At 39.7% G+C, this 72,089-nt stretch overlaps 1 protein-coding gene across 1 annotated transcript; it reads left to right on the top strand.

The window, feature by feature from the left end:
* The first annotated feature begins 30,504 nt into the window (after positions 1 to 30,504).
* LOC147606014 (homeobox protein knotted-1-like 4) lies at positions 30,505 to 54,935 on the top strand. The gene is made up of 4 exons (XM_086792885.1): positions 30,505 to 31,149; positions 54,178 to 54,298; positions 54,539 to 54,717; positions 54,807 to 54,935. Exons 1-4 carry the CDS (start codon positions 30,706 to 30,708, stop codon positions 54,933 to 54,935), a joined length of 873 nt encoding a protein of 290 aa, XP_086649011.1. The 5' UTR covers positions 30,505 to 30,705.
* Positions 54,936 to 72,089: the final 17,154 nt, after the last annotated feature.

The following is a 72,089-nucleotide window of genomic DNA, read 5'->3' as shown; positions in this document are numbered from 1 at the left end:
GGATATCTAGAAAACCTGACAACGGGCAATGTAGTCCCCCACACCTACCTACATGCAAATAGTTCCCTTTGAGAGGCAAGACAAAACTTTGGAGGGAGGATCCAAAAATCTGGACCCAAGAAAAATGATAGGAGCTATCCCTACAAGATCCTTGGAGACTGCTACCCACAACCAAGGATACAAGGGGATAGGATCCAGTAAAGCAGACACCAGCAAGGAAGAGGGGTTGCAAGCTCAAAATGAGTATCTTAGACTGGAAGTAGAGACGTGGAAGAAAAGATTCACACTCCTGAAAGGCGATGTGAAGAGGACGCAGGAGAAGCTTGAGGGGAAGGGAAAGGAGATAGCACTATACAAATAATCGTCAATGGATATAATCCCCCGATGATGAGCTATGAGAGTATGCCAAGGAAGCCCAAAAAAAAATCTTAAAGAAAGAGATGGAGATGAGGCCATTCTCAGAGCACAGATTGAAGAGCTGGATGGTTTGGTGGTAGAGTACAAGGAGCAACAAAGGCAGGACATGGTGACAAAAAATCCCTCAAAGAAGGAGATTGAGTCCAGAACCCTTGCCAAGGATACAAGAGGAAAATGAGGAAAAATGATGGTCAATGAGATGAATGTACAAGGAGCAACAAAGGTGAGACGGGTTGACAATAAAAGCCCTCAAGAAGAAGATTGAGTCCACAACTCGTGCCAAGAACATAAGAGGAAAAGGAGAAAAAATGGCAGTCAATGAGTTGAACGACGTCACCCTAACGACAGCCCATGCCGATCTAAAGAAAAGAGAGGATCACCTGGCTACCATAAGGAGAACACATGGAAAAGAGCTGAAGGCATCCAGATCTAAACTCAGAGAGCTCAGGTAGAGACCATAAGGAAGACCCACGCTGCCAAAATGCAAAACAAAGATAAAATGATTGAAGATTTCCAAGGGTGGGCAAAAAGGGAGAAGAAGGAAAAAGAAGTCATGCAACAAAGGCTCCAAGGAAAAGAAGAGAACACAAAAGATCATATCTATATCTAAGGAAACGACCCTTTCACACATGAAAAGTATTCTTCAAGTTGCCAAGCAGGGACGAGGAGTACAACCGTCTAACTGGGATGAGATTGCCAAATTTGTGACCCAGTTAGATGTGTCACACACATAAAAACAAGAGAAGAGTAGCTCCCAGGCGGCAAAATCAACACTAGGAAACATCCCCTCATCTAGATCCCGAGCAATGCGAGGAAGTGGAGAACTCTTATGATGCAAAGATCTAGGTGAGGAGGCAACAACCCATGCAGAGGTCAGTACTGCCAGTGCCCCTCGCCACAATAGAGTCACCTATAGTAGAAGAAGAAAGGGAACATGCCAGATCATAACCAATAGGAAAACCACCATATGGTTGGAAGTAGAGTCAAGTGGGAAAAATAAGACCAAGAGAGCCCAAGCACACTATGTTTAAAAATGCAGCCATCATCTTAGAGCAGATAGAGCCACATGACTTTGTGGTGGGGATGGCCATTGATGCGATGGAAAGGGCCAGGGAAAAGTACCCCTATGCCAAGCCCATTGACGTGCAGTTTTGATGGGAAGATGAAAGAACAAGAGTCAGACATGCAGGGGTGAGCAGCAAGAAGAGGCCTTACAAGCCCAGGTACGCCAATAAACTTTGTCTGTGGAGGCCAAGTAGGAAGCACCGGATGAAGGGGGTTGGAATAGGCCTTAAGGTTTAGACCTAGATTCCGTAGATGAAATTTTTGTTTTGATTTTCAAAGAACTATAGTGTTCTAGAGGGAAACAACAAGGACTCAACTAGGATTCATTACTGTTGCTGTGTCCATGTTGCTGTGTCCACCGCGATCTCCAGGTGCTGGGGGTCATCCAGTCGTCGTTTGGCGCCCAGCCTTACTGCTAGCTTTGTCGTCTAGTATATCCGTTTATTTCTTGTAACTGAATCTTTCCAATGGGTAGTACCTGGGAATATGTTAAAGAGAAAATGGGAGCTATCGAGAGGAGACAGATACAAGATAGAGAAGAGAGTGTAGAGAAAATAATTGAGAGTGATACCTCATTGTACTTTGGGCTAAGTCTCTCATCTAGTGATACAAGTGATACAAGTGATTTGTCTATGCAATTCTCTTTTTTCTATGTTGTGTAAGTGTATTTGATACCTTATCTGTGTTGAGCACTTTCTTGTTATAATATGTCTTCCCATCGAGATTTGGACTCAGAGTCATTCCTATCTGGATGTGACTCCTATATGGGAACAAAATCAGGAGTCACATAAGGGATCCTAACAGATGTAGGAACTGACCTCTATGTTGGCGTGATGAACTCTCTTAGCCTAGGTAGATTGGTGGTGCAACGCATTAGTGTTAGATTATCTCATTGGGTGCAGCTGCATTAGTCGTGTCTCCTTCAGAGATGACTAGGTGGTCCAGAACAACCAAGCAAGTGCCAAGTACTGACCGGACATCGACATCCATTATCATAGGGAAGACTGGTAGGGTTTTCTTCTCCCATCTTTAACTTAGTCTTGAGAGAGATTGTCATTCCCCACTTTCTCCCACTAGAATGGAAGGATCTAGGATCCTCTATCATTGTGAAGAATGAAAGTTGTGCTATTTTCCAATCGTCTTGGAAATTTTGATTTTAGGATTCAATGATGGATTTGGTACCATTCTCATCTCATTTAGGGAGATGGTAGCCCCATTAATTAGGGAAAAATGTAATTGTGTCATTCTCTCCTTGAACATTTTGATTTGAGATGAGAATTAAATGAAGAGTGGCATTGCTGCCATTCTTCCCTCCCCCCTTCTCTAATCAAAATTTTATGGGAGAAATGCATCATTGCTATTCGCCCACTTGTATAAAATGGAGGAAGAATGGCAATGGTGCCATCTTCAAATTTAATCATTGTTTGGTTGAGTGAATTATCAATTTGGGGAGAATAGTAGTGGTGCAATCCTACCACCAATCATAATGTCATCTTAGCTAGACTTTTCCGAAATCACTCCTCATTAAGGGATCCATTCCCCATTGAATATTGCAATGGGAAGGAATGATGCATTATCACATTCATATAAATTTTCTTGTCCATTGGCAAAATAATCATCTCCATTGGTAAACTAATCATGTCTTTTGCAACACACAAATAAAAAGAACATAAAGTATAAACATACTAGATATTTCTTGCAATATTACTTACATATCTCAATTTAAAAAAGACATTTATGAATGGAGTCTTGTTATTACTTCATTATCTCAAAGTAAGCATAAGAAAGATTCACATGTCTTCAATTGTAACATTAAAAGACATGAAAGTATTTATACAAAGATACGAGTGTGAAAAAGTGAAAGTTGTATTAACAAAAAAAAATCCATAACTTGTGAATAACAACTTGAAGGATAAAAAATGAACTATTTGAGAGCACCTTCAATGTCTAAAATGCTTGTGAATTGTGAAACTTTAGCAATCTTCTCTTTGGTTAAAGGCTCCAATGGGGATCATGGTGGAGATTCTTGGTCAATATCTTCATTTGCCTCTTCTTCCACAACGTGAGGTGAATCAACCTTCTTGATGTCAATCTCAAGATCTGGATCTTCTAATATAAAATTCACACAATATTTTTGCATCTCCTTTGCTTTACGATTATTGGTCTCTAAAGAAACCACTTTTATGTGGTTTGCCAATTACCTCAATGAAACCCACCCACCACTAAAGATATCAACAATTACATGCTGATCTTCTCTACATAAGTCATTGATGCAATCACCTATTGCATTATCTTTTAGATAATCTTATGCATCCTCCATATCTTTAGTATCATACTCGCTAATTCCTATTAAATTGTATGGTTGGGTGGCTTCTAGCACGTGCGCGTATCCAGCAAAATTTTCATCTTGGCTACATAAGGTAAGAATAATGAATGTCTGTCTTTCCCATGAAAGAGGCCTTGTATGGATTGATTATTCCCACAAATCTTCTAGACCATCTTGCATGTTTACTAACATCATATTCCAAACTTATCAACTGCCTTAAATTGATAAAAGACCATAGAACGATCTGTTTCAGGGATAATGTAGCCTTCGTCAAGATCTTAATCAACATTCCAAACGTATCCTGATTCCGTTTGACATCATGGTTGGACTCATGGAGGTGTCAAGCACACAAAACCCAATTGGAGAAATCTCTCCATGGAAGTGACATGCAAGAAACACTTGACCCTCTAGATCCATATCTACCATACAAACCTTCTATGGAAACTAGGATTTGAAGGTAGAGATATCTTCTCTTGCATTAATGATCCATTCCACATACTTCACAGATGCATGAGGGAACTCGGGGGTTGTGTTTCCAACTTATAGTTTGGCCTTCAACTATGGTTCACAACATGCATGCAAGCACTCATATTATTCCTTGTTGCCAATTTGATAATATTCTGCAAGCTCGTGCCATTTATTGAACACCTTCAATGAGCATTTTGTGTTGAATATCTTTAGCAATTATTATTGTAATACCTTATCTTACTTCATCGACATTTCCCTCTTTGTAATGTTAACAGCATTTCTATCTTGTTTGTACTTGAATAATACAATGGTTCCATTGTTGATTTCATCCTGGATGCACTTGACATTCTCTTTACTCAAGCCTAATGGACACCTCATATTGGTTATGGTTAGCAACCGCCCACCAAGTTTCCTCTCCTTTATTTTCTTTAAAATGTTGATCCATCTCTCATATATGGGGACAGGATACATGACCATGTGTGTATCGTTGGTACCAAAGTTATTACTCATGGATACAATAGCCACATTGATATAAAATTCTACAAAAAACAAAAGATGTATAAGCTACATGCAATCTTAATACCTAAAAAAATTAGAAGGAGAATTCCACCATTCCCATTCTTCCTTAGTAAGAATCCCAATGGCACAAGAAGAGAATGCCACCACTATCATTCTCCCTTAGCAATAGTTTAGGGGAAGAATGGTAGAGGTGCCACTCTTCCATAATACATTGCTTGAAAGGTATAATGGTAGTAGTTTCATTCTCTCCTCAAACCACTCTTACAAAGGGAGAATGAAACCACTACCATTCTCCCCTGATACCATTCTTACCAAGGAAGAATGGCATTCTTAGTTAGAGATAATGGCAGTGGTTTCATTCTCCCATCCAAACAATGTAGGCAAGGGGAATGGTAGTGATAGCATTCTCCCCTCAAACTATTCTTACTAAGGGAGAATGATAGTGGTGTCGTTATCCCCTCATACCATTTGGAGGATAGGGGCTCAAATTCCAGCATGATGTTTCCTATTTTAGGTGTGCAGGGGTTGAGCGTGAGAAAACTAGGCAAGGAGAAGAGTTTAGAGAATCTAGAGCACGTAGAGAATTTTTGAAATGCGATATGGAAACTAAGGCAAGCTCGATGGAGAAGAATTTGGCCGTTGTGTTCATTTTTCCCAAGGGCAGTCATTTTCCATGATTTCCCCTAATCCTCCTTGTTATCCGACCATCAATGCCATGCACACTATTTACAAGGTTATTAATGGTGGACGGGCCATGTTCAAGTTCCTCTTCATGTCCATGCACCCCTTTTTGTGGGAGAAATATCAACTTTCTCGCATGTGCCATGTTGTTGTGCTGCCACCTGGCTCCTCGGTATTTGTACATATCATTATCATATTTACACATGGGGAGTCTAACTTTGGGCTATTTTCATTACCATTTTTAATTTCTTCGGAATCCTGTCCTGCTTCCTCCTGCTCCTAGCTGGACGCGAATTTTGGTAAGGATTTAATAAGTTGTTAAATTTATGCTTGAATTGCAACATCCATAAAATAAAAAACATGTTTTCAATTACATTCAACAAAAAACACACACTACTTACTAAACGTTTGCATTTGTCTACCAATTCCACATGTCCCCCGCCGAGGGTGGAATTATCAAGGGGAGTCTTTGGATCTTCCCAAGAAGACCATCTTGGTGTCTTACGGACCTGATGGTTTTTCGATCCTCTGCAACAAAATAGTACAAGATAGCATTATGTACAATTTCGAATAATGCTCTCCAAAGTGCTTCTTGGTGCTCAAGGAAGCTTTTGTGCAAGATAAAATAAAGAAAATAGGTCTATGGAGCATGGAATATATTTTGGGAACAAACTTTCCATGATGATCTCATTGTATAATTTCTTCATCAATGTGTCTTAGGCCATTGGGGTCTCTATGATTCAATGGTGGGATCAAACTTACCACATCCACCACACCAAAACATTAATCTCCTACACATTTCAATTCCAATTCCAAGTGGTAGATCCCCTACCCAATACTCATGCGTATGAATTCGACATCTTGCTTTCAATTGAAATTGGGAGCCTTAAGGGTTTTTAAGTGAAAAAAATTGCATTTTTTTGGGACCAATATATATATATATATATATATTATTACAAAAAAAGAAACTTTACATCCTTTCAACTCAACACCCATCTATCATCCTCAAATATAAAAGATGGATCCTCCACAAGAAATCTGGTATAACGAAGAAGAATGCAAGCTTCCACTAGAGCTTCAGTGGAGCAACCCCTAGGAGCATGTTTCTCTAGCACATCACCCTTCACATCCCCTTTCTTGAACCAGATTTTGATTGTTGGTCTGATACTTGCTGGGTTCTCAATAAAGGCAACAAAGATGTAGCTTTCTTGCTTTAGCTTCTTATACCATCTCTTAGTTTTAGGTCCAAATCTGACTAGTTTGGCATCTAACTTCAGCTTTAAAAGACCCTAAAAACCAAAACACCACACCATTAGGCACATCCCAATATGTCTGGAGGGAACACCCAAAGGAAAGGGGGTCAAGTGATAGCTGACTGTAGAGCCTGAATCAATTGAACCATCTCTACCCCAATCAACTTGTTAACGAAGCATATAGACCAGCACATACATATACACTTATGCATCAACCCACTCACATCAGTTCCTGAGTTACAAGCTTTCTAGAAAATAATGCAGTTTTTGGAATTCCAAATCTCCCACAAGCAACAGAAATTGATAATATTAAAAAACAAATCAACATTTCCACCATTTGTTTCCCGTCTCCCAATCAACCAATCCCCCCATTAACCTTGTACCTCTAAGTTATTATGGACCCATTTCTGAATGTTGGACCAAGCTCCCCTAATGGTAGGGTAGTCCCAAAATGCATGCTTCCCATCTTCCAAGGCATTCTTACAACTAGGGCAACAACTACTGGTGAAATTCCCCTGAACTAGTTTACAGCCAATAGGTAGATCTCCCATGCATACTCTCCATAGAAAAACCTGAGATTTAATAGGTATTTCGATCTCCCATATTGCCTTCCATTTCCTTCTCCAACTCACTTTCCAGATACTATTACAATAGATGACATTATCCTTACTCATTCTCAATGCCTTGTATAGGACTTTGGTCGTACCTCGGTGCAGCTTCTAGATCCATTAAGCCAAGATCAATCCCTAACCTTGCAAAATTCAGACACTTATGTGGATGTCCAGCCTTTTTGCACCTCCTCCAACACATGTCTAACAAGTTGTGCTTCCCTATGAGACAAGGCAAGATTTATCTCCAATTTCTCAAGCTCCTTCCACCGAATTGATGCCTCATCCCAACAGTTAGCAAATATCCTCATACCTTTGTTGTTCAATGTTTTGGCTATTGTAGGGTCTTCTAGAGCTAAAGGGGGATTAAACTTGTGAGTCCATTTAATCCCTAGAATCTATGTCACGATCAGCAGGCCATATTTGAGATACATTGTTGGCTTAAAGAGCCAGTTTATACAGGTTCCGCACAAACCACATCTTGTATTGTCACTATTGATTATGCATTGTTTTATGCTGCAGGTGTACCATTGGAGCGATATGGGTACACAGATGCAGATTGTGCAGGTGACATCTCACACATGAGATATAGGAGTGGATTTTTGTTTTCATTTGGAAGTACTACTATGACATGGAACGACGAGAAGCAGCCCACAGTTGCCTTGTCGAGTACAGAGGAGCTGGTGGTTGAGATAAAATCGCATTTTTTAAAATCAAAGCTAAGGTTTGCAAGCCTTATGGTGGAAAATGTATATATATATATATATTCTTCTAGAGTTTGTTCCTATGAAAGAAATCAAAAGCTTGTGGGTGTTGCTAAATTACGAACCTTGCACACTAATATCTTGTACAACATGTGCTTCAATGATTTTTTTATGGTGGCTATCATCATTTGCAACTACACTCCAAGACAAGGTTGCCAGGAAAAGAAGAAGGAAGAGAACGGCGCTCTTAATTTGTAATCACACATTTTTTTCATTAAAAATAAGTGTGATCCGCATCCATATTGCACATCCTAGTGACACGTATTTTATTTCCATGTTTTTCATTGGGATTAGACACTGGCCATACATGCTAATACCTTCCCGTAAAAATATTGCATTTGTGGTCACATTTTATGGGTCTTAGACACTGCGGAGAGACTCAAGAAGCTCATGGTAAGACCACCCACTACATGACATAGTGTCACATCATCAGTGTGTAAGAAAAAGAACCAAAGGCACAACAAAGAGGGCAATCTCAAAATGAAAAAGAACAAAATAAATCAAGGAGAAAAGCCAAAGAGATGTAGAAAACCATGAAGTTAGCAAAGAGAAAAACTCCAACAACTCACTACTCAAGCCAACATCCTAAGGGCCACCAACTCAGTAGGCCAAAAATCATTTATTATGTGTATCTACCCGACCACATGAGAGTAGCCAGTTGAGCACCCAGAGGGGGTAATGATTGTTGTAACCCTACTCTTAGAAGAGACCTCTAGACCTCAAAGATAGGTCAAGTATTTTTCAAGGGGGGGACCTCACTCTTAGAGATGACCTCTAGGCCTTAAAGATAGGTCAACCAAGGGGGTGAAAATATGTTATAAAACCTTGCATCCGACCACCTTGAGTAGCCCAAAGATTTGGCACCAAGGGGGGGTGTTGAGAAATGTGGTGCCAAAGTTCACAAAAGGAAGAGGTTGGGAGTGAGTAAGGTACAAGGTCATCTAGCAAGTTGCCACATCGTCAAAGCTAATTTATCCCACATGAGCTCTCAAGAAACTTAGTAGCCACGTCATATAAAAGGGGCACCTCAAAGCAATGTAATACATATCAACTCATCTCTCAAGCATTATCAAGTAAGTGCATTTGGTTGCATATCTTGTTCATCTCTTTTTACTTATTCTTAAAACTCGTGCTCATGTTATCTTCATCATGTTTAGCATTTTATTTAATCTACCTTGGCTTAAGCCTAGCCTTGATCTATGTTTCTCAACAAAATGGTTGGTGTATAGTGTGAGCCCCCGACTATATGAGCTGGTGCTATAACTATGCCATAACTCTAGTACTCCAAAGTGGCTGTCACACAGCCTATCGTCCACTTATAGCCTATAAACCATAATCGCACCAACCGTGAGAGTGACATAAGTGCGGAAGCTATCACCCAGGCAGGTCATCAATGTCCATTCTCGCACTAGTTGATCTCGATATCTCAACACACATAGGAGTAGCCCAATGAGTTTTATGTAAAAAAGGCACTCAAAAAGTTGTACATATTAGGAGAGAAACTGATAAATGACCAAAACTTTTATAGTTAGGGCTAAGTTTGGATGCCCAAGTGTGAATAAAAGACAATTGTATATAAGTAAATTTCTCATAATGAAAAGACACAATTCTTCTTTGTGTCAATTGAGTTTGTGATGTCTGCTTTGTCTTTCTTATTGAGGGAGAGAGAGACAAAGTTGAGAGTAGAGTACGTGATTCTTGGTGCATGTGTCTCATGCTCATTGTTCGAGATTACGTGAGAGTGTGAGAGGTGAGTCCTTGCAACAAGGAAGTAAAGTCTCTTTAACAAGGAGGAAGGTAAGGCATTTGATCTTGGAGCTCACAAAACCATTGGTGGATCTTGGAGGCTATGAATCTCGAGCCAAAAGCAAGGTAAGTCCCCTAGAATAATTGTTGTTTGTTCCACTCTTGTAGAGTTTTGGAGAGGTTGTGAATGAGCTATAATATTTTTACATTGCACTTACATGTGATGTACAAGAATGGAAATGACTTTGATCAAATCAAGGCTTTATAATACTTAGGCTTAACTTTCATAGAAACATGCCCTTGTAGAAAACATTTCACACCAAACACTAAATCTAAGAAACTTTAAACCCTTATCTTCAAGCTTGATAATGTTGAGAAATATGGTGCCAAAGTGCACAAGGAAGAGGTAGAGAGTGAGTTGAGTACCCAAGGAAGTGCAAAGCATAGCATGAAGCCACATGAGCAAAGGGATATATCCCACATTGATGTACAAGCCCAAGGGTGTACCTCCTCATATAAAAGGGGGCCATTTGAAGCAATGAAGTCCTTTAACTTCCACAACATCTCAAGTCTTTTTATGAGTACAAGATTCCATTATGCAACCTAACTAAACTTGACTTTAATCTTAATTAGCACACACTCACAATGAGTCTCCTTCATTTCTATCCACCTTAGGTTAGCAATGTTATTAGACTACATTAGTGTGTGATTAAGATGTGTAGTCAGGAGAGCAAAGCAAATCAGTAAGAAAAAAAAGGTGGTTGTGGGTATCAAATTTATAGCGCCAAGGCTGTGTGGAGGTTAGCTAGAGTGCAAGTAAAAAGGATAGAAGCTATCGGTTGTTCAGCAGCACACCAAGTGCAATGGAACAAGCTATAGTAGATCAAACACTCATTCAAGCTTGTAAAGGATGTGAAAGCCTACAAAGGCTACATCAGTGATGTCACCAAAACCTAAAGCAACTACAAAAGCAAAGACAATAGTGAAGCCAAAGCTACAAAGAAAGTGAGTGCTAGCTATGTGCAACACAAAATAGTCGAGAGCAGTAGGACCCTACACGGTGATGATAGCAAATGATCACGGAAGAGAGAGAGAGAGAGAGAGAGCAGGCCACTAAGCATGTAGGAGTTTTGAAGAGGGAACAAGCGGACAACTACAATACACCACAAGAGAAGAAATCTTTAGATAGTTCGTTCGGCTGGACTTCCGACAACCTCCGCAATGGATTGGCTCCACAAAAATCAAGCTGACATTCACTGTCAATGGAACCAATTCCTTCTGTGACGTTCACGAAATAGTTGGCCCCAATGTCAAAGAAGAAGGTTGGTGCAGAACGAGAGGAATAGCAACTGCTCCTTGGTTTTTTTTCTTGCACACTGTCTCAGCGCATAGGCAGAGAGATATCACAGTCGGGCCACCACCATGAACCACACAAAAACCTTATCCCCTATTATCCTCCTAAAAGGTTGTTCACATGGGCTTATACAAAGTCCTGTTCACATGCAAAGAGGCATTCATGTCATTTCATAGCCTATTCTTGGTGCTGTTCAAAACACTTGTCATATGCACATTATATGCATCATCGTCTATTTCATGGCATGTTGTTTACGTGTTGCATCATGTGGGAGACATGTCAGGACGAGATTGACAGTAAATGCATCCAAAACAGTGGATGAGATGCCAACATGAAAAAGAGTTCAAAGAAAGAACTTAAAAGAAATCATCCTACAATGACCCTAAGCAAAAATGAAGCTACAAAAATGGATCCATCAATTAAAGAAAGAGAAGTGACAAAAATCCTCGCATCAAAAATTCACCTCACAACCCATCTCTTAAACAACAACAAAAAGTCATAAAAAATTCCTACTTTCTACAAAAAGTGCTTGTAACTACCCTCTGGCACCGATGATGTAGCCAAGGTAGAATAAATAGCCAAAAATTTGTTACGTCACTCTTAGAAGAGACCTCTAGACCTCAAAGATAGGTCAAGTCTTTATCAAAGGGGGGACCTCACTCTTAGAGATGACCTCTAGGCCCAAAGTTAGGTCAAGTCACCAAATCGGGGGGAAAGTGCAAAAGTAGCACATGAGCCAAAGCTGCTCACAACACATAGGGGAATGTAGAAAGTAAAAAGTCTAACACCATTTTGTAATTGGTATCCAACCACCTTGAGTAGCCCAAATATTTGGCACCAAGGAGGGGGGTTTGAGAAATATGGTGCCAAAGAGCACAAGGAAGAGGTAGGGAGTGACTTGAGTAGCTAAGGAAGGGATAGCATGAAGCCACATGAGAAAAGGGATATATCCCTCATTAATGTACAAGCCCAAGGGTGTACCTCCTCATATAAAACGGGGCCATTTCAAGCAATGAGATCATATCACTTGCACAACATCTCAAGTCTTTTTATGAGTACAAGTTTCCATCTTGTAAACTAACTAGACATGAGTCTAATCGTAATTAGAACACACTCACAATGAGTCTCCTTCATTTCTATCCATCTCACATTAAGATGTCATTAGAGTAGGTTAGTGTCTGATTAGGATGTGTAGTTAGGAGAGCTTGATCCATGATTGTTAACAGATAAACCATCTTTGCCACATGGAGAAAGATGAAAATCCACTGGCACATCATTAAATGTGTCCCCCTTTTCCCCCAACGCTTCACCTAAAAAGTAGGAAAAAGGATCAATACTATAGTCCTTTGTTTCCTTGTGACTAGCTATCTCCAACAATATTATAGTCCTTTGTTTCCTTGTGATTAGCAACTCCAACAATGGCCTATGCATAGGCTTTTTTTAGGTCTTTTCTCCTACATGCGTTTTATTGACATAAAGCTTAAACGTAGGCCACCAACATACTGGTTCTATGAGATATTTATAGTGGTAAGATATTTATAGCATAAAGCTTCTTTGAATATTACTCAAGTTCTTCTTTAAGTGATATAAAGTGATGATGCATGAGGGCATGGGTCTCTTTACTAAGCATAGATTTGAGGTCACTTCTATTTATAGTGGTAAGATATTTATAGCATAAAGCTTCTTTGAATATTACTCGAGTTCTTCTTTAAGTGATATAAACTGATGATGCATGAGGGCATGGGTCTCTTTACTAAGCATAGATTTGAGGTCACTTCAAAGAGATACAATTATGAGACATAGTGAAGGACCTATTAAACAGCCTTTAAAGAAGTGTCCAAATTCCTCTCATTATCTTTCACTTGGATTATCACAAGTTATATGTTGCCCTACCTTTCGTAAGAGTATAAAAATATCACTGAGAAGGATTCATGTCATCTTGTCATCTTTCAATGTAAGAAGTGTAAGACTAAAATACAACTCTACTTCAAAGAAAGTCAATATAAACTAGAGTATCAATAGGAGCTAGATCATATTTTCTAAAATGAGAGACAAGACATATACTAAGGCTTTGGATTGAAATTGGGAGCCTTAAGGGTTTTTAAGTGAAAAAAATTATCTTTTTTTTGGGGGGACCAATATATATATATATATATATATTATTACAAAAAAAAAACTCTACATCCTTTCAACCCAACCACAGTCAACCAAAAACATCTAATTTATCATCCTCTATTAAGCAAGTTACAAACCAACTCCCATCTATCATCCTCAAATACAAAAGATGGCTCCTCCCCAAGAAATCTGGTATAACCAAGAAGAATGCAAGCTTCCAGTAGTGGAGCAACCCCTAGGAGCGTGTTTCTCCACAACATCACCCTTCACATCACCTTTCTTGAACCAGATTTTGATTGTTGGTCTGATACTTGCTAGGTTCTCAATAAAGGCAACAAAGATGTATCTTTCTTGCTTTAGCTTCTTATACAATCTCTTAGTTTTAGGTCCATATCTGACTAGTTTGGCATCTAACTTTAGCTTTAAAAGACCCTAAAAACCAGAACACCCCACCATTAGGCAGATCCTAGTATGTCTGCAGGTAGCAGCCAAAGGAAAGGGGGTCAAGTGATAGCTAACTTTAGAGCCTATATCAGCTGAACCATCACTACCCCAATCAATTTGTTAATCAAGCATATAGACCAGCACATACATACACATCCTGAGTCATAAGCTTTCTGGAAAATAATGCAGTTTGTGGAATTCCAAATCTCCCACAAGCAACAGAGTCTGATAATATTAAAAATCAAAGATCAACATGTCCACCATTTGTTTCTCGTCTCCCAATCAACCAATCCCCCCATTGATCTTGTACCTCTAAGTTATTATGGACCCATTTCCTAATGTTGGACCAGGCTCCCCTAATGGTAGGGCAATCCCAAAATGCATGCTCCCCATCTTCTAAGGAATTCTTACAACTAGGGCAACAGCTACTGGTGAACTTCCTTTGAACTGGTTTACAGCCAATAGGTAGATCTCCCATGCATACTCTCCACAGCAAAACCTGAGATTTAGTAGGTATTTCAATCTCCCATATTGCCTTCCATTTCCTTCTCCAACTCACTTTCCAGATACTATTACAATAGATGACATTATCCTTACTCATTCTTAATGCATTCTATAGGACTTTGGTTATACCGAGCTTAGATCCATTAAGCCAAGATCAATCCCTAATCTTGAAAAATTCATACACTTCTGTGGATGTCCAGCCTTTTTGCACCTCCTCCAACACATGTCTAACAAGTTGTGCTTCCCCTACGAGACAAGGCAAGATCCATCTCCAATTTCTCAAGCTCCTTCCACCCAATTGATGCCTCATCCCAGCAGTTAGCAAATATCCTCATACCTTTTTTGTTCAATGTTTTGGCTATTGTAGGGCCTTGTAGAGCTAAAGGGGGATTAAACTTGTGAGTCCATCAAATCCCTAAAATCTATGTCACGATTAGTGGGCCAGATTTAAGATACATTGTTGGCTCAGAGAGCCACTTTATGTAGGTGACGTGCAAACCACATCTTGTATTTGAGGGCCACTATTTATTATGCTTTGTTTTATTGGGCAGGTATACCATTGGAGCTATATGGGTACACAAATGATGCAGATTGGGGGTAGGTAACATCTCACACATGAGATCTAGGAGTAAATTTCTGTTTTCATTGGGGAGTACTACTATGACATGGAGTGATGAGAAGCAGCCCACAGTTGCCTTGTCGAGTACAGAGGCAGAGTACATAGGAGCGGCAGCGTGCGAGGTATCTTGGTTACACAAGATCCCACCTAATTTGGGGTTGCATGTGGAGGGAAAGGTTGTCATATATTGTGACAATCTTAACAGTATACAGTTTGCCAAGAACCGAGTTTTCCATGCGCGGATGAAACACATTGAGGTACATTACCACTTTATCAGGGAGAGAGTCTTGGCAAAGCAACATCCTCTTGGCCTACATCAGCACACAGGATCACGTCTCGCTGACATCTTCATGAAGGCCTTGGGACTTGAGAAGCTTCCCAGATTTCAAGATATGTTTGGAGTTCATGAGCTTGAGGGGGAGTGTTGAGATGTCAAGCTCAACATGAGCTGACACTCACAAGGCGCTTGCATGACCGTTCGACATTTACATCACTCTCGAGTTTGGTAGTTGGCACCGACATATCTTCACCAGGGATTCTACAGCTAGACTACATCGACTAGTCCACATGTACCCACTCCACTTAGCGTGTTCACATTATGGACCACTTGTATATACTCTATTATGTGTATTAGTCACTTCATCTTCTTTGTAGACCTCTTTTGTTGTGTGAAGAAGAAGAAAAATTTTGAGCCTCTCACCTTGTGACATGTTCTCTTCTAGGGTTTGTGTGAATGTGTGTGTGCTTGTTGCAAGGGCTCAATATCTCTTCTCCCCTGCATATTTTTAACCCTATCATGGAAGGGGATTCTGATGCCTTCCCATTTCTTGAGTTTCACAAAGAATCTATCCAGTGCCCAATCTATCAGTTGTTTGTTAGTCACCTCAACCCCTAAAGGAACCCCCAAGTATCTAACAATTTGATCTCTCTTCACCACCTCACACCCCCATCTCTCTAAGTCAAATTCATTTTCCTCAGAAAGACTAATTAGTTTAGACTTGTAAATATTGAATTTTCAACCAAAAGCATCAGTAAACTCTTATATAATGCTTAAAGCCAATATGACATTAGCATTATCAGCTTCTAAAAAAAGTAAAGAATCATTTGCAAATCATTGAATGACCAATTACTCCCCATTGCTTAACTTTAGCCAAGTTACCCTCCCCTCAGTAGAGACATGTGCTAAGGCCATAATTAGGGGGTAAGCAATAGAAAACAATAAAGGAGCAAGGGGAGAGCCCTATCTAACTAATGTATTTACCTGAACCCTCCCATTCAAGAGTAGTTTGGAGTTTCCTCCCAAGGTAAGGGTGTATATGCAAGAGGACAACCCCATTTTTTCCATTACTCTAGCCACAAATGACCAATAAACCCTATCATAGGCCTTTTCCAAGTATAGCAGCAAGAGAATACATTTTTGCTTAGTCCTCAGGGCCACTTCCCTCCCTAGCATAGCTGCATAAACATTGTCAGATATAGACCTTCCCTTTATAAAACCATGATGTTTCTTAGATATGATCTCTTGGAGGGTAGGGGTAATTGTAATGATAATAATTTTGGCCAAGAGTCTGTATATAACAATTAGCAATGTAATAGGCCTCAAATGATTAAACCTGTCATAGGCATCGTGCTTAGGAATAAGCTTCACCAACCCTTCCTTTAAATCCTTATCTAGATTACCTGATTTAAAGGTATTTTTGCACATTCTCCAAACAAATTCCATTATAGAGGGCCAAAAAGGAATGAAAAACTCCTTAGACAGTCTCTACCAACAACCAAGAGATTTCTCTCTCCCTAGCTTTAGAACGGCCTCCTAGCATTCCTCAAGTTCTATATCCCTTTCTAGCCATTTAGCCCTATTAATCTCATGTTAACTTGCCCTAGCAATTTGGTCTCAGTTTGGAACCTTCTGTAGATGAATAGTCCTCCTTAAGATTGAGAGTCACTCCCAGATATTCAACCCATTTCTTGGAAATTAACCTCAACCCTTTTATCTCCTAACCATTTTCATCCAGAACCCTACCTACCACCTCCTTGTCTTTCAAATTTTGATTCAGTTAATGAAATAAATATCCATCTAGTTTCTTTTTTTGAAAGTTTCCCATTTATACCTAACTTCCTCCCTCTTGGAGCATTTCTCATCTTCACCCTTTAGCCCATCTTGACACTTGAAATACCAAGTTGTGTCTTCAGCTGTTAGTTTCCCAACCTGCCTCTTTTTTTATAAATATTCTAAAAGATCTCCCCATCTCTTTCTCTCATGTCTACTTTCCTCAGCTCTCAATTTCCCAACTCCCCTATTTATACCTTGCATTTCATTGGCAAAATTCCTCCAAGAGCCTTGCGAGTAACCTCCCCTTTTAAGTCTCTATATTGCATCTTCAGTCTTCCTGACAAATAGATCGTCCTTTAGAAGTAGATTATTGACCCTTACTTTCCTAGTAGGAAACTTATTTAATTCAGCTTCCTCCCACCCCAAGACATGCCATCCCCATTTTTGAGAGGCATGTGGTCAGACAATGCAGTACTAGAGTCCACTAACATTTTGAAGGTATGGGGTACCCACATAGCCAGTTGGCGTAAGGAAAACGCTACCTATTATTGTCAGCTAAAATAAGTGTGCCCAAGATTTAATCCCCAATCACCCATCTCCCATCCGTCCCTTAGGCCTAATCTCCCTCTCATCCCTTCCCACTTCATCTTTCCTTGTCCCATCAAAACAATGCTCCCCCCACATCTATCCCTCCCCTCCATTTCTCAACCATATTGAAGTCCCCCATAAGAATGTAGTGCCCTTGAAAATTTAAATTAGCTATCCATTCCCACATCCCAATCCTCACCTTATGGTTATGAGCCCTATAATTAATATTTATCCAAATCCTCTCCCCTCTAAGAAAATTTCCACTACCAAAATTCTCCCATTGGGATGATTAGCTATGATATTGAGACTTAGGCAAATTTTGACAATGGTCATAACATCACTAAACCCTCCATTCACACCCCCATACATTACAACCCAATCTTAAAACTTATCTTTTCTCAAAATTTTAGACCCGCATAAATTATGTTTTCTAAATGACTAATATAGACAAATCCCAAGACTTGACCAAACTGCAAAAAGGAGCACTCTTCTTTTTATCCTTAATCCCATTAACATTCCACGTACAACCATTAACTCTGATAGTAGAGCTCATGAAAATGCAGTCTCTTGGGCACCATCTCTATCTCCTCTCCACAACCCTTTGATCCCCTTCTTTTTGAATTTCTTTCAAGGCTTCATCCACTTGCCAATTGAATTTATGAACCGATGAGGTCCCACTATCCTCCTCCCCTAGAGGATTAAAAGGGTTTGAATACACCCACTTAGACTACCAGAATGCTTGTTACCATGTTTAGCCCGAGCTCCACGTCCATTCAATTTCCTTCCGACCTCCTCCTCAGCTTGCCTTACACTCATTTTCCCTTTCACTATCCTCCAACCGCCCTCTCCTATAGAGTCTCCATCATTCTCCACAATCCCCTTTCCTTTATACTCTTGCCCTTTATCTCTATAGACCTCCTTTTCCAGAGTGTTATTCTTTCCCCCTCCTCATGCTTGTTCTTATTTTCACCCTCAGATCTAGCCTGACCCCCTTTTACACAGTTTCTAGCAATGTGTCCAAGCCCACCACATTTAAACCATGCACCAGGAAAGGGCCTGAACTTCAACATCAATTCCATTTTGCCTACATCACCTAAATTCACTTCTACAGACTTAGGCGTCTCTATGGCTATATTCCATGCAATGCATACACTATTAGCCTGGCGATTACTCACATCATCTTTTGGTAAATATAGAACCGAGCCGATCGCCTAGCTAACTCCCTCAAGTCTGGATGAAGCCAAGGAGGTAACCCAACCACCTCAACCCAAACATGATAGGCTTCAGAAAGGCTTTTATTAACATCAAAAAAGGGATCAAATGGGATAGCATGCATTAGCCTATGATCTATAAAGAGGGGAGCTCTAGCAAACAACTCTGACACACTGCTTGAGCTTTGGTAAACAGAATATTAAAGAAACCTTTTCCAAGATAGAAAACCTGAGAACAACCCTACCACATGAAAGACATCATCTTGCAGCCATCTAGCAAACAACTCTGACACACTGCTTGAGCTTTGGTAAACAGAATATTAAAGAAACCTTTTCCAAGATAGAAAACCTGAGAAACAACCCTACCACATGAAAGACATGATCTTGCAGCCATCTAGCAACATCAACTTTGGACGGAGGTTTACCTGAACAAAACATAATAACACTACACAGAGAAAACAACCCAACTTGACTCCTGACTCACTAGCTCAGGTGTGAAACCTATAAACATACCTTCATGCCTCTGGTTTGAGGCTTATACCTCTTGAGCAATAATCCTATCTTCTACCCTTTCTCGCGAAGATTTCTTATGATCCCTTCCCTCGTCCTCTATCTCCCGCGTCCTCTTCATCTCCTCAGAACCTGAACTCCCCTAGTCCCCCTAACTGCAAACATGCTCATCGTCGGGACATTGCATCCAGTCACACACCATGCATGCAGTCTGTCACCCCTCACAAGGTACAAGGTCATGTGTCCACACGTGTGAGGTAGAGCCGCATGTCACCCTCTTAAATGCCCACTTAACTACTCAATCTCTCGATGTACGCCTCTCTCTGAGTGGATAGGATTCTATCGTATTTATTTTCCCTCAAACTATTTGTTGGGAGGGGTGGTGGTGGGGACAAGAATGATTTAGACGTGCCTCCGGGTGATGGTACGATCTACTATGACATCACTCAGACAAGAGGCATCTTGATGGATGCACGGGGGAAGGACATCATGGCCTTCATGCGCTCTGTAATTGCTAACAATTACAGAGATTGCTTTATTCACTACAAAGATCAACCAAAGAGGTTGGCTGATGAGACCCTCGCTGCTGTTCGCTCTAGGTATCCTAACCCCCCCAATGTTCAGTTCACAGATAAATGGGCCAAGTCAAAGATTTTTTCGATACTTAGCAATAAAAGATCTTCGCTTAAGAGGCATGCACTAGCGGAGCTTGCTAGGCTCCAGGGAGGTCAACCACCAAAGGGCCCGCCCCACACCGCTCACAAGCGTGAGTGGAAGAAAGCAATGAAGTCAGCGAAGGAGGAACCCAGTCTAAAGCACGTGGAGGCACGAAGGATCCAAATGGAGCAATATGGAAGCGTGCATTTTGGAGCAGGGGGTGTTGAATCATGGGAGGCCGAGTTTGTAAGTATCGATCTCAAATTATATTGTTTATGTAGTTTATTAGGAGGTTATTTCTTTGTACTAACCCCTCCGCAAATTGTGTCATCTTGCAGCTTGATATCGTGGGCAGGTACCCTACTCCTGTCGAGAGAGCCTACCACCGCCACCATCGCAGAGGAGATACATGGAGACACTTCTATTATGACGGGTTGATTACTGAGGAGTAGTATATCCGGGCTACTGGAGAGTCCCCCAAGGTATTTGAAAGTAATTAAATAATGTCAATATTATAAATAAAGATTTGATTTTTCATACATTGATATATGTTGTCCCTTGTTTACAGAACCCTGCACAAGAAGATGAGGAAGAAGACGAGGAAGAAGGAGGGCGATGGAGAAGGGAACGCAGAAGGGAGCGAGGAGTAGTGCTAGCTACTCTTTTTTGTACTTAGCCACTAGCTTGGCTTCGTGCCTCTTGTATATACACTCCTCTTATTTTTGGTACTTGAAGCCACCGGACGTGGCTTAGCTTCGTGCTATATGTACATACAAGCACTTTTTGAGCTATCAATTAATGCCTTGTAACGAAACGTTTTGGAGTTGTAATGTTTTATTTGAAATTGTAATTAATGTCGGCTATAGACGTGCTTGCAAGAGTGCTAATTAAAATGCGGTTGGCTATAAGAATTGAATTACACAATGTGGAAATGGGATTCCTGTAACTACATAGCATACACAACATACACAGCATTTTGTTCAAGCACACAAAATTTAAAAAATATTCTGTAGCGCATCTATAAATGCGTCTATATACGCATCTGTCTGTTCAAGAAGCGTATATTTGCGTGTCTACAAATGCCTCTATAATTGTGTCTATAAACGCATCTATACATGCGTCTGTATGTTTTTTAAAATTTCTCCCCGAGCGTCTATTTGCGCGTCTATATGCGCGTCTATAGGCACGTCTGTTTGCTATCTTTTAAATGCGCCTTTAGACGCGGGTCTGTAGTAGACGCGCTAATAGATGTGCAAATAGACGCGTCCGTAAGTTTTTTTTAGTTGAATAAACGCGTCTGTGTGCACTTTGTCTTGTTGTGCTATCAAAAACAAACCAACAATCAAATACCATTTTTTCAATCTACTCGATATTTTTTCATCTTTAATACAATTCACAAGGATCAAAACTATAGAATAACAAATGAAATTTTAAAAAATACAAAAAATATCGTTAAAAATAGCTTTTCTTGTAACGATAGAATCAATTTATCTTTCAAGTAGGGGACAATGATTAGATGTGTAGTATGACCTTTACACTTTTTTGCCATGCATTAAGTAAGATGTTTGGTGCTGTTAAATTGACACGAAGTCTCAAAAAGCAAATTTGAACAAAGAGTTGAGAGATGCTCTATCATTGAAAGTGTTAGTTTCGTCCTGGTACATACCTATTATTAAATTCAAGGCTATGGCTTCTTTTTGTAGTGGTGTATTTTGTGGCTTCTTTTTGTAGTGGTGTATTTTGTGGTCTCCAGTAATTTGATAGTGATTTTCATTCCACATGATACAATCTTAAATTATATTTTATCTCAAACGAATAAACCAAGCATTAGAACTCCTTCCGTCTATGATACTTCTTATGCTTAACATTGGCCAACATCATACTAGGTGTTCCTCAATATTATTATTCAACCCTCTTTTGTAACTTGAAGATCTATCCACTTAAACCTATATTGACTGAAGCAACCTGTTATTGACCTTGCTGCAAAGTGTCAAAGTAGAACATGCATTATAAATTACAAGTTGAGGGATTATTAACCTTACTTCCTCATTGCAAAAGCAGTCCAATATATAAACAGTTTAGACCTAATGGAAATGGTTCTTCAATATATACATAAAACGACATTCATCATTTTACTAATGAAGTATTGAGAGATTATTACTAATATTTTGGTGGCCAATTTTACTTAGGATATTGTGCACTTTTTGATGGGTTGCTTTTTGTAATTGGTTACTGACTTTCTATCCAAACATTAGTAAGGTTAATAACTGATTACAAAAATAAACCTACCGAAAAGAAAAAGATATCACTACCTTGTACCATATGCTTTTTGATAGGTTTCTTTAATAGCAAGGTCAATAACCAACTAGAAAAAGAAAGCTACCAAAAGAGTAACGATATTGATCACTCGCTTGTACCCTTAGTAACATTTTTAGCCATACTTCATTAATAAAATGGAGTATGGCTACCAAAAGCATATGATATCACTACCATGTACCCTAAGTAACTTTTTTAGCCATACTTCATTAATAAAATGATGGACATTTTGTGTATACCTTGAAGAACCATATCATTGGTTCCATGCTATGTATGTGGTGGGATTTTTCCTTTTCTGTGTAGTATCCACAACTAAAAAATAACAAATTTTGGAGCCTACGATGAAGATTGTGACTTGAAGTCTCTCTTGCATGCTAAAGCTACTACAGAGAGAGAGAGAGAGAGAGAGCTTTAGGGTATGGGTGACATGGGAGAAGTTGAAGGAAGAGGAGAGGTAGATGGCAAGGGGAGAAGGCTCATGAAGAGAGCAAGGTAAAATTGCACATTTAGTTTTTAAATTACTAAGTATCTTACAATACTAAATGTAAAAAATTAAATCATTTAAAATTTTATTGTATTGTAATTTTACTAATATGTATAATTTATCTTAGATTATTATTATAGATTTACTAATATGTATAATTTACTAATTTATTGTATTGTAAATTTACTAATATGTATAATTTATCATACATGATTTTTTAATTATTAATAATTGATTGAGTTTATTGAAATTGATCAAATTGACAAAATTTTATATAGTTGGTATGACTAGATTACATGTACATCACTTTTCTTATCTATGAAGAACATGCATATGAAGCTCAAAACCAAATTGCACTAGCTCAATCAAATGCCTTTAAAAAATCAAGAGTAGGGGTCAATCTCATTAAGTCTAGAACTGATTCATAAAAAATTAAAATGCCTTCTTCCAAAAATTTTAAAGACCTTTTTCCAAAATGTTTTCTATAATAACCTTAATTAAAAGCTACTTCTTGTTCTTTGTAATAGCACAGAATAACACTAAGCTACCGTCAATGTCACAACCAAGGACCCTCCTAGACCTACATTTGGATACCTGAGCATCTACCTCAATACTGCAAGGAGTGCTGGCAAGGGGCCAGGGCTTGCAGCAGCAGCAGCTGGGGCAGGTATCAAGGAATTTAGTGTGCCTCCAAAGGGAAGAGTTGCACATGGCAGGAAGGGGAAGCCAATGAGCCTGCTCCAGCAAAAGGCCAAGAGATTGAAACATGGTGCAGGTGTGCTAAAGGAGATCAGGAAGCAATAGAAAGCTATAGGCTTTGCAATCCCCAAGGTACCTTTTTAGAGACTAGTGAAAGACATATGTGATAGTTGGCACCTTGGTTTCAGGTGGAACAGGACTGCCATTCTTTCCTTACAGGAAATGGTAGAGGATTACTTGGAGAAATATTTTGAAGATGCAATGTATGGCACGACATCAAGATGAGAGACATATTATTAATTCCACCTACAAGAAAGTTGAAGGTAGATGAGGTTAAGGTTGTTGAAGTAACCCACTCAAAGAACACCAGAGGGAAAGCTACTTATGAGGAGTCACTGAAGCAGCAAATAAAAGAGTCCAAATCTGTTATAGATGTGGAGACTGTACAGATAGAGCTGCAGATACAGAGAAGGTTGCAGGAGCTGGGGCCCTAACATAGTTGTCCATATTGAGGATGAAACTTAAGTGAATAATTTTGACTTGACAAAACCATGCTTGGCAGCATTGGCTCATAAGAATGAGTATTTCTCAGATACTATCATTCTTGCAATGCTCTAGTAAGTGTCTTTTATTTTACATTTATTTACAAAACAATCCTTCTTGTACCTCCTTTACACCCTACCCTAATTATTGTTTGGTCCAATGCAGCATGATGAGAAGCTGGCTTAACCACGCTGTACAACATACAGTTCATATTATTAATCCTGCCATTTCCTCCAGGTTAAGAGATGCAAAGGAAACTCCCATGGATATTTTCAATTGGTTCAGACACTGCAATTTTGATGTTATCGATGTTTTGCTACTTCCATACCATAAGAGGTATGTGGGTGACTGCTTCTTTTGGGATTCTTCTTTAAAATTGAGAACTCTTGTAGCCTTTGATTTCTTAATGCTTTTTTCCTTACACAGTGACCATTGGAGCTTTGCTTCTATTGATATCCAGCAGAAGCAATGCTTTATATTCAACTCTCTTAAAAACACACACATAGAGCTGAAATTGTAAGTGGTGTGTGTGCTATTTTTAACTTTAAACTTTATTATTTTGTTTTAATGCACACTAACTAAATTATATGTATTGCAGTTGTATTAGAAGATTTCTAGATGCATTGGATCACTGTCCTCCTAATGTCAATCTTTTGGATTCAATAGAGTCAATAAATTTAGAGGTAGAAAGTCGTTTCCCCTAACTGATGTCTATTTCATGCTATGCCTTTGAACCTATTGAATAATTTTGTTTTGTTCAGATGTTAACAGTTTCTAACATATCTTTCCAACTTTACAGACACCACAACAAGATGATTCAAGTAGCTGCGGGGCTGCTGGAGAGTGCTGATTAGTGCCAAATATATACTTTCAAGCTATTTTGAGATAGGACAGCCACACCTTGTAAGAAAAAATAATTTTCATTTAGCTTCAAAATAATTGATATTGGTACAAAGTGTTCTAAATCATCATATGCCATTGCAGATGAGAGAAGATAGCTTCAGCTCGAACTATATATATAGTTTCAGAGCTGATACAATTTGGAAGTTTTTGAAGTATGCCTCTCCCGAACCTATTGTACCAGCTCTACTGTCGAGTTGGGTGAGAGCTCTAAAGTCCGAGAAGGTGTCATACACCTTGATGACATAGATGATGCTGATGTGGTGCCACAGAAACAAGGACCTAGTGATGATGAGGAGAAGCCACAGGAACAAGGACCTGCTGTTGATGTTATTGAGGAGAAGATGGAGCAGCACAGCAAATAGATTCTCTAGGGGTAGTAGAGAAGACAATGGAGCGGCACCAAGAGATTGTACAGAACAGGATGGAGTAGCAGAAAACAGATTCTCCAAAAAAAGATGATACAGAGAGCTTGGACCATGTAGAGCAACCTCTGGATCAGGCTGTAGATAAATAGAAAATGGTTGTCAAGAATATGTTCTACATATACAATTAAACACTTCTGTACAAAATTTTACTTTATTGAATATAATACCTTTGTTTATGGAGTCTGTGTTATTTCAATTTTCAAATTTTCAATGTCTTTGCATTTTATTGAACTCTCTCTTCTTTTGAGCACCTGCAAAAAAGCAATATGAATCAATAGGGTAAAGTAAACTAATAGCAGTGCTTAATGAGACTAGGATAAGTCAGATGATCTTGTTTTCTTAACACACCATGTGTGTTAGCATTGTCCAGCCAACTGATAAAAATGATCAGTAAAAAATATACCCGATTGAGCTAGCTCTGTTGCACATCGACCTTAGTATTGTTGTTCTCCTATCAATCCATGCAAAACATCTATAAATCCCAGAATACAATCGATGTTTTGCCATGTCTCATACGATGAAGGGTATAAATCTGAAATAAAATAACACAAGAATGTCAATAAGCAAAGAAAGAAAGCTTCATCTTAAAAATCCATACACCTCATAAAGAACAAAACCACAATAGAAAAATATACAATTAGGCCTGTGTTGCAGAAGATCATTTGGATAGTCTCGCAAGACAAGTTCTTTATGCATGTACACATGCTTAATCAAAACTTCTTTCACCGATATCTTCCCTCTGGTGATTTTAAAATCTTGTACTCTTCCCTTCCATGCCAAGAAAATGTTTTTTGTCTGGGGTCTCTTTCTTTTGCTAGGTTTCATGAGCACCCATGCTCCTTTGGAAACACTAAACCTTTCCCAAGTTCCTTCCATTTTGACTGTACTTGAATTCTCTACCGAAGAAATAGAAGAAGCAGGTCCACGGGGTAATGATGTGTGGTATAATTCTGCCTTCATAGCATTATCATCCACAGAGCGTCTTCCACAAGAACAGCCATAGTTTTTATTCACCATGGAGACCTTGTGAATCTGTAACAACAGCAAAGTAATGTAAACAAGATAACAAAGTGAAGTTTCAAGAAAGAGAAAGTGGGCAGACAGATAGTTGACAACAAACATCTTACTCTAAGCCAAACAGGATCAAGGGAGCAGTTTTGAAAAAGAAGAGGCTGCTGCACAATGAGGCAGTGGTGTAGAATGGTAGACCTTTCGAAGAAAAGGCAACACAACATTTCAAAGTTCAAAGGAAGGTGGAAGCGGGAAGGCCCTTGTCAGAGAAAATGTCAGACTAGATTCTATCTTCGTGTCCAAAGATCTTGTGAGAATAAAAAACCAATCTCCACATTAATGTAGCACGCTTGTACCTACATAAAGTATTGTTTCTTTTATCTATTTTCTCTTATTTTTATGAATTTCCAACGTTACGTTGGCCCTCTGTTGATTGGTTGAGAGCTTATTTTTCCAAACCGTAAAAGGCCCCAAAATGAGCTCCCTTTTTTCCTAATGCATGGTCGAGGGTTGGTTGGTACAAGAGTCACTTGTATATATTTCTGAGTTTCTTGTTGATGTGGATAGCTCTTTTCCACGACTATGGAGAGATGATGAAGACCTAAGGATGACCTCTATTGTGCCTCAAGGAAAAGGACGCAACAAAGTAATAGACACGGAGTTGCTTAATAATATCAATCCCTATTGCGTGCTTAATAGTGATGTGATGAAAAGATAGGTGACAAGATACGAGGATGCAAAGGCAAGAAGACAAGAAGAAAGGGCCCTCTTTCGTACACACCACGGATCTCGTGTGCCATACTCTCAGTATCTAAGAGCACTTCCAAAGGATATTCATGTGGATTGGCTACTTGACGAAATGGAGAAAGCAGAGAAAGACGAGGGGATGTATATCACAATGGAAGAATGGGAGTATGCTAGGGGATGTATGAGCAAGGTCGGTATATAGAATGTTATGCATAAGTTAGGATCTTTCAATAATTTAGATTGCTTATTTAATTGATTTTGTCTTGGTGTAGTGCACTATGTTCAATGCTATATGGTGTCAGGGCAAGCATTTTCGAACACAACGGATTGATGATAAGAGAAACACACAAGATTGCGGCATCATTGCTAGCTTTGAGGGAGCCAATGGAGCCATGGATGATTATTGTGGCATAATCCAAGATATTATTAAGCTTGACTTTCGACACTTCTTTGTGTATGTTTTGGATGTAAAGTGGTTTAAGGACGTGGTGGTGGAAAGAGGCTCTAATGCAACAATCAAACGCCATGCAAGTGGCTTTGTAACTATTGACTCCACAAAGTTTTGGCAAAGTAAGAAGGACACACTAGTACTACTGCAACAATGTGAACAGGTACTGTACACACATATAAAAATACTCACTTTTAAATATTTGATACCTTCGATGCAAGGAAAATAACATGATTGTATTTGTGTTTGAATTAGGTTGTCTATCAACCAATGGTGGATAATAACAGATGGTGGCATGTCATACCTATTATGCCACGTTCCAAAGTGATATATAGTACATTTACAAATATGGAGCGTATGGAGGATGATCATGGCCATGGAGGTGATGAGATGACCGTGATACGAGAGAGGAGGATGATCATGAGATAGGAGATATAGATGTTGAGGCCATTACCCGTGAGGACGAGCCTACCATTGGTGATGCTGATTTCGATGAGCACATGAGTAGCACAAGTAGTAGTGGGTTGAATGTAGTTGTAGATCTAAACACTTGTTTGGAATTTGAAGTAGATAGTTTGGCAAGGGTTAATCTCATTGAGGATGAGATTGAACCGTAGCCCATCATTGATATTGGCTAAACTATTTTACATATTGTCTCATTCTCCTCACCTCACTTAATTTTTGTATATGTGGGTTTGCAAAAAAGCATTGATGTTTTTGTTAAAATTATGTGCTTTGGTAATCATGGATAATTTTTGGAAAGCAGTGATGTACATTTACTAGCCTACACCAAAATCTCACTTTGTGTATTCTCTGTTTTGCGTCTAAATACGTGTCTAATTATCAGTATAGACGCACTAATACACGCGTAAATATACGCGCTTTTAGACGCAGTGTTAGATTCTCAGTGTAGACGCACGAATAGACGCGTCAATACACGCGCAAATATACGCGCTGTTAGATGCGCCCGTAATTTCTCTATTCAAGCAACGCCTATAGACGCGCCTGTTATTTTGCACGTCTATCAAGCGCGTCTATAGTTGCTTTTTTTTTTACCAACAAGCGCAAGAATTAATTTTGAAATCCACTTGGTACAGATGTATAACACTCAAGATGCAGTACTTAGAGAACCTCCAACTCAACTAAGCATTCCGGTACAAGTTCGACAGCTTGCGCTCCAAATGAAGACGGAGGAGGCCTTTTGTGTCTCTTCTGCAATCCAGAATTGAAGCTATGTGATAGAGAATTTTGAGCTTTGTAATTGTTATGTGTGTGGTGCTGTTTCCCAGCCAGTCTATAGTTGCTTTGTGTTGTTGTGTAGGTTCAAAAACCTTAATTGTTATATATTTTTATGTATAACAATAACTTTACTTATCATTATATATATGATATTTGATTGTTGGTATATACTTACTTTAATACATGCATCATGTTGCCTATGTGATTTCGAAATTGTCTATGTTTGTCCCAAAAAGTATGAACTATATGAAATATTTTTTCAAAAGAAATTGTCTGCTTTGAAGATAAACTTAGTGCATTTACTGTTTTTAATATGCTCAAAACAGTGTTTTTCGCGAGGGGACCTGCGTACGGGGAGCGATACGCAGTACACAGCATCGATATGTATTACTACGGGGGGGAAGGCTGCTGCAGACGGCATCGCAGTGCTGGCCGCTGTCTGACAATGCGCATTACCGCTGAACGGCGAACAGCCCGCTCACAAAACCCTCATTTCGAAAAGACCATTAACGTACAAGAAAAGAGCAGTTAAAATTATATATTTCAAAATTCAAAATGAAATAAACTCTAGGACTAACACGTCAAATTCGAGGCGTGCGGGCTCCTGTAGACAGGCCGTAGCAAGTAACGCTGGCTGCAAGACAGCGCGGCGCCATTGCGCCAACCGCGGCTTTCACATCACGGTGTCCTTAATTGTACGGTATCCCCTGCTAATAGGCACCGCCCTCTCTCCGAGGCTGGCTCTCGCTTTCTCTGCCTCTCTCTCTCTCTACAAACACACATGAAGCCCACCTACTATCCATTCATATCCGTGGCCTGTACCGGAGAAAACCAGTGGAGAGCCGTGGCCAATGGCAAATACGGCGTAGCCGTCCCACCATCCCTGTCTTCTGGGCATTACTCTTATTTTATAAGAAAGACATTATCCACAGGCCCCCCCCTAGGCTGCTTCTCTCTCTCTCTCTCTCTCTCTCAACGCTCTTTTACCATTTGTTCTGATCCGTTTACCTAGTAGTCAGTAAGCTATGGAGGCTTACATGTGTCATGAGTATCCCCAGCCCCTTCCACTACAACATTTCACCATAAGCCTATTTGGTACTACGCTCTTTTTAGAGTCTTGTATTCGCCCTTGTCTACCACCACTCCTACTGTCATACACTACAAGATCCGAACCAAATCGCACAAGGTGTTTTTTTTCAGATCACTGCCCTGCACCCCCACTTAGCTAGTCCCCGTTCTTTTTCATCAGCCTTATGAGTGAGTGTGAGTGTGTGTGTACGTTTGTAATCCTCACATGTTCTCCTCTGGGGAGGCCTGGAGTCCATGTTCTTTGGGGCACGGTCCTCGAATCCGTTACTGCAAAGTGCCGAAGTAAAATATGGATTATTTATATGTAGAATGTGGAGGCTGGGGGATTATTTATATGTAGGATGTGGAGGCTAGAGCATTGCAGTAAAGTATAGGCCTATTTTTCTCATAGTGGGTAAAGGCAGCACACGTGGTTATGGACCGATAGTGACCTTCTAAATTCTTCTCAACAAGGTGAGTTCTGTCATATATTCTAGAATAAACTGTCTAGCATGTAGGTTCCTCCTAGGGTTTAATTATTTTGTCATCTTCTAGAATAAACTGCATAGCAGATAGGGCCTACTAGGTTCCTCATAGGGGTACTTGTGTCACTTGAAAGTTTGAAACCGCTACCCCAAAAGTTGGCGTGTATTAAAACCTCTCTACCCGAAAGAGTCTGTACGTTGGAATTTGAAAATGCGCTAGCGTGCTCACCGGTATACAATACAAAGAAGAAAGCAGAAAAATGAAGCAGTCAGTATCGCATATAGGGAGAAAGGAGCACTAGTGTGTACCTTGATCTATCTTTAATATATACTAGTGTTGGCAAAAGTAAGAAAAGAAGAGTAGCAATACGCTTTTTTTTTTCGCTGTTGTGAGTGGTGAATGCAGCAACTTATTCTCCCACTTACAATCATGCCATGCTACCATATAGACACACAAACAATCTCATTAATATTGTGAAGAAGCAGCAGCAGCACAATCATCACACCACCAGTCCTCAGAGCGAGCAAACCACCATGTATCAGAGCAAGCAGGTCAGTGTAGGGGTTGAAGGAGAGCAGACGGTCACGGGCTCCTCTTCTGCTGCTAGTAGGCCAGCTCCGGCTTACATGAATACGTACGAGGAGCTGTTTTGTCCGTCCGCCAGTCTCAAAACCAGCGTCGCCGCTCACCCTCTCTACGAGCAGCTTCTGACCGCCCACGTTGCATGTCTGCGGGTTGCCACTCCGGTCGATCAACAGCACCTCATCGACTCTAGCTTAGCCAATTGGCATCACGTTTCAGCGAACTATCTTCCCTCAACTGGCCACCAAAGCCACGTCGCCGCTTCCCCTCACGACAAAGAGCTGGATCAGTTCATGGTAAGCCTTTTCTTCACATAATTCGGTGCTTAACCTACTTCTATTTCCAGAAAAAATCTTATCGAACTTGATTACAGTAAAGCAAAGCAGCGTATTGTCCAGTAATCGTAATCAATAAGCCCTAGGCCTTCACTAAGTAAGCAAAGATCACTCACAAGTGTTGAATGCAGTAAAAGTTTCTTGTACCCTGTATCTGCTAGCCTTCCACGTTGTCAACAAAAGGACACATGGTAGGGTATGGTCCGACATGAACACATGGTGTGGAGGGCCCAAGCGTATATGTCATATGAACAAAAATGGTTGCCATTCCTTTATGTATCACGACCATAGAGGAGACAGCTCCTTTGGGGTGGTTAAAGAAGAGGGAGTGTGAAGGCCTAGGTGTGGCTATGCATGCTAGGGTAAAGAAGCTTCTTGCGATGTCAAGAAAAAGACACATGGTAGGGAATGTAAACGTGGTGTATATTAGGAAAAATGGTTTCCCTTCAATATGCATCACGAGAGAGCTCTTTTGGAGTGGCTAGGAGAACTTGTTGTGATGGAGTGAACACAACCCTGCATGTGTGTATTTGTAAACGTGGTGTACATTGGCAAAAATGGATTCCATTCTATAAGTACGACGAGAGAACTCTTTTGGGGTGGCTAGGCACTTCTCGTGATGCGTAAACACAGGCTTGCATGTCGGTGATTAATTACAAAAAGCAACCAATTGCATGATTTAATTATTTACAATTAGTATTGTAACATACTTAGTAATTGAAATAGTCATTAGAAAACATATCCCTATAGTCATACTCTAGATCGTATGTTCATAATCTATGTGGATAAGGCGAATAAGAAGTAATTGTGGGTAATCTAGGTTTACATGACTTGAAAGTATGGAGGACCTTCACGAAACGTGTGCCAATGTCAATACAAGAAATATTCTTTGGGGAAGAATTGATGAATGGAGAAATTAATGATATAAGCCAATATTTGGATTGGGTCCATGAGGTTTTTGCTATGTATGGTTATAATACCCTTTAAAGAAAGGATGCATGTGCTACAAATTTGTGAAGAGCTAGAGCTCTTCCAAATTAAGGACCACAAGTCTTATTGACAAAACAAGGTTTGTGGAAATAGCAAGTAGTCGATCATGGGTGTGAAAAATCCCACCAATGGGGATAGAAAATGCACATAGCAAATACACACATGCAAGCCTGTGTTCACCCATCATAACAAGTTGGAAACCATTTTTTCTAATGTACACCACGTTTACAAATACACACATGCAAGTCTATGTTCACCCCATTACAACAAGTTCCCTAGCCACCCAAAAGAGATCTCTCGTGATACTTATGGAATGGAAACCTTTTTTGCTATTGTACACCACATTTACATTCCCTACCATATGTCTTTTTCTTAATATTGCAAGAAACTTCTTTACCCTAGCATCCATAGCCACACCTAGGCCTTCACACTCACTCTTCTTTAGAAGGGCTGTCTGGAGTGAAGGGTCACTTGGCTCTCATACCATGGGGAAAATCCAAATGAAGAGAGCAAGGTAAATAACTTCAATCTCTTTTGGTAGATGTGAGGGCACTTCAACACTGGATTCTTTCTCCTCGTTTTTAGATGAGCAATTTTTCATTTGATGAGGTTAGTTTTTAGTGCAAAATAAAATTGTGTAGGGAGTATTTTCTAACAACTTTCAAATAAAACACAAACACACAAAGGGGTCTTTGCGTAATGTAAGATGCTTATGCATTGAGCATCCTATATAATTATTATGATCTCATTAATAAGTCATTGTGCACTATGGATGATGCATATTACTTGTAAGAGCAAGGAGTAGTCCCCTAAGCTTTAGCCTCGGGCGGTTCACCCAAAATATGTAATTGTGGTGCGTGAGTTCATCAGGAGAGGAATATTAATTCAAACAAGTTACAGAATTACATTTAGAGGAGAGGTTTTTTAAACGTTTTGTTTTAAATGTGAGTTTATGAAGAAAAAGGGGTCATTTTATTCATAAAAGTATGTAAGTGTAAGAGGTTTTTTTAAGTATCCTCCTTGAACGCATGTGATACATAAAATTTCTTAGAGGTGACCCCGCCCCAGGCTTTAGCTAAGTGGTTTGAGCTTGGGAGGCCTTGGGTTCAAAGCTTGTGGACCTTGTATCTTCCCCTCCTCAAAGGAGGCTCAAGTGCTCATTGTGTACTTTAGGCATGAAGATTACAAGCCCACACATCAAGAATTTTTGACAACTTGTCTTTCATTGATCCACCTTATCTATGATAAATGATTAACAATAAAATACATAATTTGGCTCCTCAAAGCTATGTTGCTATAGATCCAAGGAACAAGACGGATGTGTCTTTAAAGCCAAGTATCCATTGCATGCTTATCTAATAAATTGTGTAGGTTATATATTTATAATTGAGTGAGTTATGCATTCATATGGAGTGTGTCTTGAGAGCTTGCCTAGTATCTAAAAGTGGAAAACATTTAGGAGGTATTTCTTATGGTACTCGATTGTGTACATAAGGTGCATGTCGAAGTCTCCACTTAACATAAAAATAGATTTGAGTTGTTTTTTAAAAAGAATGAAGAAGATAAAAAATTTAAATTGTGTTGGTTATCTATTTCTAATTGAATGAGTTGTGCATGCATATAGATCATGTCTTGACAGCTTGCCCAGTATCTAAAGGTGGAAAATATTTAGGAGGTATTCCCTGTGGTACTCATTTGAGTGTGTAAGGTGCATGCCGAAGTCTCCACTTTACATAAACAGAGACGTGAGGTGTTTTTTTCAATGAAAAAGATAAAAAATGTTAAAACCCCCTTACACTTTAGAACCTAAGCCCTAATGTGAATAAGAGATTTATCCATAAGATCTTATGCATGAAGGCTTATGCTAAGCATAGGAGCTTATGAAAAACATTATATGTGGAAGCTTTAATGGGTAGACCTACTGCATAACCTCTCATGGATAAAAAAATATACATAAACTCTTGTGTATAGGATTTATGCATGAGCTCTCATCGAATAGAAGTTTATGCATAACATGAGCACTTATGTAAACAATTTCATGCATAAAGACCTACCACATAACAATTTTTGGCAAGAGCCCTTGTGCATAAGCCTCATCAATAAAGAGTTCATGCATAAGAGCTTTACACATAACATATTATTATGTGTAGGTGTTGTGCATAAGGATGACACATAAGGATTATGCATAAGCTCTTATGTAAAATGGCCTGTAGATCAACCTTTACACACATGAAGATCATTAATGCATAAGGATATCTCACATAAAATCACTAGAATGATTATTCATAATCAACTTTTTTCAACTTGTGTATTTTCATTTACCATAACACATTGGTGATGTCTTGTCTCGATAAAGAACTGGCATTAAGATCTCCTCATTTACTCACTGTGTCTAGAAATTACAGCAAGTGTCTTATCAACTTCAACACCCACAATGTGTGCATAAAGACCTGCATTGTCATACTCTATGTAATGGCCAAATGTGATAGTGAATGGAAGTCCTCATTTTTCCGTATTAAAGATAACGTCTTTTAAAATAGAGTGTATAGTAGCTCTTTCTTCCCTGCTCAAAGTAAGAGGTAAGATAGTACCAAGAATTCACATACATTGATCGACCTTTTCTTGCCTTCACTAGTAGTGGCTCTACCATAGAACTTAACTCATTGCTTTCCTCCATCCATGTCTTGTGAAGAAGAATGCATTTGAACATTTTTATTCTCAAACTCATCACATCAAAATTTTTCTCAACATGAGGTCTTGAAGCATCGCCTCGATGAGTATTCCCGTTGAATGGAATATGAACAACACTCCTTGGGAATCTTGAGCCTTCATTCCTTGAGATTGGAAATCCATGACCCTTGCCTTTGGCTTCATTAGGTGTGTATGGAAACATTGGGTTGCGCATAACAGCATAGGTAGATTGAAAGCTTGAGTGATTATTCTCTTTGTCTTCAACATGAGCTTGTCGAACATTGTGAGATGATCCACCCTTGTCTTCATCCTTGCTCTTTATCTCATCACGCAAGACCCTAAGATCTTGCACAATGGCTTCCACAAATGTTTGAATCATGGTGTCCATCATGCATCTCATGATCATCATCATTTGTGACACATCATTTGTTAAATTGGGCATCACTTGTGCATTTGCTCCTTCCAATTGATTTGATGTGTTGGCCACATTTGCAAAACTTGGCCCAATTTGCACATGATTCGTCCTATGTGCCATATTTGCATTGTTGTTTTCGCCTTGTAAATTCATATCCTCTTCACCAACTTCCTCTACATGATACTCATTCACCATTTCCCTATCTTCCCTTATCTCTTGAAGTTCCATTTCTTGCTTAGATGGATGCCCCCTTCGCATAATGGTTGAAAATGGAAAATGGCTAGCAGAGCCTATGGATAGATCTTGTGGCGTAGTATCCAAATTTGCAAGAACATAAGATTTTTGGATAGCCCTAATATTCTCTGTTTTAGGGTTTGTGCGACACTGTTGAAAATAAAATTTAGGCTATAGAGTACTCAAAAGTCATCAATTTAGATGAAAATTGGTGTGTGAGCTTGTGATGACAAGTACTAACTATGCCTAAGAGGGTTTGACTTTTTTATCAAAGTCAACCATGTAGGTTTGACCCTCCAAACGACCTCGGATTTGGGTGTACTATGGATTGTTGGAAAGCCCTAATGATGTGCATCCATCTTATGATCTCATTTGTCCGAAATAGCTTGCTCTTTCTGATTGGGCCCAAGTTTGTTGACCTCCAATGAAAAATGGCATGTTAGGGATCCAAATGATGTTGGAACGGAGAGGTTGAAGGCTTGTTGGGAAGGTGTAAGGGATTAATAAGAACCTATATAAGCACAAAAACTACAACCCTAATGTGATTTTACTGATTTAGGGTTTTGTGAATCTGCAGATTTTGCTCAAGAGCTCTTTTGGTACCCATTTTCCTTCCGCATGTTCCACCTTAAGGACCTTATATGTGTCCTCAATCCAATCCATGCATGTAATTTTTGAAAAAATTTGGCATGTTCCATTCCATAAGTATCACAAGAGATCTCTTTTGGGTGGCTAGGGAACTTGTTGTAATGGGGTGAACATAGACTTGCATGTGTGTATTTATAAACGTGGTGTATATTAGAAAAAATGGTTTCCAACTTGTTGTGATTGGGTGAACACAACCGCAACATGTGTGTATTTGTTATGCGCATTTTCTATCGCCTTGGTGGAATTTTTCACACCCATGATTGGCTACTTGCTATTTCCACAAACCTTGTTTTGTCAATAAGACTTGTGGTCCTTAATCTGGAAGAGCTCTAGCTATTCACAAATTTGTAGCGCATGCATCCTTTCTTTAAAGGGTATAACCATACATAGCAAAAACTTCATGGACCCAATCCAAATGTTGGATTATATCATTAATTTCTCCATTAATCAATTCTTCCCCAAAGAATATTTCTTGTATTGACATTTGCACACGTTTCATGAAGGTCCTCCATACTTTCAAGTCATGTAAACCTAGATTACCCACACTTACTTCTTATTCGCCTTATCCACATAGATTATGAACATACCATCTAGAGTATAACTATAGGGATATGTTTTCTCATGACTATTTCAATTACTAAGTATGTTACAATACTAAATGTAAATAATTAAATCATGCAATTGGTTGCTTTTTGTAATTAATCACCGACATGCAAGCTTGTGTTTACGCATCATCACGAGAAGTGCCTAGTCACCCCAAAAGATTTCTCTCGTCGTACTTATGAAATGGAATCCATTTTTGCTAATGTACACCACGTTTACAAATACACACATGCAGGGTTGTGTTCACTCCATCACAACAAGTTCCCCTAGCCACTCCAAAAGATCTCTCTCGTGATGCTTATGGAAGGGAAACCATTTTTCCTAATATACACCACGTTTACATTCCCTACCATGTGTCTTTTTCTTGACATCGCAAGAAGCTTCTTTACCCTAGCATGCATAGCCACACCTAGGCCTTCACACTTTCTCTTCTTTAGAATGTTTGTCCCGAGTGAAGGTCCATCTGGAGTTGTTAGAGTTTACCATGCAAAGGAGACAAAGCTTCCAGGATGAACGGTCCACGTTGTGGATCTAGAACGATGAAGCTTCTTTGATGCACTAAGAGGTTTTTTGCCCCAGTGAATAAGAACATACCCTTAGCTGCTTAGTATGCATTAATTTATCATATTATTGTACTTTCTTTTTGGTATTACCAACATTATTGAGTTACATTATTTTTCCTCTCTGAAGCTAACACGACTATGTACTTGCTTCTTTGTGTGTGTGAGAGTGTTATTGTTGATCCCCTATCTACCAAACATCATGAGCACTTTGTCTATCTTAGACTCTAAACTCTTTCAGAAATACATAAGAGAGCAATTTTGTTGGATCTTTCTCATGTTACTAACACATAAGAAAAATTTAAAAGCTTGCACACAAGCAATATCAACAACCCTTTTTTTGATATTAAGGGAACATTTCCTCTGTAATCATTCATGCATACATTTATATGGAAAGATGCAAACATTGGATTTAAAAGGTTCATTGTTTTTCTAAGATGTGTAGCTGAAGTGGTTTGATCTTACGAGTCTCATTCCTAAGGTCCTTGATTCAAATCCCCTTAAGTACACTTGAAGGCACCTAAAGCTGGGAGTGTTTCATGTGCAAGTGGGTATGTTAGTCTCTCTGTCTACACACCCCAATGTCTATGCTCAAGCATTCTTGCAATTTCCCACTAGTTCTTCCTGGCATTCCTATGGTGTGATAATGGTGTGCAATGTCATCCCGTCAGTCGATCAGGGATGGTGGGGCTACTAGAGCATCTTAACCCATAATGCATGGCACTTAATTTCAACTTTGTATGGTGTTCCCTCCTTTCAGATGAGCTACTAACTTGTTGATTTCATCCGAAGGCTTTGTCTCCACTTCCTTAAATGTGAATAATATTTGGAAGGGTGGTAGCCCCTAATGGTACTTGTGTGTGTGTGGTTAGTATTAGTGTAAGGGTACCAAATGAGGTGTCGCACACCAGGGGTGTTTGTGTAGCTAGATGAAATCCCTATGTGTGACTAGGTAAGGGAGTGGGGGAAGGACCCACTCATCTAAAATGAAAAAAAAAGGTTTATTCAACTTTCTATCTTGTAGAAAGATCTAGGTTTATTTCTTCAAGGAAAAATCATAGCCTTTGGAAAGTTAAAAGAATAACTTACAATGGTTAAAGTAGAAAAAAAGAATGAAGGTGAAGAGTCTTAGGACACATTAAGGAGGTGAATTCACATCAAAACATGTGGAGGTCTCTATATAGAAACCTCATATTGCATGTGCATTCAAGGGGTAATTTGAAACATACATATCTACATATTTTAACAAGTAAGATACATGTCTTTTGTAACTTTGAGATAATAACATTACCCTTTTTTATGAATTTTTTCCCATTTTTGAATTTTAAGAGCCCATTAAGTATGTAATTTGTTTGTAACTCAACACAATAATGCAATTTAATGATAGCTTACCATAACTCATACTCTATAGAAAAATGTAGTTGTGGAGAGTAATTTAAAAATGTGACAATTATGGACAAGGGTTCAAGTCTTCAAGTATTATCAAAGGAGGTAAGGAGGGCATTTTATGTTCTTTTTGGGTTGAAGCAATGAATACATTAGTTTACATCCTCAATAGAAGTGTAACAAAGGCACAAGTGGATGATAAGATGCCATAGAAACCTGGACATGTAAAAAACCATTTGTACCCATTTTTGAGTCTTTGGATGTGAAAGCCACATGTATGTACCACATGTTGAAGAGAGGAAAAAATTAGATCTAAAGAGTGAAATTTTTTCTTTCTTTATGATCTTGAGGATAAGAAGGTGCAAGTGAGAAAAGATGTCTAATTTTAGGAATTCTTGATAGGTGAAGAAATAAATTTCCCTATTTTCACCTAGTAGCACAAAAGTAAATCCAAGAACTACACCACCACTAGCAAGAGGTATAACTCCCTTTGAGCACGTCACATGTGGGTAGCTTGACATGGAACCAGAAATGAAAAGGAACAGCAGACAAAAGGACAAGTCATTTCATAAGTGGTACTTACAACTTTTAGATAGAGAAGCACCTTTGAGCCATTGACAAGGTTATGCCTAATGTTTTAAGGTCTCAAAGGATAGACAAGAAGATAAGGACATAAGAAAATTCAGTGAAATTGTGCGCTTATGGCATAAATGCTTGCAGTGCAAAAGCACTTCTTTTCATGAGACACAAGAGGATAATCCAAAGTCATTATTAGAAACAATGATAAGAATATAATATTCCTGGTATTTGAACCCAATTCCTCCCTTTTGGGAGTCTCAAGAATTCGAAACAATAGGTTGAAGAATAGTGGATAGTCTAAGACTCTTTTTGCTCCTTCTTATTCTCACTTTTCTTGCTTTTAGGGTGACTAAATTGGGAGATTTTTTAATAGGTTTTAATAAGACATTTTTAATGGGAACATTTTAATATTTCCCTTTATTTTTGTTGGGTTAAATACATTTAATGCTCTTGTTCTTGTTTTAACCTTTTTAATCTCTTCTTGTTTTACCGATTTTTACATGCATTTCAAGCAAGTCCCCAATTCATATAAAGTCAACACTCACCTATGCACTACAATTTTTCATGCTTATGCATTATATCCTTTAAGCATAAGCCTTGTGTGTAGGAGACTATGCATAACCCTATGCATAAGATAGTAAGGAAAATCTCTAATTCATAAATCTGTTGTGAAGGAGATCTTTATGCATAACCCTATGCATAGTAATTATGTATAAAAGATTGTGTATAGGTTGGATTACCTTCATAAGTGCTTTTTTTGATACATTTTCATCTTATGATCAGATGCCACGAGATCATGAAGATGTAATCATTGAGAATGTTTTAGATGTGCATGCAAATTTTTCTGACACAAGGGATGATGACTCATGTGATGATGTACATGCCTTTGCGGATGCATTTGACATAGGCCTTACACATGAGGATGAGGATTACACACTTGGTGGAGACACATGCATTGTTGGTCATGAGTGGTGACATTAGGCATCTTGATAATGATACTCATGTAGGTGTTGATGACTCATCTACGATCATTACTATTGATTAGGAGAGAATATATGCTGAAGTGGATGATGGTAGTGTGCATACACATGCTATGTATGGTGAGGGGATGAGTTCTATGATGTTAGTGAGGGGATGAGTTCTATGATGCTAGTGAGCATGTGGATAACATTGATGATATGGATGACATTGATGATGAGGCTACTCATGCATTTAGAGTAGCTATTGGGTACCTCATGGAGGATCTATGGAAACCTAGTCTATGACCTTTTCTTGAGAGATTAATGTAGAGTCTATGATTGTGACCTCTACTACGAGGGTTATGCGGAAAGTGATGAGGATTATGCCTTGGTACATATGGATCGTGCTACTCAGGTAGTCACTTGTGATGTGGATCATGCCTATGGATCTATACATGTTGATGGATGGAGTGAGGACATGGATTCACATTTGATGGAGCATGCTATGGAGTATGAGGCATTGTCTTTTGATGCTTATGGATGCCTATGCATTGACACAGACTGTATAGTCTATCAGGCACTCACTTTTGGACATGATGTATTCACGTATGATCCGAGTGGGTGGTTCTATATGGATTATCATATACCCATAGGGGTCCTATGCATGGGTGCATTATCCTTTTAACCCAGGGAGACATTGGATGCATCTCGTCGATGGATGTGGTGCAATACATCGTCCATTTGATCCAAGAGGAGGAAGGATAGATACGGTCATGGGTCATGCATGGTTTGGATTTCCATTTGATCCAAGCATCATTATCATTAGCCTCACCGTCGATGACACCCTCATATCCTTTCCATTCAATTTGGGCGGGCATCATGGACATGTTTTGATCGCGGCTACACCTAGGCCATGAGCACATTTTTGGGTTTTGTATATAGTCTCTTGTATATGTTTTCTGCACGACCACCCTTTGATTTCAAGGAAGAAATCATTGTAGCAGGGGATGGTTTGCACAATGAAGTAGATTTGGTTGCACATGCACATGGGAGATGGGGCCTAGGCACTTGGGCTTAAGGTCATTTACATGTGTACTTTTGGGGGCCTTGGGCTATATTACACATAGGGCTCATGGGCATTGAACCTTTTGATCATTTGACTTTACCTTTCTGGGTGCTCCTATGCCCAAGCTTTTATGGTGTTCTTCTACCTTAGAGATGAAGTTGGTGACAACACCCATGTTATCTATCCATGTCATGAGTGGGTCTTTTGCTTTCTTGTAGGATACTTAAAAAATAAGGAGAAATACACCGATGTAAAAATAGTTAAAAAAATTTGACTTATAAAGAATGGACTCTACAATAGTGGCAGTCGGCAAGCAAGCAAAACTGGTAATTCAGTCAGCTAATCTCAACGCTGCTACAATGGAGGAGAGAGCAGTGCTCCTGATGGGCAATAGATTCGTCCTAGTTTTAGGGCAAGCTCCAAGATAGATCTTATGCTTCCTTAGTGGGGGCCTAGCAAGGCCTTGTAGAGCCTTTTGGTGGGGTGTCCCAAGAAGAAAGAAAATCCCTTAGTGAAGTGACCTCCTCGACCTTTTTTTCCCATGAAATGGTGAAGAGAACTTTAAATTCCAATGGTTGTAGCCTCAAGTCTGACGCCAAATGTTGGGTAGAGAGTGGAGCAACAAAAGGAACACTCACACACACACAAAAGCAAGTACACAATCATGTTAGCTTGAGAGAGGAAAAGGCACGTAACTCAATAATGTTGGTTGTACCAAAATGAAAGTACAATAACATGATAAGGTAACACACACTAAGTGGCTAAAGGTGTGCTCTTATGCATAGGGAAATTAACCCCTCCTAAGGAGAGTAAAAAGTACCCTGGCTATCCTATAGTGTTTACACACCACTACCTATGACACATGTGGCCACATTATGGTAGGTCCCACACTACCATAGGATACAAGCATTGACAGATAATATAAGTTGTTTCTTCTAGTACTATGTCCCACAATCTTTTCTTCATGATCCATGATGAGTACCTCTGAATAGTGATTGAAAAATAGAACAAGAGGATTTCGCTCAGATCTAGGATGGAGTAAAGAGCTCTTGACAGTTGCTTTTAAGTGTCTTAGATAATAGTTTATCTTTAATTATCTTTATGTTTATCTTAATTATCCAATCAATCTTAGATAGGAAATCCAATGAGATTTGAAGTGGATAACCTAATTTTTCTATATAATCACACATCTCTAGTACTATCCCACACTTATCTCTAGTACTATCCCATCATTGAGCCTTTATAATTTTTTCTCTCGTAGCTTCCTTTAGAATGGGTTCTCAAAGTTGTAGGAGTCGGAAACGTGATAGGACTAGACTTCCCCCCATCCACCAAGTTCAAGAGGAGGAGAGGAAAAGGGTAGCTCGTGATGAGAGAAAGAGAGAGTGGAGAGCACGTCAACGAGCAACACCTTCCGTTGGCGATGATCCAAGCCTTGCTCCTCCTCTTCCACTTCCTCTCCCTCTGCCCTCTTCCCCCCCACTACCCCTTAGTTTAGATAATCCACATGAACCGGCCCTTCCCGAGTCCCCTTCTCTTCTACAAGAACCCACCCCTCCTCCTTTGGGCGCCCATCGTGTGGATAGCAAAGAACTATCAAAGTCAGGGGCACATCGTCGTGCCCATGCAATCTTCCATTCCTATTTCAAAGACCTCACGCCTTCATCACAGGCATGTGTGCTTGATGCTTTGATCTATCTGCCCAACATGGCCAACTGCAGGGCGCTTTCTGACATTGGAGGTCGAAGAGAGAGGAGAGCTGGCATGGGGGTGCTACAAAGTGTTCGTCATTCCTATATAGTTAACAAGAAGAGGAACTCTGCGGACGCTTTGGCGGCTCGACGGGCTATTGTGGTAGCCATAAGTAGCTCCCAAATGAAGGGTAAGGTTAGTGCCACATCTCGCATCCTTTCCATAGCACCACACGCACTTCGAGTTGGGTCTATTAGATGACAAAGTTTAGATGCCAATGAGATTGGTGCTTTGTGGGCAAGTAGTGGTCGTGTAGCTAGGCATGATTGCCTACTAGATGAAACCACTAGAACCTTGATAGAAAGTTTTTGGGAGGAGAATTGTCGTGCCTCACCAGTTTTCAAGAAAGCTTTGCGTAAGAGAGTGACAAAAGGAATGTTCATTGAGCACGGTGCTTGCTTTCTTGAAATGACCCAAACTGAGTTGTATTCTCAGTTTGTGGCTTCGTATCCAGAGCTTAAAATTGGGCAAAGGCCATTTGAGGGGTGTAAGCCTTGGTTTGTGAGGTACTCACATCAGCATGACACATGTTGTTGTCGCTACCATATTGAGTTCAAACTTTTTTATGATGTGTTCCGTTCTCTTAGTGGGCATAGAGAGTTGCCTCGTAGTCCTCGTGATTTCATCCACTCTCTTTTGTGTGCACGCACGGAGGATGCCCAGTTCCATAGGATGCCTTGTGTGGAGAGCAATTGCACATCATGTGGTTCACTTGCACATGTACAGATGGTAGATCTTGATGCAAGTGACCAAGAGATAGTGCCATGGCAATGTTATGAGTATGTGACACACCAGCTCCAAAGTGGTGGACACTCCAGGAATTTGTAGCTCGTGGACAAACATACACCACGTTGTCACTTCACAGACACATTTAGGGAGAAGATCTACCCCTATATACAGCACAGTCATCGTGCCAACAAGTGGCAGGATCGTCAGTTTCGAGCATGCCTGGCAGAGTTTCCTATTGGTGTGGTCGTCTCTGTGATTGATTTTGCAGAGAACTACACCTTCACACCTTTTCACTCAGGAGATACAATCTGAGTATTACTTCTCAAAGTAGGTAATGGTTATATTTCATAATATTTGTTTCGTGTTTAAGCTATATTACTTATTTGATTTTTTGTGTCCTAAACGTCTGTATTGCTTACCTCACCAGGTTGCTATTATGGTCCACATTCGCTATCGACATGCACAGGCTCATGTAGACGGGATAGGAAGTACCCCCAAGACCCATGTCATCATTCGAGAGTATCATTTCTATATCAGTGAGATCGTTCACATGATGCACATTTTGTGCAACACTGTTTTCGTCTCCATGATGATTTTTTAGGAGATTGTGGGATCATACGTGGCCAGCAATGGGTTTGGTCGGATGCTTGTGGCGCACAGTTCAAGTCGTCATGACAATTCTATTGGCTCTACAGGTAGTACTTATGGTTCTCTTATATTCGCAATTAAACTAAATTCACTAGAACATCTTAAAGAAAACAATACCTAACTATCTTTTATGGATTTATAGGTGGCATGTGCAGTCTAGTATCCCAGTGATTTGGTCATTCTTTGAGACTGGTCATGGGAAGGGAGAGCATGATGGTGCGAGCGCGTGTGTGAAACGTGCCTTGAGGCAGCTGCGAGACAAGATGCTGAGCGGTTCCGAGATGCGGGCCATGTAGTCGAGTGGTGCTCCCAACATTTGTGTGGGAGTGCAGCATCATCATATCCCAAACGTGATGCTTGGATTGTCAGGAGATTTTTTTGGCATGTGGATGGTGGCATGATTGACCGTAGAGCCTCCCATGATTGTGACACAGTACCTGGCACCTTGGGGGTGGCGGCCCCCACGATTTATACACGATGGTTTGCGTGCTTCTGTGGAGCATGTATGGATGGCGATTGGTCACATTGTGCCTCGAGAGGATGGGCAGATGCATGGATACAGATATTCCTCTGCCCCGAGCATCCTTCACATCCAGTGTTGTCTGATGAGCACACAGGTCCTGCGTTCATGGTCAGTTATGATGACCTGAGAGATTTGCTACAGGAGGGTGATGTATTTGCTGTTATTGCTAGTGAGGGAAATAGCAAGGGAGTAGACCACTATCTGATGAGTTGCACTAGGCCAAAGTGCATCCTTGACTAGGTTACAGTGGATGATCATGGGTTTTCTTTTGACGCCCATAGCATGATTGTGGCAGGCAGATTCTACTAGCAGATTCGACCTCATCTCGCAGGAGTCTTGAGTTCCAGCAGTGGAAGTGGGAGTTAGAGGCATTTCAGTTCTCTCATCTAGTGGTTGCTACCAGGCTCACTCTTGATCCAGTAGAGAGCTGAAAACACAGTTCTCACCCTCGTTTTCAGCTTCGAGTGGATGACCATGAAAGCATTCTAGATCAGTTGAGAGCTAGAGAGGGTGCTGCTTTCTCTATCTTGATAGTGACTAAACTCAGACTAGCTGGGTTAGCTCAGTGTACTTAGAGTTTTTAGGAGTGACTAATCTCATAATAGCTAGGGTAGCTCATTTTCAAAATACCTTGATCTTTTGAGTTAGTGGCTAAACCCAGAGTGGCTATGTTAGCTCACATTCTGATGTACTTAGTTGATGTTTATATCATTATGAGTTTTCTCATTATTGAGGATCATTACATTTTAGATGATGTTCATGGTTTTCTGATTTTTTAACACTTTGGCTATCATATTGTCTGTTGAAAATCACCATTACCATATTGTTTGTTGAAAATCACCAAACTTTGCAAGCACTGGTGGGCGCTAATTAGTAACCCGAACATGCTCCGATCATGACCAAACCTTGCAAGCATGTGGGGGTGGGCCCCCCCACATGCTTGAAAAGTTGGGTCCCTATTGGAGCATGTTTGGGTACGATGGTATGGGGAAGGCCCGGATTTTCCATGGCCTCTTAAGCACCAAGAGACTTGAAAAATCCACACTGGGCGCTAATTACCAATCCAAACATGCTCCGATTGTGACCAAACTTTGCAAGCATGTGGGGGCCCCCCACATACTTGCAAAGTTTGGTCCTCATTGAAGCATGTTTGGGTATGATGGTATGGGGAAGGCCCCGATTTTCCATGGCCTCTTAAGCACCAAGAGACTTGAAAAATCCACACTGGCCGCTAATTACCAATCCAAACATGCTTCGATTGTGACCAAACTTTGCAAACGTGTGGGGGTGGGCCCCTCCCACATGCTTGCAAAGTTTGGTTCCCATCAGAGTATGTTTGTGTACGATGGTATGGGGAACACTTGGATTTTCCATGGCTCTTAAGCACCAAGAGACTTGAAAAATCAACACTGGCTGCTAATTACCAATCTAAATACGCTCCGATTATGACTAAACTCTGTAAACATGTGGGGGTGGGCCCCTCCCACATGCTTGAAAAGCTTGGTTCCCATCGGAGCATGTTTGGGTATGATGGTATGGGGAAGGCCCGGATTTTCCATGGCCTCTTAAGCACCAAGAGACTTGAAAAATCCACCCTGGGGACTAAGTACCAATCCAAACATGCTTCGATTGTGACCAAACTCTGCAAGCATGTGGAGGTGGGTCCCCCCTAGATGCTTGCAAAGTTTGGTCCCCATCGGAGCATGTTTGGGTACGATGGTATGGGGAAGGCCCGGATTTTCCATGGCCTCTTAAGCACCAAGAGACTTGAAAAATCCACACTAAGCGCTAATTACCAATCCACATGGGTGCTAATTACCAATCCAAACATGCTCCGATTGTGACCAAACTTTGCAAACATGTGGGAATGGGCCCCTCCCACATGCTTGCAAAGTTTGGTTTCCATCGAAGCATGTTTGGGTATGATGGTATTGATTTTCCATGGCCTCTTAAGCACCAAGAGACTTGAAAAATCCGCACTGGGCACTAATTACCAATTCAAACATACTCTGATTGTGACCAAACTTTGCAAGCATGTGGGGATGGGCTCCTCCCACATGCTTCCAAAGCTGGGTCCTCATCGGAGCATGTGTTGGGTACGATGGTATGGGGAAGGCCCGGATTTTCCATGGCCTCTTAAGCACCAAGAGACTTGAAAAATCCACACTGGGCACTAAATACCAATCCAAAAATGTTTTGATTGTGACCAAACTTTGCAAACATGTGGGGGTGGGACCCTCCTACATGCTTGCAAAGTTTGGTCACAATCAAAACATGTAGGAGGGTGGGACCCTCCTACATGCTTGCAAAGTTTGATTCCCATCGGAGCATGTTTGGGTATGGGGAAGGTCTGGATTTTCCATGGCCTCTTAAGCACCAAGAGACCTGAAAAATCCACACTAGCTCTGCTAATTACCAATCTAAACATGCTCCGATTGTGATCAAACTTTACAAAAATGTGGGGGTGGGTCCCTCCCACAGGCTTGCAAAGTTTGGTTCCCATCAGAGCATGTTTGGGTATGATGGTATGGGAAAGGACTAGATTTTCCATGGCCTCTTAAGCACCAAGAGACTTGAAATATCAACACTGGGCGCGCTAATTACCAATCCAAACATGCTCCGATTGTGACCAAACTCTCCAAGGATGTGGGGGGGGTCCCCCCCATATGCTTGCAAAGTTTGGTCCCCATCAGAGCATGTTTGGGTACGATGGTATGGGGAAGGCCCGGATTTTCCATGGCCTCTTAAGCACCAAGAGACTTGAAAAATCCGCACTGGGTACTAATTACCAATTGAAACTTGCTCAATTGTGACCAAACTTTGCAAACATGTGGGGGTGGGTCCCTCCCACATGCTTGCAAAGTTGGGTTCCCATCGGAGCATGTTTGGGTATGATGGTATGGGGAAGGCCCGGATTTTCCATGGCCTCTTAAGCACCAAGAGACTTGAGAAATCCGCACTGGGTGCTAATTACCAATCCAAACATGCTCCACATGCTTTCAAAGTTGGGTCCCCATCGGAGCATGTTTGGGTACGATGGTATGGGGAAGGCTCGGATTTTCCACGGCCTCTTAAGCACCAAGAGACTTGAAAAATCCACACTGGCTGCTAATTACCAATGCAAACATGCTCCGATAGTGACCAAACTTTGCAAGTATGTGGGGGTGGGCTCCTCCCAGATGTTTGCTAAGTTGGGTCCCCATCGGAGCATGTTTGGGTACGATAGTATGGGGATTTTCCATGGCCTCTTAAGCACCAAGAGACTTGAAAAATCCACACTAGGTGCTAATTACCAATCCAAACATGCTCCGATTTTGACCAAACTTTGCAAACATGTGGGGTTGGGCCCCCTCCACATGCTCGCAAAGTTTGGTTCCCATCGGAGCATGTTTGGGTATGATGGCATGGGGAAGGCCTGGATTTTCCATGGCCTCTTAAGCACCAAGAGACTTGAAAAGTCCGCACTAGGCGCTAATTACCAATTCAAACATGCTCTGATTGTGACCAAACTTTGCAAGCATGTGGAGGTGGGTGCCCCCCACATGTTTGCAAAGTTTGGTCCCCATCGGAGCATGTTTGGGTATGATGGTATGCGGAAGGCCCACATTTTCCATGGCCTCTTAAGCACCAAGAGACTTGAAAAATCTGCACTGGCCACTAATTACCAATCCAAACATGCTCTGATTGTGACTAAACTTTGCAAGCATGTGGGGGTGGATCCCCCCCACATGCTTGCAAAGTCTGGTCCCCATGGGAGCATGTTTGTGTACGATGGTATGGGGAAGGCCTGGATTTTCCATGGCCTCTTAAGCACCAAGAGGCTTGAAAAATCCACACTGGCCGCTAATTACCAATCCAAACATGCTCCGATTGTCACCAAACTTTGCAAACATGTGGGGGTGGGTCCCTCCCACATGCTTGCAAAGTTTGGTTCCCATCAGAGCATGTTTGGGTATGATGGTATGGGAAAGGCCCAGATTTTCCATGGCCTCTTAGGCACCAAGAGACTTGAAAAATCCGCACTGGGCGCTAATTACCAATCCAAACATTCTTCGATTTTGACGAAACTTTGCATGCATGTGGGGGTGGGCTTCCCCCACATGCTTGCAAAGTTTGGTTCCCATCGGGGCATATTTGGATACGATGGTATGGGGGGAAGTCCCGGATTTTCCATGGCCTCTTAAGCACCAAGAGACTTGAAAAATCCACACTGGGCACTAATTACTAACCCAAACATGCTCCGATCATGATCAAACTTTGCAAGCATGTGGTGGTGGGCTCCCCCCCACATGCTTGCAAAGTGTGGTTTCCCCCATCGGAGCATGTTTGTGTACGATGGCATGGAGATTTTCAACAAACAATATGATAGCCAAAGTGTTAAAAAATTTTAAAAATCAAGAACATAAACTAAAATGTAATGATACCCAATAATGAAAAAACTCATAAATATAAACATCAAATAAGTACATCAGAATGAAAATGAGCTACCCCAGCTAGTTTGAGGTTAGTCACTGCCCATAAATCTAAGTACAATGTAAGTGAGCTAACCCAGCTAGTCTGAGTTTAGTCACTCTCAACGGCAATCCAATCAAAATCGTCATCTCTAACTGTTGGTCGACGTGCGCGTCGAGGCTGCTGTGCACGTCGAGGAGGCTGTGTCGGCTACGGGGGTCGTCGAATATCTGCGGGGAGGTCTGCCTCAAAGGCAAGATCATGAGCTGGTGCCGGTGTACTTGGGAGCTCACGAGTCCCATAAGCTGCTATAGCCCTCTCCCTCTCTCTACGTCGTGCTACTGCAAGACATCTCTCTCTATAAACCCAAAATCTATAATCAGCAATGGTACGTGTCTGCCACTCTGCTCGTGTAAGCTCCTCTGCTGTAAGGACACGGTGCTCATGAGAAGCAGCACTACTGCTAGCACCATCACCCGAGGTGCCACTAGGACCAGCACCACCCACACGCTCGTATGCTGTGATCTGGCTCTCGTGAAGGACTCTCTCGTATGCATCAAACTCATGTGCACTCCACTCAATCTCTAGAGGCACCTCAGGCTCCTGATCTCTGTCATCGGCAGCGTCGAGTCCCAAGAGGTAAAATCAAGAGGCCTACCAGTCCTAGCATCTACTCGGCCTGGGTGAAGATCATCAATGCCCAAAACTCTGTATGTCGCTAGGTCGATGCATGCACGACAAGAGAGACATGCTAAGAAGTGTACTAGTTCCTGGGTGATGCTTGCAAGACAAATGGAAAAAATATCCACATCCTAGGGCATATCCACCAGTACTGTCAATGTCCTCGATACAGAGAGCGCAACAGCAGGCATCATTTAGGAATGGTGGAGAATCCTGAGGGAGAGGTCGTTGAAAAACCTCTGTAAACAGGCCGTGGATATAAAGGCAAGTAGGAAACTATCACATCTGAGGATCTACGAAACTCTCGAACATGCAGCATCAACTGCTCTCTGTCCTATGCTGTGCAATCCACTCCATAATCATGTGATGCTGCGCCTCAGCTCTAGAACTCTCTACCTCAGTCCGCGCCTACGCAAAAAAGTAAAGAAAAAAATTAATTGATTAGTCTCTCATTAGGTATTACTTAGAGAAATTTATAAGTTAGGACCTTAATTATAACTCCTTTACGTGCAAGAGAAACCTACCTGCTGGATGTCAGACTCTCTCACATGCCATGCCGTAGTTGCCTTTGCCGTCTGTAATGCAGCTCTAAGGCAGTCAATCTCCGCTCTCACCTCTACCAACTCCTGAGTGACTCTCTCAGTGGTAGGTGTGGGACCCTACGTGATGTAATCAACCATGCCGCTCATGTAGAAATATAGAAAAGTACATATAAACATGTAAATAAATGACTAAAAAAACTAAAGAAGTAATAAATATGTAAAAACCTCGACATCATCTGTCGTCGGTATCGACGTGAGAACAAGCGCACCATGTGCTGGATGCTCTCCGTGGTACTCCATACGTCGATGCCAACCTGGGTGCCAAGAGCCTCGACTCTCGACATAGGCACAAATGAAGGATCTGTAGGAGCTACACGAAGGGTTGGTGGAGGACGCCAACCCTGGTCCTCGAGACAAGCTCGGCCAGCACCACCACCCGACTGATGGCTAGTGTAATCCACCTCCTGCCCTAAGACAAACTCCGCATATAATTGCTTTGCGAAGTATATGGGAATCTAGTGGTTGTTCGGCATCCTCCCATATGCGGCAACATATCGACTATAGATATGTGCCGCCGTACGAGGATGCGAACACCGCGAAATAGTAAGGGGCTTGCCTGCCTCAGGTCTCATTCCACGACTATCGAGGAAAAGATCTAAGTAGGCTCCATCCTTAATCGGACCAAGATCACAGACCTGACGATATGTCAGGCCAGGTGACACAAGAGCAGTGCGATGGTGGGCTATCCACTCATCTGCATAAATAATATCGTGAAGGCTATGAAGGGACGAAAGCATCGCCTCCAAGTTTGCCATGATATGTAATGTAGACGGTGTGTCTCTAGCACTCCTACGGATAGCCGCTAACTCGTGGTCTATCTCCGCGATGAGGTCCACAATAGACGAGCGGCCCTCCTCGTGTGACTCCATGCTAAAACCTAAGCCTAACACAAAGGTCCAATGTGAAGGGTCCAATGCTTAGTGCTAAGTAGCACTAATGAAGCTATAAAACAATGCTAATGGGCCCACTAATGCTAATCCAAATCAAGAGAGTAAGGAGAGTGATAACCACTTCTGACAATGAGGCAAAAAAAAAAGTTTTCTGGTTTTATAACCTCGAACAAGGTTCGGTGGCATCATGCACTTTAGGGTTTGCAAGATGTACGCTCTGGATTTTAGGGTTAGTGAAACAAACGGCCAAGATACACACTTAATTTTAGGGTTTGTGAAGGATCGACAGCTGAGATTTGATATTAGTATCTCGTTCGAGGTACGGGACGGCTTGGATTTTAAGTCATTACCAGGACCAAGGTATGTTTGACGGTCGAGATTCATTAAATACCTCGATCGAGATATTTAAACGGCTGGGATCGCATCTTCCAATGTGCGTGAATGGACGGTGGAGATTGCATCTCTGTACCTTGAATGAGATATGTGGACGATGGAGATTGCATCTCTGTACACCTCGAACGAGATATGTGGATGGTGGAGATTGCATCTCTTTACCTCGAACGAGGTATTTCAATGGTCGAGATTTGATCTCAATATCTCGTTCGAGATATGTGGACGGTGGAGATTGTATCTCTATACCTCGAACAATGAATGGTCGAGATTTTATTTCAATATCTCGTTCAAGATACGTGGACGGTGGAAATATGCCTAGGGGGATACAACGTGGCATTGATGTGGATCCCAGTGGCATGAATATCTCAATCGAGATAGTGTGGTGGTGGTGACCTGCAGGGATTTCACTCACGTAAACGAAAACATGTGAACATATTAATAACATATGTTAATAATACAAAAAATCTTGTGATCACATGTTATATTCACAAAGCTTTCACAAGGGCCTAAAAAAATTATCTTTGTTGGGCATAAAAAATCTTCTTAGGTGGCCACTGACCTGCTATTATGTGAAGATGGTAACATGAGAATATGTGAATAGCTTATTCCCATGTGTAGCCAAGCTTTTAAGGGGTTCCCAAATGGCAAGTGACCTATTGTTTTGTGAACGGTAACATGAAAACATGTGAATAGCTTGTTCACATGTGTTATTATCACAAAAAATCTTGTGATCACGTGAATATTAAATCCCTGGTGACCTGTATTGGTGACATGGATGATGACTGGAAACCCGGACCTGCTACTAGCGTAGCATTAGTTAGTATCTCATTCGCGATATGTCGCTTTAGGCTTGGGAGGCACGTGTCGTGTTTTAATTGATGGCGATACACGATCGAGGTACTCCGCCCGAGATGCGTGGATGTCCCAGTTTTGGAGAGAGTGAACGAAAGTGAGTACCCTCATCTTGCAACCGCCCTGTTGTAGTAGTAGGTTTTAAGTTCATATAACCAAAATCGGCTTCAATGGGTCATAAGAGTCAAGAATTGATATGATCTTTAGCTTCCAAAGATTGTAGTTGCTGTGCCATCTAATTTTACATTCTCAACCAATGGAGGTGGGGACGAGGTTTGTTAGTAGCCATTTCTCATAATCTAATAATATCAACTACACTTGCAAAGAAGATGCATATAGATTTTAGAGCTCTTATACCATGTTAGGTAACCTATAATGGTACTTTATACTTAGAATGCTCATAAAATGCAAGAACTTTTTCAAAAAGACATAGGTTAAGCATAATAGATCACAAACACCCACCCACACACATAATTTGGACTCACATGTTAGGTAACCTATAATGGTACTCTATACTTAGAATGCTCATAAAATGCAAGAACTTTTGCAAAAAGACATAGCTTAAGCATAATAGACCACAAACAAACACCCACCCACACACATAATTTGGACTCACATGTCGTTTTTTGTTAGATTTTAACGTGGGTGAGTACCGTATAAAATACAGACTAGAGTATCACCTTTCAAAATATTTCCCATTTTTAGGCACTAGTGTCCGAACATGCACCATATGCACGAGCCACTTGGTTAGTAGTAAAGAGACACCTTGCAGAATTTGTTAGCTAACCATGTGATGGAAACCAAGCTTCACAGATGCATCAATCTAGGTCCTTGAATAAGAGCGACATATCATTACCGAGCCAATTTATGCGTTGTTGTTGCCAAAAGATGAGGTGAAAGCCGGTCAGTTGGAAATTAAAGACGTGATGTTGGGTGTGGCAACCCTCATGCCCACTTACGTAAGACACAACAAGACGTGAAGCACACCCGTAAGGGAGAATATGAAGATTTGAACCCCTTTAGGAGTCCCAAGCTCAAACCAATAGGCTAAAGCGCACGGAGCATGGGACATTGAATCCTCTTGGTCTTCTTAATTTTATGAGTTAGAGAAGAACTTTTGATGAAACCCAAGAGTCAAGACATGTCTCCGCATTCACAAGAAGCTAGGAAGTCATTTTCGTTGGCTGCTCTTTCGCGGGGGAACGGCTAACGACCCACCCTACACACGAGGTTCCATAAGGTCCAAGACGTGTTCCGTGGAAGTCATACGTCAGCTGCTCTCACATTTGGGTAGATGCATCATGTTCTTCTAAACGACGTGTTATGGCTTACACAGGTGAACTACATTCTACTGTTGCAGTCGTTCCAACAGCAGCTCCAAGAAAACCTGAGCACACACGCCTCTGAGGCCATCTCTGCATTCTGCGAAATCGAGCAGGCCCTTTACAATCTCACTGGTAAGTAGACGGTAAAAACGATAATAGGTTTAGTCGATTACATCTACGGTAAAATTAGCGATAAGAGGGTACGTTCTGCTGCGTATTATAACATGTCTTTCAGAACATAATCCTACAGTTATGGTAATGTTGGAAAGTACAGGACATGTAGATTAAGTATCTGTATCTGCTAAAGTTCATTTTGTAGCAACGCTAATATTTTCTACTTAGGTTAATTTCTGTCCTTAATTATGTATGCAGGCGTTTCTGTTGGCTCAGGAAATGGGTCCATGATACCTGAAGACGACGAGGATATCGATAATGATTTCATTAATTACAACGGCTCACGGCGTATAGGGATCGATGCTTTTCTTCCTTACGATATTGAAAAGTCGTTTCTTGACCACGTTCGGAGAGAGCTAAAGCAAGAACTAAAGAAGGCAAAGCCAAAACATTTCTATTGGATTTGGTAATTGTAAATTGTAAAGAAATGTGTTCATTAATAGGCCTATGTTTGTCTCTCTTGCAGGATTATCAATCAAAGCTCAAGGATGTCCGTGATGAGATCCTGCGTAAGAAGCGTGCCCGGAGACATTACACACGTTTTAAAAGATTGGTTGACTGCCCACGCATTATACCCTATGGTAAGAAAAATTAGAATATTTTATGAAAAGAGAGGAAAGGAAAAGGAAAGCGAGTCTGGGAAAGGAAATAATGCGAAAAACATGGAAAGAAGTCTGTGTATTTAGAAAACATTTTTTTTTCTTTTAGAAATTTATACACTTCAAGGGAATGATCTTATACTGATGTTTTTGTCTAGTTAAGATTTTTTGGATTTATCGTTACTCGTCACGTGAGTAAAAGTGTCGGTATAGGACTCTTGATATAAGTGTCCAGAAATGCAAATACCGAAAAAAGTGTTGAAAATTGTGTCCGTACAAACGTCGGTAAAACTATGGGAATATGAGCATACTGAGACGATCATATCGATGCTTATACCGACTCTTGTAACCATTGCTTATATTGGTTGTTATTCTGATTTTATAATAATTATGTATTTAAAGAAATTATGGCAGAATGGGATTGTCTGGAAGTGGCAGAGAATGGGATTGACTATGGTTGGAAACTCTCCTAGCCCCAATCTATCTCATTCTTCCATTGATACCACAACAAGTACTTAGGCTTAAGGGACTAAAGAAAAGGTGTTCGAAAGAAAGACATACTTCTTCACACAAATATGATTATTATTATATTGTGAAAGCATCATTTACACTGTTGTGGTACAAAAAATAAGAGACATTGTCAAGGTTTTTTAAAGAAACTTTCACAAAAAAGCCTATCTTATCGCCATCATTCCCACCCTTGCCTCTTTCGGAATTCCTTGCATAAATATAGGTAAACCATAAGTTACAAGCTAACAACCCAAGTTTTTATAAACTTAATTAGCAAGGGAATATACTTATGCAGTTGACAACCTGGGCCCAATTAATTAGATGCACTTCTCACTCCAACTTTTTTAATAATACAGATGTTTCATACCTTCATACGGAGTCATACTCATCTTGCGTATAAGCACAATTAGTTGTCTCTTTCTACACACATTTATCAACGATAATTGAGCACACATATGGTACAAGTTATGCATTAACACATGGAGTAATAATCAGGGATTCACTCATGAAGTATGCACACAAATGTTTCTTGGCACCAATGCTGCTGAGATGAGAAGCCCTCGAACATTCAAGGTGCACTCTAGCTACCTTTCGTTGTTTCTTATACTTGTCATGGGTGTCAAGTAACTTAGCCCTAGCCTTTCTCCAATCATCTGCATTGAGATCCAGGGACTTATTTTTCTCCTCTTTAATTACATCCTGTACCTCTGACCTTCGATGGCTTATAGTAGCCACCATCCTCTTTAGTATCCACATTCTACTAAACTCCACATCTTTGTTTGGCTGTGGCAAGAACTCTCACAAGGATATAGTTCTTCTTTTCGTCGAGTTAGAAAGTTCACACATATCCATTAAGACGATAGCACTTGCATCATCCTAAATGATGAATCCATGATTGTCACATTGATAAGGGTATACCACGGGTGCTGCAGAGTGAGGAGCGTAGACATATGGAGACCAAGGAGCAATAGGAGTATAGATGTTTGGAGTGGGGGTCCAAGTAGCCTAAACTGAGGCACGACTAGTACTCTCTTGATGACAAGGTGGAGTACAAGCATCGATCCTAACATAACAACCACCAATACTACCCACCACCACTACCATTGCCATTAGTTTTTCTACTATGGAGACTACTCTCACTTTGTCTCGAGACCTACGACATGAACTCTCTCTGTTGGGTAGACATGACTGTCTACGGTCTGGGATGATGGGCTAGGTGTGCTAAGCTCTAGTTTAACCTGCCTCTCGTTGCTTAGGACAAGGAATTTGAAAGAATTCTTGGATCTCATCCGATGTGTAATCTTGTGGATTACAAGACCGTGGTATAGGAGGCAAGTCCATAGATATGGGAAAAAAACAAATTTTGAATAAAGTTTACCAATGCACTTGAGGGTACAATATAGGAGATGGCATGTTGGTGGACATCTCTGACTAGAAATGAAAAGAGTTAGAGGAATATCGTAAAAACGTGGAAAAATAAAGTACATAAGAGGATACATAAGCAATACATGTAGAAATTATGGATAGAAGAAGGATAATGATTAGAGTTAGAGCATAGAGTCGTATGTAGAAGGGTTATGCATAGATTCTTACACATAAGACTATGCAAAAGACTTATGTATAAGACTATGCAAATAGTCTTATGCATAGAGTCTTATAGAGTCTACATAGAGCTCGGGGGGGGGGGGTCACTCTTAAATGCATAGCATGTGGGTTTAGCATAAGGGGTTTTTTAAATCCCTTTTCTACAATTTTTTTACATACAAAAGGGCACCATTTAAAGGGGCTATTATAGATTGAATAGAAAAATGGTGTTTTTTATTCATGAAAAATTTACAAATAAGGGTTTTTTAAATTAGGCATTGAACGCATGTGATATAGAGAATTTACATATAGTGAACCCCCCAAGGCATAGAGTCTTATACTCTATGCATAAGACTATGCATAGAGTCTTACACATAAGAACATGTAAAGAGTCTGATACATAAGACTATGCAAAGACTCTTATACATAGACTATGCAAAGACTCTTATACATAAGACTATGCGATAGTATTATGCATAGAGTCTTATGCATATGACTATGTGATAGTATTATGCGTTGACTCATGCATAAGGCTATGTGATAGTATTATGCATAGATTCTTATGCATAATAGTATTATCCAAAAGACTCTTATGCATAAGACTACTAATATAGACTCTTATGCATAAAAACATAAGATGATAATAAAATAAAATACACAAGTAATACTATGCAATAGACTATAATAATGGTCTTTTCTTATAATGCTCTTTACTTAACGTGTCATGCACGGAGGCCATGAGGCAAAAACCTATGTATAAGACTATGCATAAAGCCTTCAGAAAACATATTTTGAAATACCTTTTTTCCAAGCACTTTAGGGTGCAATAGCAAAGAGCATGTTGGGGTATCTTGTTGGAAATTAAGAGATCTTGAAGAAGATCAGAAAAACCTAGAAAAACAAAATGCATAAGAGGATACATTAGCAATACATGCATCCATGGCTGCATTTTTGAAATCCAAGTTATAAAAAGAAAAATGTTATATGAGTTGGAGTATATCGCATACGTAGAAAGGTTATGCATAAGACTATGTAAAAGACTTATGCATATGACTATACAAAGAGTCCTATGCATAAGACTATGGATAGAGGCGTATGCAAAAGGGTAACACATAGAGTCTTATGCATAGGACTATGTAAAAGACTTATATATACCACTACACAAAGAGTCTTATGCACAAGACTATGTAAAAGACTTATATATATACCACTACACAAAGAGTATTTAACATAAGACTATGTATAGAGTTTGCATAGAGTCCTATATTCTATGCATAAGACTATGGATGAAGTCTTATGTATAGACTCTCATGGATAAAATCATGCAAAGAGTCTTCTGCATAAGGCTATGCTATAATATTATGCATACACCCTTATGCATAAAACTATTATGTGAGTATTATGCATAGACTCTTATGCATAAGACTATGCGATAGTATTATGCATAGACCCTTATGCATAAGACTATTATGCGATAGTATTATGCATAAGACCATGGGATAGCATTTTAAAAAAGGCTCTTCTGCATACGACTATACAGACTCTTATGTATAAAAAAATAAGATGGTGCATAAAATAAAATACATAACATGATACATAAGTAATACTATGAAATAGACTATAATAATTGTCTTTGCTTCCTTATACTGATCTTTACTTAGCGTGACATGCATAGAGAACACGTAGCGAAAAACCTAGTATGCATAAGACTATGCATGGAGCCTTATGCATAACAATAATGTCCATAGACTCTATACGTAAGACTATGCATAGAGTCTTATGCATAATACTATCGCATGGAGTCTTATGTATAATACTATCACATAAAGTCTTATGTATAATACTATTTACCTACATAGAGACTATGAGGGATGTTAGAGACTATGATAGAAAATCCTATGCACAAGACTCTTATGCATAGACTCTATGCATAAGAGTCTATGCATCCACTCTATGCATAGTCTTGAGTCTATGCATATAGTCTTATTGTTGTGGGAGCTTGACATGGGACCAATGAATTGATTGAAAAATATTGAATAGGCGAGCGTAAAGCAGAATAAACAATTACTTGAGACACAAGATTGGGTCCAATTTCTCTCCACATAAGAGTGAGCCCACACTTCTTCTTGGTGTATAAATATATTACTTGAAATATAACTTGTGGGACTCAAAATAGTTCCCTTTTATAAATATTTTGACTTATTGAATAATAGCTTTCTTTATTGGATGTGCAAGCTAAAAGTGATGTGCACCTAAAACCATATAAATGTGTACATATCTTGTAAAATCAAATATGCAAAAAGGAGATTTCACATGTCCCAAATAATACATATACAGCATTAATAAATATGGATTAATATCCAAGCCAAAAAAGAATATCACTAATATGTGTGTCTATAAGGAGATGAAAATGAAAATCCTTCATGTGCTTTAGATCACCTACTTCATGTGAAGCCTTCTAATATAACAAAGATTATGAGATTTTTGATCCTTGTCTCCTAAAGCAAGGGGCCATCCAACAAATACTTAAAACCATTTTGATCATTGTCTCTCCTCAAAATCAAGGGTCCATCCTAGAAGTCCAACAAACACTTAAAAGCATTTTGAACCTTGTCTCTCAAAGCAAGGAAGTCCAATAAATACTTAAGTCTTTGACTCTTCACCCTCACTTAGACATGTGTGCAAAGGCAAGGAAACACATTTGGAGACATGCAATATGAAGTGGTAGCCACATCTTGCCTACATGCTACTAGGGAGTGCTCTACTTTGAAGCTACTTTGGAGCTAATTGCAATTATCTTTCATATAAAGAAAAGCTACTTTATTCTACCAACTTTAGCTTCTTCTTACCAATTGTAATCATAGTGATATCTTGTTCGAAATTATTTATGTAGATCTATAGGAAATGCTAGCCTCTCACCCTAATTCAATATAAGGATATAGCAATTTTGTAAAGCATAAGGGAAATAAAGATGGTGTAGGAGGCTTTGAGTAGAGTTCTCAGTATCTAGAGTCCAGATTATTTTTGTGTGCCCTTTGTCATAGATATATAATGAAATCTACTTCTTGTGGCATTCATCTAGGCATTTAGGTCATCACATCTCCTCATTCTTTCTAATTTTTACCTCTTTAATTATATTTTTATACAAAATGTTTGTTAAATCTAGTCACATGGGATCAAATTTCATGCTCTACTGCCATTTCCACTTTCTACTTTGCACACTTCTTGTTGCCTTCATCCTTTCTTTCTTCTCTCATTGTCTTTTAGTCCCATTTTTTGAATTTTGAGTATCTCCCCATTTCTTTTTTTCCTTCAATTCTAGTTGGATATTTTATCTTTATCTTTCCTTGGATCCTTTTACTTGGGGTTTTGATTTTCAAGACTTTCATTAAGTATTTTCAACACATGGGTTTGTCATAGTATTTCCCTTGCAAAATCGAAACAAAATGCATGCCTTGAGGTTTTTATTTCCAAGACTTTTATAAACTATTTCTAACACATGGGTTTATCATAATGTTTCCTTTGTAGAATTGGAGAAAAATGCATGATTAATAGCCTTGGAAAGGACCTTTCTTTGACATGTTCTAGTGCTTTGAATGGCTTCTATTATAGATCATATTTTATAAGTAAACAATATTGTTTTTCATTTCAACTCCTACCTTATGGCTAGTTGATTAGTCTCTCCACTAGTCGGAGTTCATCAAAACTTGATATGCCAAGCCTTCTAACCTTGAAGAAGGGTTTGGTTTAGTGCATGGGTGATTTCCTCCTTAGGGTTGGTCCAGTCAAGAAAATTGGAACCAAAATCCATCTTTTTGATAAGGTCACTTCAAGCCTTTTAAGTAGACCATCTTCGCCTTCATTTAACCAAGCATGTATTAGCTGATCCCCTTCATAATTTTGGTCCTCCTTATAATGAGGCTTCTTACTAGATTTCAATATTTTATAGGAGTTGATTAGGCATGATGATTACTTGGATGATGAGTAAATTAATCCCTAGAGAATTTATGGTACATTGGTTTATTATTGGTCTCTTTGGTGTATTTGGAGATTCTCCTTTATTTAGCCTAACTCATAACAAAAATATAATATTTAACAGGCTATTTCTTCTCTTTATACCTAGTTTTATAATAATAGTTAGTATGCTAGTTGAAGTTGTTGGCTATCCACCCTTTGTATATTTTCTTGTTGAGGTTGCCAAAACCTTGATTGTGCAACCTTTGAATATTTTCTTGCTATCTATCTACATATAACTCTTATTAGGCTATGACATTGATACATTTAGTCTTGGTTTTCAACAAATAGTCATGTGTCAACTATGCAATTTATTGTAGATGGTGTTTTTGACCATTGGTTATAGTGGTACGCTTTCATGTGTGGTTGTATCTATTATCCTTGCCTAGAGGTTCTTTACTTCACTTAATGTAATAAATGTTTCTACATTTGTGGATTTCTTTGGTTTAACTTCTTTTTCAAATACTTTGACTTTTTAGTTTTATTTTGCACTTTTTACTTTTTGGTACTAGCTTCTTTTGTAATGTTTTATAGTCTTGCATTTTTTACTTAAATCTCTTCAATGTTGGCTTGATCCAACACCTTTTTCTATTGAATTTTTCATTTTGAATGTCCTCTCCTAAAATAAAGGGATTTTAGTATGCACATGCACATGTGGGATGAGCCTAGGCACATGAGGCTTTAGGTAAATTTAGGCATGTATTGCAGCATATGGGGCCTTGGGACTATAAAAATAACATGCTCTATGTACCTAGGGATGTTTTGACCTTTTTAACATAATATACACATTTCCTTTCCTAGATCTTATGCAAGTTTTCATGATTGTGCCATGGCAGACTTCCCATGTCTAGGCGCTAGTCCCTATGAAGAGTGGATCTATGGTGGTACTCCCTTAATGAGTGCAATATCCATATCTCTATAGATATCTCTCTTCCATGATCGTGTGAATTGGATGCCAACCATGAGTATGTGATTAGTGTTGCATTCATTGTTACATGTGATTGGTGATACTTCGCATGTGGGTTCATGGAACACCTATGAGTATATGATTGGTGATACTTCGCATGTGGGTTCATGGAACACCTATGAGTATATGATGGACTATGAAGAGCATAACCCTAAGTTTCTTGTGTTAGATATATTAAGCTACACTTCTAGGGTATTCACATGTGGATAAATTTAGCATTCTTCCACTACTCCTAGTTCTCATAGCATTCTTAGTATTGTTTATGTGGATATAGTTTATGTGTTTGAGCAACCACCGTTATACATGAGGGTAGTGAGGACTTTACTAAGGTGAGGCCTCGTAGGAGAGGTGGGATTATGTACATGAATCTTGAGAGCTTTGTATTTGATTTAGGTTTTTTATTAGATCTAGGGATTATATAGGTTTTCCTATTAGGGGATGAGGGTCATAGATGGACACCATTGGAGACAGACCATGCCTATGATGATGACTTTAGGGACTATAAGGGTGACATGGTGCCAGTTATCTCTCATGTGTGGATACATTGTTAATATTCATTATGATTTTACTTTTGAGATATGCATTGATTTTGCACTATGCATGGGTATAATGGATACCAATAAGCATCTTACATAACCATATTTACTTTTGATTTAGTAGTAGGACGAAAAGGCACAACTAGTTGAAGAAACATGTATTAATTTACTATGCATGGGTATACTAGATGCATTAGTTTTTTACCAATAATACTCTTACCTAACAATATTTACTTTTGATTTAGTAGGAGAAGCACAAGGCACAACTAGTTAAAGAAACAATGTTTTAATTTGAAATAGTTAAATAATTGTTTATCAGCCAACGGAAGAGAGATTTACAAACATAAAACAATATTTTTACACACTTTCACAAGTAAGAAATAAACCCCTTCTAAATAGAATTCAATTACATGTTAATATGTCTATTACATGTTCATGTATAACAAATACAATTTGGTGCATAGGTGATGAAGGCAACACCGATATCTCAGATTTGATAAATGTGGTGTGATCCTTGAATGGAGACATGCAAGAATCTTCAAATAGTTGAGGTATACAAGAAGGGGTTTCATGTAGGGATTTAATTCATACTTCAGGTGAGTATAAAAAAACTATAGAGTATTGATCAGTAACATATCTTGCACTATGAATGCATGTATCAACATCCTACTAAAAAGTAAGATTAACATGTGAACACATGGTCTAAACATTTTCCTTTCTTCTTCTTATTTCTCTTTATTTAAGATATTAAAATATATTCATGCATGCGTGTGTGTGTGTGTGTGTGTGTGTGTCTGTGGTGAGAGAGAGAGAGAGAGAGAGAGAGAGAGAGAGGAGGGAGTTGAAGGAGGGGAGGGGGAAGGGAAGGGAGAGAGACAAAGAGAGAGTAAAGAAATTCTCCCCATGGTCCATCCAAGCTTCAATGCTAGATGGATAGCAATAATGTCATACAGATAGTGGCTCCTTATTTTTAGATAAATGGATAGCAATAATGTCATACAGATAGTGGCTCCTTATTTTACAATAAAACATTCAAAGTTATAGCTCTTCAATCTAGTTGATTTAGGTCATCTAGATCCACATAAACATTATTTTGATTCTTGTTTGTATTCCCCAATTTTATATTGTCTTGTTGTCTGAAGTATGCAATCTTTGGAATCTTAACATTTTTTGTTCTCATTGGTGGGCATAACTATTGTGCTCCAACTCCACACAATGGTGCTATTAATGTCCTCCCAATGTGTTGGATCACTCTTTTTTCATCACTATAAGTCTCCCAATTCTATATTATCTTGTTCTATTAAGTATGCAATCTTAACTACTTTTTTTTCATCATTGGGCATAACTATTGTGCTCTAACTCTAGAAACAATGGTGCTATTAATGTCGTCCTAATGTGTTGGATCACTCTTGTTTCATGACTATAATATTCCTCATGATAATTTTGGTGTCTTCTAATAGCATCATTACATATTTACCCTTGGGGCTTCCTATAGTGAATTTTATCTTAATTCTTATGTCTATTTACATTTGTTACAAAGGATCTTTCTACGGGTTCCTATATAGCAAAACAAATAATTTGCTAGATAGATTGAATGTATTGAGAAAGAACGAAAGAATGAAAAATAGGGAATGTGTGGCACCTCTCCTATTGTCTTTCTATAGTAAGTTACTCCATAGCAACTTTGTAAGAAAATATTTACTATAAAGAATTTATTTGCTAGAAAGAAAAATTAATATATGGGAAGTTATTTTATATATAGATCTAATTTACTATATGAGAAATTATTTGCTATATAGATGTAATTTACTATATGGAAAATAATTTGTTATATAGATTTAACATAATTTGTTATATAGATTTAACATAATTCATTGTATAGAAAATTATTTACTATATAGATCTACATCACTATATAGGAAATTATTTATTATATGTATTAATTATAAGAGATCATCTAGGATATTGTCAACTAATCTCATAGAAAAATATTTACTACTTAGCTTAATTATAAGAGATCATTCACTATATTGCCAACTTATCCCATAGAATTTTTTTAACATCTTAAAACATGTGCATAAAATCAATTAATCATTTTTCATGAGGTCTTATTTCATTCATAGTCGCACATGGGAATTTCACCCAGCTACACACACACACACACACACACACCATACTAACCACACACACACACTTGAGTACAAGGGGATGCCACCCTTCTAAATTCTGGCCACTTTTTAGGTAGAAGTCAAACCACAGGATGAACCCCACAAGTTAGTCGCTCGACTGCCTAGAGTGTTCACCTTGCATATCTTTGATAGAACTAGGTGTCACAAGTTAAGTCGCAATCTTTGATGTCCATGGCAACCATTGTCTGTGATCTAGAGCGTGAGTTTGAAGGGAAATCATTGCACACTGTTTTCACCACCGTAATATCGCAGAAGTGGAAGCTGGAAGAAGCAAGCACCATGACGATCAAACAATGACGGCCTAAGGTGTGTAGATGGCTACCTATGTGCCCACCTACATGTGAACACACCCTTAGTATAAGATGTCCCTGCAAGAGGATTTGGACCCAGGACCACGCATGGAAAGTTCAAAGTCTTATCCACTAGGCTATCACCTTGGAGACATATCAATTAGTACATTGAGAACTTGCGTCATAAACATTGTCTCATACATGATATAGATTTTATAAAGTGCTCTTGCAAGAAAGGGATCATGGCTCTGATACCAATTTAATGAAGGGGACCTTGGGAGGGTAGAACTCAATGGTTAGAGTCTTCACAACTAGACTCAATGGTTGTATTTCACATAAATTTATTCTTAATGCCTAGAGTAGCCATAGGTTCATGAAGAAAGTCATGAAAGCTTACGCAAGAATCTAATAGCTCCAAGAAAGGTTAAGTGTATAATACGTCAAAAGGTCATGTCAAAAAGGTACAATAGGTGTCAACTAGATGACTTATATAGCCACTTATCTAAAATATGTACACATTAGCCCATTCCCAGAGCCTATGTGTCTCAACCCTAATGTGTATATTTGCTAGTGGAAAACAACTTTGTTACAAACCATGCCCTCCTACTACAATGATTTTGTCCTTGAAATCAAAGGGAAGTCGTTAATAATAAACACATGCAGTAGGCTATATATACAAAGACAAGAATCACATCCAAAACTAAAAGTCAATGTTGTCATCAAGGGTGTATGACTCCTCTTGGATCAAATGGGAAGGAATGTAGTGAAATGCTCATGCTGAAGATAACAATCTGCCCTCTGGGGAAAATTTGAATCCAAGGAGTCGTATGACCCCTAGGGTCAAATGGAAAGGATGATAGACTCCCGTTGGATGACGAAGCTAATCATGCAACCACCTTGATCAAAGGGAAATCTACAACATTTAAACTCCAAAAGAATGTCCCTCAAATGGTAAATATGGGAGACCAATGCAAATGATGAGGCTAGCCCCAAATACTCTTGGGCCAAGGGGAAGAATAATAACTAGCCCATGCTCACAGTCGTAATTTGAATCCGGAATTGAAGATATCCACACAATGAGCTCGAAATTTGTGGCTAGAATGTCAAACAATCCTAGCACAAAACAACCATCGTGTAGGCCAAGACTAAGATGTGCCGCAAGTGTGCATCTAGACGTTGAGCCACATAGTCAAAAACCACACACTTTAAATGGAAACGATGCACCCGAAAGGTAAATTTCATATCTCCGAAAAACATAGGGTCATGTTGACAATCATAGGGACCAAATGCACATAGCTCATGGTTAGATAGAAATCGATGCCATCACTTGATGTAGCACAACTTGAAACATCTGAGGCACAATCCACTATATCCATGTGTGTATGGACATGATCTAAACTATGCACCAAATCATCATGTGCAAATCCCTCTATGTGTGCATGATCCTCCAAGGTGAGAATATGATCACCTGGATCATAATAAGCATCATCATTACTGAATACTGACAATGTATCCACATATGAGAGATAAGTGGAATCATCTAGAAAGTCACTAATCTTGGAATCTCCAAGGTCACTGAAGTAATCCTTATAGGTCGATTCTATCTCCATTCATATTGGATCTAGGAAAATGTCTAAGTCAAATGTATAACTCTTTAGATCCATATGTATAATCATGTCTCTCCTATGATATCTCACCTCAGTAAAGTCATCTCTACCCTCACGCTCAATGCTTGGCTACTAAAATATATGCACTATTATACCCACATAAATGCTACCATGTAAACTTAGAGAACTACAAGTAGTGTTATCATGAATGTCTCCACATGCAAGGGACCTAGAAGAACAGCCTGATATATCTAGCACAAGAAACTTATGCCTACGCTCATATGTATTTGGTGGCTCCACATGTGAACTATCACTAACCTTGTTCAGTGTGTGCTAATGAATGTATCACTATCACCTAATGCCAAACTATGATCCCTAGGAAGGTAGGTAGGTATAGATGTATCAACACTCCTAATGCTAGATGCCATTCATACCCTCGATATCATGCCCACATGATCTACCTCACACACATCACTATCACATACATCATCAGCATGTGCATATGTGTCTATGAATATAAGATACATCATGTGCATATGTGTCACTATCATCATGTACACATGTATCATCATGTGCACGTGTGTGATACATCAATACAATCATGTGCATGTGTGCGATACATCATCATGTGTATGAATATAAGATACATCATCACATCAACATTTAGATCGATGTTGATGTTATCTACACCATCTAGAACATAATCATGGAAGATCAAGAGTATGGAGACACTCATACATGTCACCAAAAGAAGACTCATCCCATACAAACAATGCCAAAGCAATGAATCAATGAAGTCATCGTATATGAACTTTCACCATCTCTCTTGAGGTAACCAAGAAACGAGTCAATGAAGTTTCCATATGTGGATTATCTAGACCATATATCATCCTCATATTTAAAAAAAAGCCTCAAATGGCTAAGCATCAAACCTGCAAGATTGAACATCCAATAATGTTATGGGCTACCACACCTCCCAAGAGGGAACACCACACAACCGCAAACAAGAGAATCACTACACACAACAATCATTGGGTACTTACCAATGCTTTAAGCTCATGTACCTTGAGGATCCCCAAGCTCGCTTCTTTGGAAGCTCCACTTCTCCAAACTTCACCTCCACCCTGTTATGTGGAGTCTCTTGCACCCGGAATGCAAGTCAATCAACCTCTCTCTCTCACACACATGCATGCATGAAAAGGGCACATTTACTAGAGAACACTTTCACACACACACACACACACACACACACTCTCTCTCTCTCTCTCTCTCTCTCTCTCTCAAAAGAATAAGAGTTCTCATAGCACAAAAGGGGATTGTATCATTTCATTATAAGAATTGCCTTTTATACAACTAGCCCTTATTCACACTTGGGAATCCAAAACTTAAGGCCTTGGGGCCAGTATCTCAATACAAATTTTATAGTGCCTTTACATGACACTTATTAATGTCCTCAAATGGAGGAGCATCTTTTCTAATCCAAAATGGGATTAACATCCCCCCTACCTGATGTAGGTTTTGTCCTCATAACCTTTTACCGAGGTCTAAAGACCTGGTCGTTGAGCTCGTGTCTGTACAAGTTCCTGCGTGATTGAAGCCTTTTCAGGGTTCTTATAAAAGCTGAGTGTGAAGTCCAAGACTTGTTGTCCACCATGTCTTCAAACGTGATGTGCATATAGCCAAGAAGACACCGTAGACGATGATAATACAACATTATGCCTCTTTCATTGGGGCCTCTGTTTATGTCAAAGTGAACCATACCTTTTCTTTTGTTGATAAATAAGGACAATGATCAACTTCAAGAATTTGACAATAGCCATGATGTCTCGAGATCAGAAATTCTGCGCCATGCTCGTATCCATGTGAGCATTTGCTGTCATTGGCTTGTAATATATGGGAATGTAGATGGTGAGAATTGCAAAAAATTATAGTAGACATGAGAATCTCTTCACTTTGGTAGATCGTCAAATATTCCTTTCGCCAATCCGGTTGTATACCAAAATCCTCGATGCAGGGATTGGTATCATTTGTGGTGATGACTGTATAGCCCACCCTTGTATGAAATGGGTGGGCCTTGCGCCACTTGAAAATAGTAGCCCATCATGAAAGTGACAATCTAGATTTCCAACAGGTCGGCTAGGTTTGCCAGCTTTGTGTGCTTAGCCACGTTCTCCCATAATGTGACTTAACCCTCGATTGGTAATAGCTCTTCTAAATATGGCATTGGTGTGCGGAGACAGTATGGCACATAAGGTTGATTTCATGATTCCATTGTAGAATAAGCATCAGGCATGATACTTTGGGTGGGTTTAAATGGTGTGATTTGCATCAACACCTTAAACATGGATTTTGTCTTTAAGTGTGGTCTGTAGTTGTCAAGGACTCAAGGACATTTATGTCAGTAAAAGTTTCAATGTCATCCTGAGGTTGGATATTATGTAACTCATCAAGCGGTTGTGGTGGAGATAGATTGGGTGCTGGCATCTCCTCACGGGCAAGAGGGTTAGTGGGAATATCAATAAGGATAGAAGGTAAGGGAGAGAATCACGGTGCAATTTTCCTCAGATTTGTTAGTAGGAGCTACACTCAAAAAGTTATTTATTAATTGACTTGCAATTGAAGAGAACACGGGATAAGTAGCTAAAATAGAGGTGCCTTGGGTCTCTTCTTGACCCTCTCCTGAACTTGGGAGTGGGTGGGTGGGCTTGTTAGTTTTCATAAATTCTTGAAGTTCATTTATATCTTTTGTGGTTATATTAGGATATTCAATATGTTGTTTATCAAAATTATAAACCATAGTAGTGAGTATAGACTCCAAATGCTTATGGATATTTTAATAAAGTTTTATAATACCAAAAGGATGATATAAGCTGGATTCTAAAATATTTAGATGCTGATGGGTATTATAAACCTCTATCCAACCGTGGCTAATGACCCATTGATAGCTTCTTGCCAACAACCTCTTAGTTGGCCGGTGTTATTGGGATATCATCTAGCATAAACAGGTCGAGTTTATTGACACTATCATCCAAGATGTCTGTACTACCCGACACCAACTATCAAGGTTGAGCACTATGGGATGTAAGGGATAGAAAAAGATACCAGTTCGATCGGTTAGTACTATATCCCCCCGAAGGATTCCCATTATGATGGTGGGGTCAACATATCTTTCTATATTCTCATGAATGCGTGTGAGGTCTCCTAGATTGAGGTCTTTTGTGAGGTTCATCTTGTATTGAAGGAGAGAGAGAGTTAGTGTAGATAAAAACAATGTTAGTGTTTGAGGAGGGGCCCGAGGATTTACTGGCAACGAACCTTTCTCTGAGGTACATTTGATGAGGAGTCATAATTAATCACTTGTTTTCATCTATTGAGTCCTTTGTTCCATGGCAAGCTGGCATTCCAATTCTTATATCCTTGAGTTGAGGAGGTGAGAGATGGCAGCCTCTCGTACTTGTCTAGCAATGGCCAGCTCATATATCTTCTTTTAGCCTCTTCTTGTGCCCTTCTTGCAGTGGTGGCCTGTGCATTAGCATCTTCAATTTGCGTCAGCCTCTCTGCCAAGCTTTGGCTACTGCTTAGCCGCTGTTGATGTATATGTTCAAGCACCTGGTCATAGCTGGCTAGCATCTTTTCAATCTCCATAGGTTTTTCTTAGACACAGGGGGTTCACTATATGTAAACTCTCTATATCACGTACATACAAGGCCTAATTTAAAAACCCCTTATCTCTAAATTTTTCATGAATAAAACACATCCTTTTTCTATTCAATATGTTAACACCCCCTTTAAATGGTACCCTTTTGTATGTAAAAAAGGGATTTAAAAAACCCCTTCTGTTGAACCCACATGCTACGCTTACATATTTATAAGTGACCCCCCCCCCTCGAGTTTTTGGATCACCTCATTTAAGGCTTTGAGTTTGTCAACATGGGCTTTGTTTATCTGCTCGTTTTTGGTTTGAAGACTGACCACTCTATGTTTAACTGCATCAATGGCTTCATTAAGCTCAGTGATGTTCCCCTTAAACCCTTCTTACTTGGCTTTTAATGTGGCATGGGCATGCTTAAGTTGCTATGTATGTTGGTCTTCCTTTTCTCTCGCATGTGCCACTTCCTTTTGAAGCTGATCTTTGGCTTGGTCTACTTGTTCTTTGAGCTTTGTGTTCTGTTTGATCCTCTAAACCATTATCTTGTTGAGCAGTTTGTTGTGCTCCTCTAATGTTTGGAATTTGTTTTCTTGCTCTTGTGCTAGTTTTAAGCCGTTTAAGTATTACCTCTTGATGTGTGGCATCTGTTGTAGCCATTTTCTCCTTAAAAGCTTACACTTGATCATTCTCTTCTTGTAATTATTTCCATAGGGTGGCATTCTTGTCATGGAGCATGCAAGTAAAAAGTAATTGACATCGCCATACCCTTTGTCTTGTTCCCACATAGAGGCACTTGTGGAGACTGAGCCCTGTGTTTTGTAAAATTGCAGTTGCAACATGCCGTGTCGAGGCCTTCCATGGTTTCCTATAGGAATCGATCACTCTCTAAGTTGTGTAAGAAGAAACCTTCTCTTATTGTGCCCTTATCTTCTAATTGCATCTTCTTGTTGCTGGGGATTGTAGACTCTTCTGCTCTCTTTCTCTTTCCAACTTTGTGGCCTTCCTCTATGGCCTCTGGTTGTGCTAATGTAGCTTCTTCATACCTTGAACTTGAATTTGTTTGGGGAACCTGTTGTTCTGGAGCCTGTTCTACACCAATCTCCGCTCTTTGAAGGTGGCTAATTGGAGATGACAAAGTCGTAAGAAGGCGGTGAGAGGTTTGTGAATACTATCTAGGTAGGGCTTGAGAGGGTGGTGTGGGAAGTGGCAACTCAGGATCTATGCTTGCTGGTATGCTTGCTATTCTAGCGCCTGTTTCAATGAATCTATCTCCTCTACTATCTTTGCATCTAAGCGTTGGGATTCATCTTCAACCTACTAGAGGATCCCTCTCATATTTTTATCCTTCTTGTTTCTCTTACCCTTCTTCAGCTCTTGTAGTAGCTCTTAGTGTCTTTTAAGGGTGCTTGTCCGTGTTGTTGCTCTTCAAGAATAGTAGTAGATGGTTCAATGGATACTTCAGCTTGCGGTCCTATCCTTCCTGAGTGCCTTTTGGAACTGGAAGGTTAGCTGGATGGCTGAGCACTTTAGTAAGGAGATAGGGGTTACACACCTTTGATTGGTGTGACTTGAGGTAATTTTCCATTTTTCGATGTCTGTACTACACCCAGTCTTCCTCTTTTTCTTCAAGGAGCTTAGCAATGCGGTTTAGGAGTACCCTGTTATATTTGTCCATGGATTCTAACTACATGATCATGGACATGGCTCTGCAAGCCTTTTCATCTACTTCATCCTGTATATTGTCATATTCTGCACCATTGGAGTGATAAGAAATCCTCTTCAACATGTCTTCCATGCGCATTTG

Source organism: Cibotium barometz, chromosome 58 (genome assembly GCF_041138505.1).
Source record: "Cibotium barometz isolate CiBa-2024 chromosome 58, ASM4113850v1, whole genome shotgun sequence".
NCBI lineage: Eukaryota > Viridiplantae > Streptophyta > Polypodiopsida > Cyatheales > Cibotiaceae > Cibotium > Cibotium barometz.
Note: the sequence above shows the minus strand (reverse complement) of the source record. Positions and strands in the feature narration are given on the sequence as shown.

Coding starts and splice junctions, on each gene's coding strand:
- LOC147606014 (XM_086792885.1), top strand. CDS start 30,706: ATGCTACCATATAGACACACAAACAATCTCATTAATATTGTGAAGAAG. Junction 31,150..54,177: donor AAGAGCTGGATCAGTTCATG/GTAAGCCTTTTC, acceptor TGGCTTACACAG/GTGAACTACATTCTACTGTT. Junction 54,299..54,538: donor GGCCCTTTACAATCTCACTG/GTAAGTAGACGG, acceptor TTATGTATGCAG/GCGTTTCTGTTGGCTCAGGA.